The sequence below is a fragment of the Rhinoderma darwinii genome, chromosome 1 (genome assembly GCF_050947455.1).
Source record: "Rhinoderma darwinii isolate aRhiDar2 chromosome 1, aRhiDar2.hap1, whole genome shotgun sequence".
NCBI classification, from domain to species: domain Eukaryota; kingdom Metazoa; phylum Chordata; class Amphibia; order Anura; family Rhinodermatidae; genus Rhinoderma; species Rhinoderma darwinii.
This window is the reverse complement of record NC_134687.1, coordinates 1,154,538-1,226,626: the sequence shown is the minus strand read 5'-3', so window position 1 is coordinate 1,226,626 and position 72,089 is coordinate 1,154,538. Positions and strand designations below refer to the sequence as shown.

The window sequence follows — 72,089 nt, the reverse complement described above, 5'->3', positions numbered from 1 at the left end:
CTACAGGGGGTTTTATGACATCACATTATAATCCACAGACATTATTATATTCCCCCCTCCCCTGCAGCAAAACATCCTCCGCTCTTCTGGGGTTTCCTACAAGAATTTAGGGTGTGGGATTTTTTGCCCCTTCATCCAAAAGATTAGTTGTTAGATCAGACACTGATGTTGGGGGAGGGGGGAGGGCTCGTAATCGCCTTTCTGGTGCATCCCGAAGGTGTTGGATGGGGCTGAGGTAAGGACTCTGTGCGGCCGGTAAAGATCTTCACCCCAAACTCCCTCAACCAGCCACCCGACCAACCAAGCAACCAGCCACCCGACCAAGCAACCAGCCAACCAACCAACCAGCCACCCGACCAACCAACCAACCAACCAACCAGCCACCCAACCAACAAGCCACCCGACCAACCAACCAACCAGCCACCCGACCAAACAAACAGCCACCCGACCAACCAAACAGCCACCCGACCTACCAGCCACCCGACCAACCAGCCACCCGACCAACCAGCCACCCGACCAACCAGCCAGCCGACCAACCAGCCAGCCGACCAACCAGCCAGCCGACCAACCAGCCAGCCGACCAACCAGCCAGCCGACCAACCAACCGACCAACCAACCGACCAACCAACCAACCAACCAACCAGCCATCCAACCAACAAACCAACCAGCCACCCGACCAACCAACCAACCAGCCACCCAACCAACCAACCAGCCACCCAACCAACCAGCCACCCAACCAACCAGCCAGCCGACCAACCAGCCACCCAACCAACCAACCAACCAACCAACCAGCCGTGTCTATATGGAGCTGTGTGCACTAGGCGCAGTCACGAGGAACAGAAAAGGCCAAACCACAAACTGAATTAACCCTTCACTTATCTAAGGGGCCGACCTCTGAAAAACACCCGCATTACCCCTACCCCACCAAACTTTACAGCGGCACAATGCAATCAGGCAGATAACGTTCTCCTGGCATCACCAAACCCAGATAGAGAAGCGTCACTCCACAGAACACGTCGCATAGAGAAGCGTCACTCCACAGAACACGTCACATAGAGAAGCGTCACTCCACAGAACACGTCACATAGAGAAGCGTCACTCCACAGAACACGTCACATAGACAAGCGTCACTCCACAGAACACGTCACATAGAGAAGCGTCACTCCACAGAACACGTCACATAGAGAAGCGTCACTCCACAGAACACGTCACATAGAGAAGCGTCACTCCACAGAACACGTCACATAGAGAAGCGTCACTCCACAGAACACGTCACATAGAGAAGCGTCACTCCACAGAACACGTCACATAGAGAAGCGTCACTCCACAGAACACGTCACATAGAGAAGCGTCACTCCACAGAACACGTCACATAGAGAAGCGTCACTCCACAGAACACGTCACATAGAGAAGCGTCACTCCACAGAACACGTCACATAGAGAAGCGTCACTCCACAGAACACGTCACATAGAGAAGCGTCACTCCACAGAACACGTCATATAGAGAAGCGTCATTCCACAGAACACGTCACATAGAGAAGCGTCACTCCACAGAACACGTCACATAGAGAAGCGTCACTCCACAGAACACGTCATATAGAGAAGCGTCACTCCACAGACACGTCACATAGAGAAGCGTCACTCCACAGAACACGTCACATAGAGAAGCGTCACTCCACAGAACACGTCATATAGAGAAGCGTCACTCTACAGAACACATCATATAGAGAAGCGTCACTCCACAGAACACGTCATATAGAGAAGCGTCACTCCACAGAACACGTCACATAGAGAAGCGTCACTCCACAGAACACGTCACATAGAGAAGCGTCACTCCACAGAACACGTCACATAGAGAAGCGTCACTCCACAGAACACGTCACATAGAGAAGCGTCACTCCACAGAACACGTCACATAGAGAAGCGTCACTCCACAGAACACGTCATAGACAAGCGTCACTCCACAGAACACGTCACATAGACAAGCGTCACTCCACAGAACACGTCACATAGAGAAGCGTCACTCCACAGAACACGTCACATAGAGAAGCGTCACTCCACAGAACACGTCACATAGAGAAGCGTCACTCCACAGAACACGTCATAGAGAAGCGTCACTCCACAGAACACGTCACATAGAGAAGCGTCACTCCACAGAACACGTCACATAGAGAAGCGTCACTCCACAGAACACGTCACATAGAGAAGCGTCACTCCACAGAACACGTCACATAGAGAAGCGTCACTCCACAGAACACGTCACAGAGAAGCGTCACTCCACAGAACACGTCATATAGAGAAGCGTCACTCCACAGAACACGTCACATAGAGAAGCGTCACTCCACGGAACACGTCACATAGAGAAGCGTCACTCCACGGAACACGTCATATAGAGAAGCGTCACTCCACAGAACACGTCATATAGAGAAGCGTCACTCCACAGAGCACGTCATATAGAGAAGCGTCACTCCACAGAACACGTCACATAGAGAAGCGTCACTCCACAGAACACGTCACATAGAGAAGCGTCACTCCACAGAACACGTCACATAGAGAAGCGTCACTCTACAGAACACGTCACATAGAGAAGCGTCACTCCACGGAACACGTCACATAGAGAAGCGTCACTCCACGGAACACGTCACATAGAGAAGCGTCACTCCACAGAACACGTCATATAGAGAAGCGTCACTCCACAGAACACGTCACATAGAGAAGCGTCACTCTACAGAACACGTCACATAGAGAAGCGTCACTCCACGGAACACGTCACATAGAGAAGCGTCACTCCACAGAACACGTCACATAGAGAAGCGTCACTCCACAGAACACGTCATATAGAGAAGCGTCACTCCACAGAACACTCCATATAGAGAAGCGTCACTCCACAGAACACGTCATATAGAGAAGCGTCACTCCACAGAACACGTCACATAGAGAAGCGTCACTCCACAGAACACGTCACATAGAGAAGCGTCACTCCACAGAACACGTCACATAGAGAAGCGTCACTCCGCAGAACACGTCACATAGAGAAGCGTCACTCCACAGAACACGTCACATAGAGAAGCGTCACTCCACAGAACACGTCATAGAGAAGCGTCACTCCACAGAACACGTCATATAGAGAAGCGTCACTCCACAGAACACGCCATATAGAGAAGCGTCACTCCACAGAACACGTCACATAGAGAAGCGTCACTCCACAGAACACGTCACATAGAGAAGCGTCACTCTACAGAACACGTCACATAGAGAAGCGTCACTCCACAGAACACGTCATATAGAGAAGCGTCACTCCACAGAACACGTCACATAGAGAAGCGTCACTCCACAGAACACGTCACATAGAGAAGCGTCACTCCACAGAACACGTCACATAGAGAAGCGTCACTCCACAGAACACGTCACATAGAGAAGCGTCACTCTACAGAACACGTCATATAGAGAAGCGTCACCCCACAGAACACGTCACATAGAGAAGCGTCACTCCACAGAACACGTCACATAGAGAAGCGTCACTGCACAGAACACGTCACATAGAGAAGCGTCACTCCACAGAACACGTCACATAGAGAAGCGTCACTCCACAGAACACGTCATATAGAGAAGCGTCACTCCACAGAACACGTCATATAGAGAAGCGTCACTCCACAGAACACGTCACATAGAGAAGCGTCACTCCACGGAACACGTCACATAGAGAAGCGTCACCCCACAGAACACGTCACATAGAGAAGCGTCACTCCACAGAACACGTCACATAGAGAAGCGTCACTCCACAGAACACGTCATATAGAGAAGCGTCACTCCCCAGAACACGTCATAGAGAAGCGTCACTCCACAGAACACGTCACATAGAGAAGCGTCACTCCACAGAACACGTCATATAGAGAAGCGTCACTCCACAGAACACGTCAGATAGAGAAGCGTCACTCCACAGAACACGTCATATAGAGAAGCGTCACTCCACAGAACACATCATATAGAGAAGCGTCACTCCACAGAACACGTCACATAGAGAAGCGTCACTCCACAGAACACGCCATATAGAGAAGCGTCACTCCACAGAACACGTCATATAGAGAAGCGTCACTCCACAGAACACGTCATATAGAGAAGCGTCACTCCACAGAACATGTCACATAGAGAAGCGTCACTCCACAGAACACGTCATATAGAGAAGCGTCACTCCACAGAACACGTCACATAGAGAAGCGTCACTCCACAGAACACGTCATATAGAGAAGCGTCACTGCACAGAACACGTCACATAGAGAAGCGTCACTCCACAGAACATGTCACATAGAGAAGCGTCACTCCACAGAACACGTCATATAGAGAAGCGTCACTCCACAGAACACGTCATATAGAGAAGCGTCACTCCACAGAACACGTCATATAGAGAAGCGTCACTCCACAGAACACGTCACATAGAGAAGCGTCACTCCACAGAACACGTCACATAGAGAAGCGTCACTCCACAGAACACGTCATATAGAGAAGCGTCACTCCCCAGAACACGTCATAGAGAAGCGTCACTCCACAGAACACGTCACATAGAGAAGCGTCACTGCACAGAACACGTCATATAGAGAAGCGTCACTCCACAGAACACGTCACATAGAGAAGCGTCACTCCACAGAACACATCATATAGAGAAGCGTCACTCCACAGAACACGTCATATAGAGAAGCGTCACTCCACAGAACACGTCATATAGAGAAGCGTCACTCCACAGAACACGTCACATAGAGAAGCTTCACTCCACAGAACACGTCACATAGAGAAGCGTCACTCCACAGAACACGTCATATAGAGAAGCGTCACTCCACAGAACACGTCACATAGAGAAGCGTCACTCCACAGAACACGTCATATAGAGAAGCGTCACTGCACAGAACACGTCACATAGAGAAGCGTCACTCCACAGAACATGTCACATAGAGAAGCGTCACTCCACAGAACACGTCATATAGAGAAGCGTCACTCCACAGAACACGTCATATAGAGAAGCGTCACTCCACAGAACACGTCACATAGAGAAGCGTCACTCCACAGAACACGTCACATAGAGAAGCGTCACTCCACAGAACACGTCATATAGAGAAGCGTCACTCCCCAGAACACGTCATAGAGAAGCGTCACTCCACAGAACACGTCACATAGAGAAGCGTCACTGCACAGAACACGTCATATAGAGAAGCGTCACTCCACAGAACACGTCACATAGAGAAGCGTCACTCCACAGAACACGTCATATAGAGAAGCGTCACTCCACAGAACACGTCAGATAGAGAAGCGTCACTCCACAGAACACGTCATATAGAGAAGCGTCACTCCACAGAACACATCATATAGAGAAGCGTCACTCCACAGAACACGTCACATAGAGAAGCGTCACTCCACAGAACACGGGGTATGTGGACCCACTGGGCCGTACCGCCGTAGCGGGATAGCAGTTGGCCAAACGGTACAAAGTCAATGTCTATAGTTCGGATAAAGGTACCTGTGGCAATTCAGACAGTAGCGATGGTTTAGGTTTGGATGGAACTCTGGCAGCAGGCAGACAACAGGTGCGGAGAAACACAGCGGGTGTAGCAGGCGACACAACACGACTCCAACGCTGTACAGCACAGGAACACGGTAGAAGGGGATACAGGATACAGGTAGCAGGAACGGGAACACTGGAACTGGAGAACACTCAAGGGACCATTTGCAAAGACAGACACGGGAAGGTACAAGCAAAGCTCAGGCAATCAGGGAGGGGCAGGGCCCTTCTTATAGTCCAGGGTGATCTGGAGCAATCAGCTCAATCTCACACATGTGTGCGCTCCGGCTCCTTAAGGCTGGACTGAGCTCACGAGCGCACCCTAGTGGTCACTGCGGAACAGGACGGCCGCATGTGCAGAGAGCTCTGGAGAGAAGGGCGTCAACAGGATGGGAGGAGTTTGTGGTCAGCGACCACGGACGTTACACATATATCACACACCATATAACACACACCATACACCACACACACACACCATACACACCATATAACACACACCATACAACACACACACCATACACCACACACACCACACTCCATACACCACACACCACACACACACACACACACACACACACACACACACACCACACACCACACACACACACACACACACACACACACACACACACACACACACACACACACCATATACCACACACCATACACCATACACTACACAAACCATATACCACATAAAATACACCACACACCATACACCACAAACAACACACCATACACAATATACCACACATCACACACACACACCATACACCATACATCACACACACCATTCACCACACTCCATACACCACACTCCATACACCACACTCCATACACCACACCATACATCACACACACCATACGCCATAAACCACACACCATGCACCACACACTATACACTATACACCACACACCACACACCATACACCACACGCCACACTCCACACTCCATACACCACACACCACACTCCACACTCCACACACCACACACCACACTGCATACACCACACTCCATACACCACACTCCACACACCACACACCACATATGATACACCACACTCCATACACCACACCATACATCACACACACCATACGCCATAAACCACACACCATGCACCACACACTATACACTATACACCACACACCACACACCATACACCACACTCCACACACCACACGCCACACTCCATACACCACACACCACACTCCACACTCCACACACCACACACCACATATGATACACCACACTCCATACACCACACTCCATACAACACATACCATACATCACACACACCATACGCCATAAACCACACACCAAACACCACACACCATGCACCACACACTATACACCATACACTATACTCCATACACCACACTCCATACACCACACTCCATACACCACACACCACACTCCATACACCACACTCCATACACCACTCCATACACCACACACCACACTCCATACACCAAACTCCATACAACACATACCATACATCACACACACCATACGCCATAAACCACACACCAAACACCACACACCATGCACCACACACCATGCACCACACACCATGCACCACACACTATACTCCATACACCACACTCCATACACCACACTCCACACACCACACTCCATACACCACACACCATACACCACACTCCATACACCACACTCCATACACCACACTCCATACAACACACTCCATACAACACACACACCACACTCCATACACCACACCACACTCCATACACCACACACGACACTCCATACACCACACTCCATACACCACACACCACACTCCATACACCACACTCCATACACCACACTCCATACACCACACTCCATACACCACACTCCACACTTCATACACCACACTCCATACACCACACTCTGTACACCACACTGCGTACACCACACTCCATACACCACACTCCATACACCACACTCCACACACCACACTCCATACACACCTCCCCTGGGTATCACACATCCCCCCTTGTAGATAGTGCCTCCCTATAGATTCCATCACACAGCATCCCCTAAAGATAGCACCAGACAGCCCCCCTGTAGATAACGCCATACAGCCCCCTGTAGATAGCTCCATACAGAACCCCCCCTGTAGATAACTCCATACACAGCCCCCCTGTAGATAACTCCATACACAGCCCCCCTGTAGATAACTCCATACACAGCCCCATGTAGATAACGCCATACACAGCCCCATGTAGATAACGCCATACAGACCCCCCTGTAGATAACGCCATACAGCCCCCTGTAGATAACGCCACACAGCCCCCTGTAGATAACTCCATACACAGCCCCCTGTAGATAACGCCATACAGCCCCCTGTAGATAACGCCATACAGACCCCCCTGTAGATAACGCCATACAGACCCCCTGTAGATAACGCCATACAGACACCCCCTGTAGATAACACCATACAGACCCCCCTGTAGATAACGCCATACAGACCCCCCTGTAGATAACGCCATACAGACCCCCCTGTAGATAACGTCATACAGACCCCCCTGTAGATAACGCCATACAGCCCCCTCTGTAGATAACTCCATACACAGCCCCCCTGTAGATAACGCCATACAGAACCCCTGTAGATAACGCCATATGGAACCCCCCTGCTGTAGATAACGGCATACAGACCCCCTGTAGATAACGCCATACAGACCCCCATGTAGATAACGCCATACAGACCCCCCTGAAGATAACGCCATACACAGCCCCCTGTAGATAATGCCATACAGACCCCCTGTAGATAACTCCATACACAGCCCCCCTGTAGATAACGCCATACAGACCCCACTGTAGATAACGCTATTCAGGCCCCTCTGTAGATAACGCCATACAGACCCCCCTGTAGATCTGCTACACTTATATATGGTCAATATATTACTCCTATACCATCCTATGTTCTGTACTTGTCTTCTCCTGTAGATCTGCTACACTTATATATGGTCACTATGTTACTCCTATACCATCCTATGTTCTGTACTTGTCTTCTCCTGTAGATCTGCTACACTTATATATGGTCACTATATTACTCCTATACCATCCTATGGTCTGTGCTTGTCTTCTCCTGTAGATCTGCTACACTTATATATGGTCACTATATTACTCCTATACCATCCTATGGTCTGTACTTGTCTTCTCCTGTAGATCTGCTACACTTATATATGGTCACTATATTACTCCTATACCATCCTATGTTCTGTACTTGTCTTCTCCTGTAGATCTGCTACACTTATATATGGTCACTATATTACTCCTATACCATCCTATGGTCTGTGCTTGTCTTCTCCTGTAGATCTGCTACACTTATATATGGTCACTATATTACTCCTATACCATCCTATGGTCTGTACTTGTCTTCTCCTGAAGATCTGCTACACTTATATATGGTCACTATATTACTCCTATACCATCCTATGGTCTGTACTTGTCTTCTCCTGTAGATCTGCTACACTTATATATGGTCACTATATTACTCCTATACCATCCTATGGTCTGTACTTGTCTTCTCCTGTAGATTTGCTACACTTATATATGGTCATTATATTACTCCTATACCATCCTATGGTCTGTACTTGTCTTCTCCTGTAGATCTGCTACACTTATATATGGTCACTATATTACTCCTATACCATCCTATGGTCTGTACTTGTCTTCTCCTGAAGATCTGCTACACTTATATATGGTCACTATATTACTCCTATACCATCCTATGTTCTGTACTTGTCTTCTCCTGTAGATCTGCTACACTTATATATGGTCACTATATTACTCCTATACCATCCTATGGTCTGTACTTGTCTTCTCCTGTAGATCTGCTACACTTATATATGGTCACTATATTACTCCTATACCATCCTATGGTCTGTACTTGTCTTCTCCTGTAGATCTGCTACACTTATATATGGTCACTATGTTACTCCTATACCATCCTATGGTCTGTACTTGTCTTCTCCTGTAGATCTGCTACACTTATATATGGTCACTATATTACTCCTATACCATCCTATGGTCTGTGCTTGTCTTCTCCTGTAGATCTGCTGCACTTATATATGGTCACTATATTACTCCTATACCATCCTATGGTCTGTGCTTGTCTTCTCCTGTAGATCTGCTGCACTTATATATGGTCACTATATTACTCCTATACTATCCTATGGTCTGTACTTGTCTTCTCCTGTAGATCTGCTGCACTTATATATGGTCACTATATTACTCCTATACTATCCTATGGTCTGTACTTGTCTTCTCCTGTAGATCTGCTGCACTTATATATGGTCACTATATTACTCCTATACCATCCTATGGTCTGTACTTGTCTTCTCCTGTAGATCTGCTACACTTATATATGGTCACTATATTACTCCTATACCATCCTATGTTCTGTACTTGTCTTCTCCTGTAGATCTGCTGCACTTATATATGGTCACTATATTACTCCTATACCATCCTATGGTCTGTACTTGTCTTCTCCTGTAGATCTGCTACACTTATATATGGTCACTATATTACTCCTATACCATCCTATGGTCTGTACTTGTCTTCTCCTGTAGATCTGCTACACTTATATATGGTCACTATATTACTCCTATACCATCCTATGGTCTGTACTTGTCTTCTCCTGTAGATCTGCTGCACTTATATATGGTCACTATATTACTCCTATACCATCCTATGGTCTGTACTTGTCTTCTCCTGAAGATCTGCTACACTTATATATGGTCACTATATTACTCCTATACCATCCTATGGTCTGTACTTGTCTTCTCCTGTAGATCTGATACACTTATATATGGTCACTATATTACTCCTATACCATCCTATGGTCTGTACTTGTCTTCTCCTGTAGATCTGCTACACTTATATATGGTCACTATATTACTCCTATACCATCCTATGGTCTGTACTTGTCTTCTCCTGTAGATCTGCTACACTTATATATGGTCACTATATTACTCCTATACCATCCTATGTTCTGTACTTGTCTTCTCCTGTAGATCTGCTACACTTATATATGGTCACTATATTACTCCTATACCATCCTATGGTCTGTACTTGTCTTCTCCTGTAGATCTGCTACACTTATATATGGTCACTATATTACTCCTATACCATCCTATGGTCTGTACTTGTATTCTCCTGAAGATCTGCTACACTTATATATGGTCACTATATTACTCCTATACCATCCTATGTTCTGTACTTGTCTTCTCCTGAAGATCTGCTACACTTATATATGGTCACTATATTACTCCTATACCATCCTATGGTCTGTACTTGTCTTCTCCTGTAGATCTGATACACTTATATATGGTCACTATATTACTCCTATACTATCCTATGGTCTGTACTTGTCTTCTCCTGTAGATCTGCTACACTTATATATGGTCACTATATTACTCCTATACCATCCTATGGTCTGTACTTGTCTTCTCCTGTAGATCTGCTACACTTATATATGGTCACTATATTACTCCTATACTATCCTATGGTCTGTACTTGTCTTCTCCTGTAGATCTGCTACACTTATATATGGTCACTATATTACTCCTATACCATCCTATGGTCTGTACTTGTCTTCTCCTGTAGATCTGCTACACTTATATATGGTCACTATATTACTCCTATACCATCCTATGGTCTGTACTTGTCTTCTCCTGTAGATCTGCTACACTTATATATGGTCACTATATTACTCCTATACCATCCTATGGTCTGTACTTGTCTTCTCCTGTAGATCTGCTACACTTATATATGGTCACTATATTACTCCTATACCATCCTATGGTCTGTACTTGTCTTCTCCTGTAGATCTGCTGCACTTATATATGGTCACTATATTACTCCTATACCATCCTATGGTCTGTACTTGTCTTCTCCTGTAGATCTGCTACACTTATATATGGTCACTATATTACTCCTATACCATCCTATGGAATGTACTTGTATTCTCCTGAAGATGTGCTACACTTATATATGGTCACTATATTACTCCTATACCATCCTATGGTCTGTACTTGTCTTCTGTAGATCTGCTACACTTATATATGGTCACTATATTACTCCTATACCATCCTATGGTCTGTACTTGTGTTCTCCTGAAGATCTGCTACACTTACATATGGTCACTATATTACTCCTATACCATCCTATGGTCTGTACTTGTTTTCTCCTGAAGATCTGCTACACTTATATATGGTCACTATATTACTCCTATACCATCCTATGGTCTGTACTTGTCTTCTCCTGTAGATCTGCTACACTTATATATGGTCACTATATTACTCCTATACCATCCTATGTTCTGTACTTGTCTTCTCCTGAAGATCTGCTACACTTATATATGGTCACTATATTACTCCTATACCATCCTATGGTCTGTACTTGTCTTCTCCTGTAGATCTGCTACACTTATATATGGTCACTATATTACTCCTATACCATCCTATGTTCTGTACTTGTCTTCTCCTGAAGATCTGCTACACTTATATATGGTCACTATATTACTCCTATACCATCCTATGGTCTGTACTTGTCTTCTCCTGAAGATCTGCTACACTTATATATGGTCACTATATTACTCCTATACCATCTTATGGTCTGTACTTGTCTTCTCCTGTAGATCTGCTACACTTATATATGGTCACTATGTTACTCCTATACCATCCTATGTTCTGTACTTGTCTTCTCCTGAAGATCTGCTACACTTATATATGGTCACTATATTACTCCTATACCATCCTATGTTCTGTACTTGTCTTCTCCTGTAGATCTGCTACACTTACATATGGTCACTATATTACTCCTATACCATCCTATGGCCTGTACTTGTCTTCTCCTGAAGATCTGCTACACTTATATATGGTCACTATATTACTCCTATACCATCCTATGGTCTGTACTTGTCTTCTCCTGTAGATCTGCTACACTTATATATGGTCACTATATTACTCCTATACCATCCTATGGTCTGTACTTGTCTTCTCCTGTAGATCTGCTACACTTATATATGGTCATTATATTACTCCTATACTGTCCTATGGTCTGTACTTGTCTTCTCCTGTAGATCTGCTACACTTACATATGGTCACTATATTACTCCTATACCATCCTATGGTCTGTACTTGTCTTCTCCTGAAGATCTGCTACACTTATATATGGTCACTATATTACTCCTATACCATCCTATGGTCTGTACTTGTCTTCTCCTGTAGATCTGCTACACTTATATATGGTCACTATATTACTCCTATACCATCCTATGGTCTGTACTTGTCTTCTCCTGTAGATCTGCTACACTTATATATGGTCACTATATTACTCCTATACCATCCTATGGTCTGTGCTTGTCATCTCCTGTAGATCTGCTACACTTATATATGGTCACTATATTACTCCTATACTATCCTATGGTCTGTACTTGTCTTCTCCTGTAGATCTGCTACACTTATATATGGTCACTATATTACTCCTATACCATCCTATGGTCTGTACTTGTCTTCTCCTGTAGATCTGCTACACTTATATATGGTCACTATGTTACTCCTATACCATCCTATGGTCTGTACTTGTCTTCTCCTGTAGATCTGCTACTTATATATGGTCACTATATTACTCCTATACCATCCTATGGTCTGTAGTTGTATTCTCCTGAAGATCTGCTACACTTATATATGGTCACTATATTACTCCTATACCATCCTATTGTTTGTACTTGTCTTCTCCTGTAGATCTGCTACACTTATATATGGTCACTATATTACTCCTATACCATCCTATGGTCTGTGCTTGTCTTCTCCTGTAGATCTGCTACACTTATATATGGTCACTATATTACTCCTATACCATCCTATTCTCTGTACTTGTATTCTCCTGAAGATCTGCTACACTTATATATGGTCACTATATTACTCCTATACCATCCTATGGTCTGTACTTGTCTTCTCCTGAAGATCTGCTGCACATATATATGGTCACTATATTACTCCTATACCATCCTATGGTCTGTACTTGTCTTCTCCTGTAGATCTGCTACACTTATATATGGTCACTATATTACTCCTATACCATCCTATGGTCTGTACTTGTCTTCTCCTGTAGATCTGCTACTTATATATGGTCACTATATTACTCCTATACCATCCTATGGTCTGTACTTGTCTTCTCCTGTAGATTTGCTACACTTATATATGGTCATTATATTACTCCTATACCATCCTATGGTCTGTACTTGTCTTCTCCTGTAGATCTGCTACACTTATATATGGTCACTATATTACTCCTATACCATCCTATGGTCTGTACTTGTCTTCTCCTGAAGATCTGCTACACTTATATATGGTCACTATATTACTCCTATACCATCCTATGGTCTGTGCTTGTCTTCTCCTGTAGATCTGCTGCACTTATATATGGTCACTATATTACTCCTATACCATCCTATGTTCTGTACTTGTCTTCTCCTGTAGATCTGCTACACTTATATATGGTCACTATATTACTCCTATACCATCCTATGGTCTGTACTTGTCTTCTCCTGTAGATTTGCTACACTTATATATGGTCACTATATTACTCCTATATTATCCTATGGTCTGTACTTGTCTTCTCCTGTAGATCTGCTACACTTATATATGGTCACTATGTTACTCCTATACCATCCTATGGTCTGTACTTGTCTTCTCCTGTAGATCTGCTACACTTATATATGGTCACTATATTACTCCTATACCATCCTATGGTCTGTGCTTGTCTTCTCCTGTAGATCTGCTGCACTTATATATGGTCACTATATTACTCCTATACTATCCTATGGTCTGTACTTGTCTTCTCCTGTAGATCTGCTGCACTTATATATGGTCACTATATTACTCCTATACCATCCTATGGTCTGTACTTGTCTTCTCCTGTAGATCTGCTACACTTATATATGGTCACTATATTACTCCTATACCATCCTATGGTCTGTGCTTGTCTTCTCCTGAAGATCTGCTACACTTATATATGGTCACTATATTACTCCTATACTATCCTATGGTCTGTACTTGTCTTCTCCTGTAGATCTGCTGCACTTATATATGGTCACTATATTACTCCTATACTATCCTATGGTCTGTACTTGTCTTCTCCTGTAGATCTGCTGCACTTATATATGGTCACTATATTACTCCTATACCATCCTATGGTCTGTACTTGTCTTCTCCTGTAGATCTGCTACACTTATATATGGTCACTATATTACTCCTATACCATCCTATGTTCTGTACTTGTCTTCTCCTGTAGATCTGCTGCACTTATATATGGTCACTATATTACTCCTATACTATCCTATGGTCTGTACTTGTCTTCTCCTGTAGATCTGCTACACTTATATATGGTCACTATATTACTCCTATACCATCCTATGGTCTGTACTTGTCTTCTCCTGTAGATCTGCTACACTTATATATGGTCACTATATTACTCCTATACCATCCTATGGTCTGTACTTGTCTTCTCCTGTAGATCTGCTACACTTATATATGGTCACTATATTACTCCTATACCATCCTATGGTCTGTACTTGTCTTCTCCTGTAGATCTGCTGCACTTATATATGGTCACTATATTACTCCTATACCATCCTATGGTCTGTACTTGTCTTCTCCTGAAGATCTGCTACACTTATATATGGTCACTATATTACTCCTATACCATCCTATGGTCTGTACTTGTCTTCTCCTGTAGATCTGATACACTTATATATGGTCACTATATTACTCCTATACCATCCTATGGTCTGTACTTGTCTTCTCCTGTAGATCTGCTACACTTATATATGGTCACTATATTACTCCTATACCATCCTATGGTCTGTACTTGTCTTCTCCTGTAGATCTGCTACACTTATATATGGTCACTATATTACTCCTATAACATCCTATGGTCTGTACTTGTCTTCTCCTGTAGATCTGCTGCACTTATATATGGTCACTATATTACTCCTATACTATCCTATGGTCTGTACTTGTCTTCTCCTGTAGATGTGCTGCACTTATATATGGACACTATATTACTCCTATACCATCCTATGGTCTGTACTTGTCTTCTCCTGTAGATCTGCTACACTTATATATGGTCACTATATTACTCCTATACCATCCTATGGTCTGTACTTGTCTTCTCCTGTAGATCTGCTACACTTATATATGGTCACTATATTACTCCTATACCATCCTATGGTCTGTACTTGTCTTCTCCTGTAGATCTGCTGCACTTATATATGGTCACTATATTACTCCTATACCATCCTATGGTCTGTACTTGTCTTCTCCTGAAGATCTGCTACACTTATATATGGTCACTATATTACTCCTATACCATCCTATGGTCTGTACTTGTCTTCTCCTGAAGATCTGCTACACTTATATATGGTCACTATATTACTCCTATACTATCCTATGGTCTGTACTTGTCTTCTCCTGAAGATCTGCTACACTTATATATGGTCACCATATTACTCCTATACCATCCTATGGTCTGTACTTGTCTTCTCCTGTAGATCTGCTACACTTATATATGGTCACTATATTACTCCTATACCATCCTATGGTCTGTACTTGTCTTCTCCTGTAGATCTGCTACACTTATATATGGTCACTATATTACTCCTATACCATCCTATGGTCTGTACTTGTCTTCTCCTGTAGATCTGCTACACTTATATATGGTCACTATATTACTCCTATACCATCCTATGTTCTGTACTTGTCTTCTCCTGAAGATCTGCTACACTTATATATGGTCACTATATTACTCCTATACCATCCTATGGTCTGTACTTGTCTTCTCCTGTAGATCTGATACACTTATATATGGTCACTATATTACTCCTATACTATCCTATGGTCTGTACTTGTCTTCTCCTGTAGATCTGCTACACTTATATATGGTCACTATATTACTCCTATACCATCCTATGGTCTGTACTTGTCTTCTCCTGTAGATCTGCTACACTTATATATGGTCACTATATTACTCCTATACTATCCTATGGTCTGTACTTGTCTTCTCCTGTAGATCTGCTACACTTATATATGGTCACTATATTACTCCTATACCATCCTATGGTCTGTACTTGTCTTCTCCTGTAGATCTGCTACACTTATATATGGTCACTATATTACTCCTATACCATCCTATGGTCTGTACTTGTCTTCTCCTGTAGATCTGCTACACTTATATATGGTCACTATATTACTCCTATACCATCCTATGGTCTGTACTTGTCTTCTCCTGTAGATCTGCTACACTTATATATGGTCACTATATTACTCCTATACCATCCTATGGTCTGTACTTGTCTTCTCCTGTAGATCTGCTGCACTTATATATGGTCACTATATTACTCCTATACCATCCTATGGTCTGTACTTGTCTTCTCCTGTAGATCTGCTACACTTATATATGGTCACTATATTACTCCTATACCATCCTATGGAATGTACTTGTATTCTCCTGAAGATGTGCTACACTTATATATGGTCACTATATTACTCCTATACCATCCTATGGTCTGTACTTGTCTTCTGTAGATCTGCTACACTTATATATGGTCACTATATTACTCCTATACCATCCTATGGTCTGTACTTGTGTTCTCCTGAAGATCTGCTACACTTACATATGGTCACTATATTACTCCTATACCATCCTATGGTCTGTACTTGTCTTCTCCTGAAGATCTGCTACACTTATATATGGTCACTATATTACTCCTATACCATCCTATGGTCTGTACTTGTCTTCTCCTGTAGATCTGCTACACTTATATATGGTCACTATATTACTCCTATACCATCCTATGTTCTGTACTTGTCTTCTCCTGAAGATCTGCTACACTTATATATGGTCACTATATTACTCCTATACCATCCTATGGTCTGTACTTGTCTTCTCCTGTAGATCTGCTACACTTATATATGGTCACTATATTACTCCTATACCATCCTATGTTCTGTACTTGTCTTCTCCTGAAGATCTGCTACACTTATATATGGTCACTATATTACTCCTATACCATCCTATGGTCTGTACTTGTCTTCTCCTGAAGATCTGCTACACTTATATATGGTCACTATATTACTCCTATACCATCTTATGGTCTGTACTTGTCTTCTCCTGTAGATCTGCTACACTTATATATGGTCACTATGTTACTCCTATACCATCCTATGTTCTGTACTTGTCTTCTCCTGAAGATCTGCTACACTTATATATGGTCACTATATTACTCCTATACCATCCTATGTTCTGTACTTGTCTTCTCCTGTAGATCTGCTACACTTATATATGGTCACTATATTACTCCTATACCATCCTATGGCCTGTACTTGTCTTCTCCTGAAGATCTGCTACACTTATATATGGTCACTATATTACTCCTATACCATCCTATGGTCTGTACTTGTCTTCTCCTGTAGATCTGCTACACTTATATATGGTCACTATATTACTCCTATACCATCCTATGGTCTGTACTTGTCTTCTCCTGTAGATCTGCTACACTTATATATGGTCACTATATTACTCCTATACCATCCTATGGTCTGTACTTGTCTTCTCCTGTAGATCTGCTACACTTATATATGGTCACTATATTACTCCTATACCATCCTATGGTCTGTACTTGTCTTCTCCTGAAGATCTGCTACACTTATATATGGTCACTATATTACTCCTATACCATCCTATGGTCTGTGCTTGTCTTCTCCTGTAGATCTGCTACACTTATATATGGTCACTATATTACTCCTATACCATCCTATGGTCTGTACTTGTCTTCTCCTGTAGATCTGCTACACTTATATATGGTCACTATATTACTCCTATACCATCCTATGGTCTGTACTTGTCTTCTCCTGAAGATCTGCTACACTTATATATGGTCACTATATTACTCCTATACCATCCTATCGTCTGTACTTGTCTTCTCCTGTAGATCTGCTACACTTATATATGGTCACTATATTACTCGTATACCATCCTATGGTCTGTGCTTGTCTTCTCCTGTAGATCTGCTACACTTATATATGGTCACTATATTACTCCTATACTATCCTATGGTCTGTACTTGTCTTCTCCTGTAGATCTGCTACACTTATATATGGTCACTATATTACTCCTATACCATCCTATGGTCTGTGCTTGTCTTCTCCTGTAGATCTGCTACACTTATATATGGTCACTATATTACTCCTATACTATCCTATGGCCTGTACTTGTCTTCTCCTGAAGATCTGCTACACTTATATATGGTCACTATATTACTCCTATACTATCCTATGGTCTGTACTTGTCTTCTCCTGAAGATCTGCTACACTTATATATGGTCACTATATTACTCCTATACTATCCTATGGTCTGTACTTGTCTTCTCCTGAAGATCTGCTACACTTATATATGGTCACTATATTACTCCTATACCATCCTATGGTCTGTACTTGTCTTCTCCTGAAGATCTGCTACACTTATATATGGTCACTATATTACTCCTATACCATCCTATGGTCTGTACTTGTCTTCTCCTGTAGATCTGCTACACTTATATATGGTCACTATATTACTCCTATACCATCCTATGGTCTGTACTTGTCTTCTCCTGAAGATCTGCTACACTTATATATGGTCACTATATTACTCCTATACCATCCTATGGTCTGTACTTGTCTTCTCCTGTAGATCTGCTACACTTATATATGGTCACTATATTACTCCTATACCATCCTATCGTCTGTACTTGTCTTCTCCTGTAGATCTGCTACACTTATATATGGTCACTATATTACTCGTATACCATCCTATGGTCTGTGCTTGTCTTCTCCTGTAGATCTGCTACACTTATATATGGTCACTATATTACTCCTATACTATCCTATGGTCTGTACTTGTCTTCTCCTGTAGATCTGCTACACTTATATATGGTCACTATATTACTCCTATACCATCCTATGGTCTGTGCTTGTCTTCTCCTGTAGATCTGCTACACTTATATATGGTCACTATATTACTCCTATACTATCCTATGGCCTGTACTTGTCTTCTCCTGAAGATCTGCTACACTTATATATGGTCACTATATTACTCCTATACTATCCTATGGTCTGTACTTGTCTTCTCCTGAAGATCTGCTACACTTATATATGGTCACTATATTACTCCTATACCATCCTATGGTCTGTGCTTGTCTTCTCCTGTAGATCTGCTACACTTATATATGGTCACTATATTACTCCTATACTATCCTATGGTCTGTACTTGTCTTCTCCTGTAGATCTGCTACACTTATATATGGTCACTATATTACTCCTATACCATCCTATGGTCTGTACTTGTCTTCTCCTGTAGATCTGCTACACTTATATATGGTCACTATATTACTCCTATACCATCCTATGGTCTGTACTTGTATTCTCCTGTAGATCTGCTGCACTTATATATGGTCACTATATTACTCCTATACCATCCTATGTTCTGTACTTGTCTTCTCCTGTAGATCTGCTACACTTATATATGGTCACTATATTACTCCTATACCATCCTATGGTCTGTGCTTGTCTTCTCCTGTAGATCTGCTACACTTATATATGGTCACTATATTACTCCTATACCATCCTATGGAATGTACTTGTATTCTCCTGAAGATGTGCTACACTTATATATGGTCACTATATTACTCCTATACCATCCTATGGTCTGTACTTGTCTTCTGTAGATCTGCTACACTTATATATGGTCACTATATTACTCCTATACCATCCTATGGTCTGTACTTGTGTTCTCCTGAAGATCTGCTACACTTACATATGGTCACTATATTACTCCTATACCATCCTATGGTCTGTACTTGTCTTCTCCTGAAGATCTGCTACACTTATATATGGTCACTATATTACTCCTATACCATCCTATGGTCTGTACTTGTCTTCTCCTGTAGATCTGCTACACTTATATATGGTCACTATATTACTCCTATACCATCCTATGTTCTGTACTTGTCTTCTCCTGAAGATCTGCTACACTTATATATGGTCACTATATTACTCCTATACCATCCTATGGTCTGTACTTGTCTTCTCCTGTAGATCTGCTACACTTATATATGGTCACTATATTACTCCTATACCATCCTATGTTCTGTACTTGTCTTCTCCTGAAGATCTGCTACACTTATATATGGTCACTATATTACTCCTATACCATCCTATGGTCTGTACTTGTCTTCTCCTGAAGATCTGCTACACTTATATATGGTCACTATATTACTCCTATACCATCTTATGGTCTGTACTTGTCTTCTCCTGTAGATCTGCTACACTTATATATGGTCACTATGTTACTCCTATACCATCCTATGTTCTGTACTTGTCTTCTCCTGAAGATCTGCTACACTTATATATGGTCACTATATTACTCCTATACCATCCTATGTTCTGTACTTGTCTTCTCCTGTAGATCTGCTACACTTATATATGGTCACTATATTACTCCTATACCATCCTATGGCCTGTACTTGTCTTCTCCTGAAGATCTGCTACACTTATATATGGTCACTATATTACTCCTATACCATCCTATGGTCTGTACTTGTCTTCTCCTGTAGATCTGCTACACTTATATATGGTCACTATATTACTCCTATACCATCCTATGGTCTGTACTTGTCTTCTCCTGTAGATCTGCTACACTTATATATGGTCACTATATTACTCCTATACCATCCTATGGTCTGTACTTGTCTTCTCCTGTAGATCTGCTACACTTATATATGGTCACTATATTACTCCTATACCATCCTATGGTCTGTACTTGTCTTCTCCTGAAGATCTGCTACACTTATATATGGTCATTATATTACTCCTATACCATCCTATGGTCTGTGCTTGTCTTCTCCTGTAGATCTGCTACACTTATATATGGTCACTATATTACTCCTATACCATCCTATGGTCTGTACTTGTCTTCTCCTGTAGATCTGCTACACTTATATATGGTCACTATATTACTCCTATACCATCCTATGGTCTGTACTTGTCTTCTCCTGAAGATCTGCTACACTTATATATGGTCACTATATTACTCCTATACCATCCTATCGTCTGTACTTGTCTTCTCCTGTAGATCTGCTACACTTATATATGGTCACTATATTACTCGTATACCATCCTATGGTCTGTGCTTGTCTTCTCCTGTAGATCTGCTACACTTATATATGGTCACTATATTACTCCTATACTATCCTATGGTCTGTACTTGTCTTCTCCTGTAGATCTGCTACACTTATATATGGTCACTATATTACTCCTATACCATCCTATGGTCTGTGCTTGTCTTCTCCTGTAGATCTGCTACACTTATATATGGTCACTATATTACTCCTATACTATCCTATGGCCTGTACTTGTCTTCTCCTGAAGATCTGCTACACTTATATATGGTCACTATATTACTCCTATACTATCCTATGGTCTGTACTTGTCTTCTCCTGAAGATCTGCTACACTTATATATGGTCACTATATTACTCCTATACTATCCTATGGTCTGTACTTGTCTTCTCCTGAAGATCTGCTACACTTATATATGGTCACTATATTACTCCTATACCATCCTATGGTCTGTACTTGTCTTCTCCTGAAGATCTGCTACACTTATATATGGTCACTATATTACTCCTATACCATCCTATGGTCTGTACTTGTCTTCTCCTGTAGATCTGCTACACTTATATATGGTCACTATATTACTCCTATACCATCCTATGGTCTGTACTTGTCTTCTCCTGAAGATCTGCTACACTTATATATGGTCACTATATTACTCCTATACCATCCTATGGTCTGTACTTGTCTTCTCCTGTAGATCTGCTACACTTATATATGGTCACTATATTACTCCTATACCATCCTATGGTCTGTACTTGTCTTCTCCTGTAGATCTGCTACACTTATATATGGTCACTATATTACTCCTATACCATCCTATGGTCTGTACTTGTCTTCTCCTGTAGATCTGCTACACTTATATATGGTCACTATATTACTCCTATACCATCCTATCGTCTGTACTTGTCTTCTCCTGTAGATCTGCTACACTTATATATGGTCACTATATTACTCGTATACCATCCTATGGTCTGTGCTTGTCTTCTCCTGTAGATCTGCTACACTTATATATGGTCACTATATTACTCCTATACTATCCTATGGTCTGTACTTGTCTTCTCCTGTAGATCTGCTACACTTATATATGGTCACTATATTACTCCTATACCATCCTATGGTCTGTGCTTGTCTTCTCCTGTAGATCTGCTACACTTATATATGGTCACTATATTACTCCTATACTATCCTATGGCCTGTACTTGTCTTCTCCTGAAGATCTGCTACACTTATATATGGTCACTATATTACTCCTATACTATCCTATGGTCTGTACTTGTCTTCTCCTGAAGATCTGCTACACTTATATATGGTCACTATATTACTCCTATACCATCCTATGGTCTGTGCTTGTCTTCTCCTGTAGATCTGCTACACTTATATATGGTCACTATATTACTCCTATACTATCCTATGGTCTGTACTTGTCTTCTCCTGTAGATCTGCTACACTTATATATGGTCACTATATTACTCCTATACCATCCTATGGTCTGTACTTGTCTTCTCCTGTAGATCTGCTACACTTATATATGGTCACTATATTACTCCTATACCATCCTATGTTCTGTACTTGTCTTCTCCTGTAGATCTGCTACACTTATATATGGTCACTATATTACTCCTATACCATCCTATGGTCTGTACTTGTCTTCTCCTGTAGATCTGCTACACTTATATATGGTCACTATATTACTCCTATACCATCCTATGTTCTGTACTTGTCTTCTCCTGTAGATCTGCTACACTTATATATGGTCACTATATTACTCCTATACCATCCTATGGTCTGTACTTGTATTCTCCTGTAGATCTGCTGCACTTATATATGGTCACTATATTACTCCTATACCATCCTATGTTCTGTACTTGTCTTCTCCTGTAGATCTGCTACACTTATATATGGTCACTATATTACTCCTATACCATCCTATGGTCTGTGCTTGTCTTCTCCTGTAGATCTGCTACACTTATATATGGTCACTATATTACTCCTATACCATCCTATGGTCTGTACTTGTCTTCTCCTGTAGATGTGCTGCACTTATATATGGTCACTATATTACTCCTATACCATCCTATGGTCTGTACTTGTCTTCTCCTGTAGATCTGCTACACTTATATATGGTCACTATATTACTCCTATACCATCCTATGGTCTGTGCTTGTCTTCTCCTGTAGATCTGCTACACTTATATATGGTCACTATATTACTCCTATACCATCCTATGGTCTGTACTTGTCTTCTCCTGTAGATGTGCTGCACTTATATATGGTCACTATATTACTCCTATACCATCCTATGGTCTGTACTTGTCTTCTCCTGTAGATCTGCTACACTTATATATGGTCACTATATTACTTCTATACCATCCTATGGTCTGTACTTGTCTTCTCCTGTAGATCTGCTACACTTATATATGGTCACTATATTACTCCTATACCATCCTATGGTCTGTACTTGTATTCTCCTGTAGATCTGCTGCACTTATATATGGTCACTATATTACTCCTATACCATCCTATGGTCTGTACTTGTCTTCTCCTGTAGATGTGCTACACTTATATATGGTCACTATGTTACTCCTATACCATCCTATGGTCTGTGCTTGTCTTCTCCTGTAGATCTGCTACACTTATATATGGTCACTATATTACTCCTATACTATCCTATGGTCTGTACTTGTCTTCTCCTGTAGATCTGCTACACTTATATATGGTCACTATATTACTCCTATACCATCCTATGTTCTGTACTTGTCTTCTCCTGTAGATGTGCTACACTTATATATGGTCACTATGTTACTCCTATACCATCCTATGGTCTGTACTTGTCTTCTCCTGTAGATGTGCTACACTTATATATGGTCACTATATTACTCCTATACCATCCTATGGTCTGTGCTTGTCTTCTCCTGTAGATCTGATACACTTATATATGGTCACTATATTACTCCTATACCATCCTATGGTCTGTACTTGTCTTCTCCTGTAGATCTGCTGCACTTATATATGGTCACTATATTACTCCTATACCATCCTATGGTCTGTACTTGTCTTCTCCTGTAGATCTGCTACACTTATATATGGTCACTATATTACTCCTATACCATCCTATGTTCTGTACTTGTCTTCTCCTGTAGATCTGCTACACTTATATATGGTCACTATATTACTCCTATACCATCCTATGTTCTGTACTTGTCTTCTCCTGAAGATCTGCTACACTTATATATGGTCACTATATTACTCCTATACCATCCTATGGTCTGTGCTTGTCTTCTCCTGTAGATCTGCTACACTTATATATGGTCACTATATTACTCCTATACCATCCTATGGTCTGTACTTGTCTTCTCCTGTAGATCTGCTACACTTATATATGGTCACTATATTACTCCTATACCATCCTATGGTCTGTGCTTGTCTTCTCCTGTAGATCTGCTACACTTATATATGGTCACTATATTACTCCTATACCATCCTATGGTCTGTACTTGTCTTCTCCTGTAGATCTGCTACACTTATATATGGTCACTATATTACTCCTATACCATCCTATGTTCTGTACTTGTCTTCTCCTGAAGATCTGCTACACTTATATATGGTCACTATATTACTCCTATACCATCCTATGGTCTGTGCTTGTCTTCTCCTGTAGATCTGCTGCACTTATATATGGTCACTATATTACTCCTATACCATCCTATGGTCTGTACTTGTCTTCTCCTGTAGATCTGCTACACTTATATATGGTCACTATATTACTCCTATACCATCCTATGGTCTGTACTTGTCTTCTCCTGTAGATCTGCTACACTTATATATGGTCACTATATTACTCCTATACCATCCTATGGTCTGTACTTGTCTTCTCCTGTAGATCTGCTGCACTTATATATGGTCACTATATTACTCCTATACCATCCTATGTTCTGTACTTGTCTTCTCCTGTAGATCTGCTGCACTTATATATGGTCACTATATTACTCCTATACCATCCTATGGTCTGTACTTGTATTCTCCTGTAGATCTGCTACACTTATATATGGTCACTATATTACTCCTATACCATCCTATGGTCTGTACTTGTCTTCTCCTGAAGATCTCCTATGTATATACATCTGTGCTCTGTACATTCGGTGGATACCCGGCTCTTTGTCCCTTTTAGCGGTCGGTTTATGGATTCCTCATTGTCTTTTATGATGTATTTTCTATCTTCATATTTTCTCTTGTTTTTTTAGCTTCTTTTCTTTCTCAGTTATTTATATATATTCAGTTTTGATGATTTTTGGGTATAAACCCGAGGATCAGCCCATCAGCTGCATTTTCAGTAAGGTTTTCTTCTGCCCTCGACACTAGGCACCGCTTATCTTCTCTGTGCAGTGACTATACATTATATCTCTGTACACTAGGCACCGCTTATCTTCTATCCTCTATATTAGGCACCGCTTATCTTCGGTGTGCAGCGACTATACATTATATATCTGTACATTAGGCACCGCTTATCTTCTGTGTGCAGCGACTATACAGTATATCTCTGTACATTAGGCACCGCTTATCTTCTGTGTGCAGTGACTATACATTATATCTCAATACACTAGGCACCGCTTATCTTCTGTGTGCAGTGACTATACATTATATCTCAGTACATTAGGCACCGCTTATCTTCTGTGTGCAGTGACTATACATTATATCTCTGTACACTAGGCACCGCTTATCTTCTCTGTGCAGTGACTATACATTATATCTCTGCACACTAGGCACCGCTTATCTTCTGTCCTCTACATTAGGCACCGCTTATCTTCTGTGTGCAGTGACTACATTATATATCTGTACACTAGGCACCGCTTATCTTCTGTCCTCTACATTACGCACCGCTTATCTTCTGTGTGCAGTCACTGTATCTCTGTACACTTGGCACCGCTTATCTTCTGTGTGCAGTGACTATACATTATATCTCTGTACACTAGGCACTGCTTATCTTTTGTCCTCTACATTAGGCGCCGCTTATCTTGTGTGCAGTCACTATTTCTTTGTACACTAGGCACCGCTTATCTTCTGTCCTCTACATTAGGCACCTCTTATCTTCTGTGAGCAGTCAGTATATCTCTGTTCACTAGGCACCGCTTATCTTCTGTGTGCAGTGACTATACATTATATCTCAGTACACTAGGCACCGCTTATCTTCTGTGTGCAGTCACTATATCTCTGTACACTAGACACCGCTTATCTACTGTGTGCCGTGACTATACATTATATCTCAGTACACTAGGCACCGCTTATCTTCTGTGTGCAGTCACTATATCTCTGTACACTAGGCACCTCTTATCTTCTGTGTGCAGTCACTATATCTCTGTACACTGGGCACCGCTTATCTTCTGTGACTATACATTATATCTCAGTACACTAGGCACCGCTTATCTTCTGTGTGCAGTAACTATATCTCTGTACACTAGGCACCGCTTATCTTCTGTGTGCAGTGACTATACATTATATCTCTGTACACTAGGCACCGCTTATCTTCTGTCCTCTACATTAGGCACCGCTTATCTTCTGTGTGCTGTGACTATACATTATATCTCAGTACACTAGGCACCGCTTATCTTCTGTGTGCAGTCACTATATCTCTGTACACTAGACACCGCTTATCTTCTGTCCTCTACATTAGGCACCGCTTATCTTCTGTCCTCTACATTAGGCACCGCTTATCTTGTGTGCAGTGACTATATCTCTGTACACTAGGCACCGCTTATCTTCTGTGTGCAGCCACTATCTCTGTACACTAGGCACCGCTTATCTTCTGTCCTCTACATTAGGCCCGCTTATCTTCTGTCCTCTACACTAGGCACCGCTTATCTTCTGTGTGCAGTCACTATATCTCTGTACACTAGGCACCGCTTATATTCCGTCCTCTACATTAGGCCCGCTTATCTTCTGTCCTCTACATTAGGCACCGCTTATCTTCTGTCCTCTACATTAGGCCCGCTTATCTTGTCCTCTACACTAGGCACCGCTTATCTTCTGTGTGCAGCCACTATATCTCTGTACACTAGGCACCGCTTATCTTCTGTCCTCTACATTAGGCACCGCTTATCTTCTGTCCTCTACATTAGGCCCGCTTATCTTCTGTGCTCTACACTAGGCACCGCTTATCTTCTGTCCTCTACATTAGGCACCGCTTATCTTCTGTCCTCTACATTAGGCCCGCTTATCTTGTCCTCTACACTAGGCACCGCTTATCTTCTGTGTGCAGCCACTATATCTCTGTACACTAGGCACCGCTTATCTTCTGTCCTCTACATTAGGCCCGCTTATCTTCTGTCCTCTACACTAGGCACCGCTTATCTTCTGTGTGCAGTCACTATATCTCTGTACACTAGGCACCGCTTATCTTCCGTCCTCTACATTTGGCACCGCTTATCTTCTGTGTGCTGTCACTATATCTCTGTACACAGCTCTGGTCACAGACGTCTCCTCCATTGCGCAGCTTTACTTCTCGCTTTACGTCACACTCCTCACAGCAGCCGCTCCGCCTCTGGCTCATCACGTGACTTTACAGTCACTGACGTCACTCAGGTGGGAGGAGTTATATAGTGCTCTCCGTATATGGCGGTGATTGTAGATATTAGTCACTACTCTGGACAAGCACCAATCAAAAGTGTTGAGGGGCGGGACTTCCGGAAAGGGAGAGCGCAAGAAAGCATGGGGAGCGCAGCGTGAGCCGGTGACATGGAGGAGGGTGAGTGCTGCTAATACACCCCAAACTAGGGGGGAGAGGGGTGTGAGACACCCGGCACGGGAACATTCATATTCATGTACAAAAAACCGTATATCAGTGATCACGTGACGAAAAATAACTCCGCCCACCAATCGCCTACATATCACATATTGGACTCTACCGCCCCTCCCCCATCCACATATAATATCATAACATGTTCCCCCCATGTATCACACATGTTATATATTACACTGCAGAACATCTCACCTCCATGTATCACACATGTTATATATTACACTGCAGAACATCTCACCTCCATGTTATATATTACACTGCAGAACGTCTCACCTCCATGTTATATATTACACTGCAGAACGTCTCACCTCCATGTTATATATTACACTGCAGAACGTCTCACCTCCATGTTATATATTACACTGCAGAACGTCTCACCTCCATGTATCACACATGTTATATATTACACTGCAGAACATCTCACCTCCATGTTATATATTACACTGCAGAACGTCTCACCTCCATGTTATATATTACACTGCAGAGCGTCTCACCTCCATGTTATATATTACACTGCAGAACATCTCACCTCCATGTTATATATTACACTGCAGAACATCTCACCTCCATGTATCACACGTTATATATTACACTGCAGAACATCTCACCTCCATGTTATATATTACACTGCAGAACATCTCACCTCCATGTTATATATTACACTGCAGAACGTCTCACCTCCATGTTATATATTACACTGCAGAACGTCTCACCTCCATGTATCACACATGTTATATATTACACTGCAGAACATCTCACCTCCATGTATCACACATGTTATATATTACACTGCAGAACGTCTCACCTCCATGTATCACACATGTTATATATTACACTGCAGAACATCTCACCTCCATGTTATATATTACACTGCAGAACATCTCACCTCCATGTATCACACATGTTATATATTACACTGCAGAACATCTCACCTCCATGTATCACACATGTTATATATTACACTGCAGAACATCTCACCTCCATGTTATATATTACACTGCAGAACGTCTCACCTCCATGTATCACACACGTTATATATTACACTGCAGAACATCTCACCTCCATGTATCACACATGTTATATATTACACTGCAGAACATCTCACCTCCATGTTATATATTACACTGCAGAACATCTCACCTCCATGTTATATATTACACTGCAGAACATCTCACCTCCATGTTATATATTACACTGCAGAACATCTCACCTCCATGTATCACACACGTTATATATTACACTGCAGAACATCTCACCTCCATGTTATATATTACACTGCAGAACATCTCACCTCCATGTTATATATTACACTGCAGAACATCTCACCTCCATGTATCACACATGTTATATATTACACTGCAGAACATCTCACCTCCATGTATCACACATGTTATATATTACACTGCAGAACATCTCACCTCCATGTTATATATTACACTGCAGAACATCTCACCTCCATGTATCACACATGTTATATATTACACTGCAGAACATCTCACCTCCATGTATCACACATGTTATATATTACACTGCAGAACGTCTCACCTCCATGTTATATATTACACTGCAGAACATCTCACCTCCATGTTATATATTACACTGCAGAACATCTCACCTCCATGTATCACACGTTATATATTACACTGCAGAACATCTCACCTCCATGTATCACACATGTTATATATTACACTGCAGAACATCTCACCTCCATGTATCACACATGTTATATATTACACTGCAGAACATCTCACCTCCATGTTATATATTACACTGCAGAACATCTCACCTCCATGTATCACACATGTTATATATTACACTGCAGAACATCTCACCTCCATGTATCACACATGTTATATATTACACTGCAGAACGTCTCACCTCCATGTTATATATTACACTGCAGAACATCTCACCTCCATGTATCACACATGTTATATATTACACTGCAGAACATCTCACCTCCATGTTATATATTACACTGCAGAACGTCTCACCTCCATGTATCACACATGTTATATATTACACTGCAGAACATCTCACCTCCATGTTATATATTACACTGCAGAACATCTCACCTCCATGTATCACACATGTTATATATTACACTGCAGAACATCTCACCTCCATGTTATATATTACACTGCAGAACGTCTCACCTCCATGTATCACACATGCTATATATTACACTGCAGAACATCTCACCTCCATGTATCACACATGTTATATATTACACTGCAGAACATCTCACCTCCATGTTATATATTACACTGCAGAACGTCTCACCTCCATGTATCACACATGTTATATATTACACTGCAGAACATCTCACCTCCATGTTATATATTACACTGCAGAACGTCTCACCTCCATGTATCACACATGTTATATATTACACTGCAGAACGTCTCACCTCCATGTATCACACATGTTATATATTACACTGCAGAACATCTCACCTCCATGTATCACACATGTTATATATTACACTGCAGAACGTCTCACCTCCATGTTATATATTACACTGCAGAACATCTCACCTCCATGTATCACACATGTTATATATTACACTGCAGAACGTCTCACCTCCATGTTATATATTACACTGCAGAACGTCTCACCTCCATGTTATATATTACACTGTAGAACGTCTCACCTCCATGTATCACACATGTTATATATTACACTGCAGAACGTCTCACCTCCATGTATCACACATGTTATATATTACACTGCAGAACATCTCACCTCCATGTATCACACATGTTATATATTACACTGCAGAACATCTCACCTCCATGTATCACACATGTTATATATTACACTGCAGAACATCTCACCTCCATGTATCACACATGTTATATATTACACTGCAGAACGTCTCACCTCCATGTATCACACACGTTATATATTACACTGCAGAACATCTCACCTCCATGTATCACACATGTTATATATTACACTGCAGAACGTCTCACCTCCATGTATCACACATGTTATATATTACACTGCAGAACATCTCACCTCCATGTATCACACGTGTTATATATTACACTGCAGAACATCTCACCTCCATGTTATATATTACACTGCAGAACGTCTCACCTCCATGTATCACACATGTTATATATTACACTGCAGAACGTCTCACCTCCATGTATCACACATGTTATATATTACACTGCAGAACATCTCACCTCCATGTATCACACATGTTATATATTACACTGCAGAACATCTCACCTCCATGTATCACACATGTTATATATTACACTGCAGAACATCTCACCTCCATGTATCACACATGTTATATATTACACTGCAGAACATCTCACCTCCATGTTATATATTACACTGCAGAACATCTCACCTCCATGTATCACACATGTTATATATTACACTGCAGAACGTCTCACCTCCATGTATCACACATGTTATATATTACACTGCAGAACATCTCACCTCCATGTATCACACACGTTATATATTACACTGCAGAACGTCTCACCTCCATGTTATATATTACACTGCAGAACATCTCACCTCCATGTTATATATTACACTGCAGAACATCTCACCTCCATGTTATATATTACACTGCAGAACATCTCACCTCCATGTATCACACATGTTATATATTACACTGCAGAACGTCTCACCTCCATGTTATATATTACACTGCAGAACATCTCACCTCCATGTTATATATTACACTGCAGAACATCTCACCTCCATGTTATATATTACACTGCAGAACATCTCACCTCCATGTATCACACACGTTATATATTACACTGCAGAACATCTCACCTCCATGTTATATATTACACTGCAGAACATCTCACCTCCATGTATCACACATGTTATATATTACACTGCAGAACGTCTCACCTCCATGTATCACACATGTTATATATTACACTGCAGAACATCTCACCTCCATGTATCACACATGTTATATATTACACTGCAGAACATCTCAGCTCCATGTTATATATTACACTGCAGAACATCTCACCTCCATGTATCACACATGTTATATATTACACTGCAGAACATCTCACCTCCATGTATCACACGTGTTATATATTACACTGCAGAACATCTCACCTCCATGTTATATATTACACTGCAGAACATCTCCCCTCCATGTATCACACATGTTATATATTACACTGCAGAACGTCTCACCTCCATGTTATATATTACACTGCAGAACATCTCACCTCCATGTATCACACATGTTATATATTACACTGCAGAACATCTCACCTCCATGTTATATATTACACTGCAGAACATCTCACCTCCATGTATCACACATGTTATGTATTACACTGCAGAACATCTCACCTCCATGTATCACACACGTTATATATTACACTGCAGAACGTCTCACCTCCATGTATCACACATGTTATATATTACACTGCAGAACGTCTCACCTCCATGTTATATATTACACTGCAGAACGTCTCACCTCCATGTTATATATTACACTGTAGAACGTCTCACCTCCATGTTATATATTACACTGCAGAACATCTCACCTCCATGTATCACACGTTATATATTACACTGCAGAACATCTCACCTCCATGTTATATATTACACTGCAGAACATCTCACCTCCATGTATCACACATGTTATATATTACACTGCAGAACATCTCACCTCCATGTTATATATTACACTGCAGAACATCTCACCTCCATGTATCACACATGTTATATATTACACTGCAGAACATCTCACCTCCATGTTATATATTACACTGCAGAACATCTCACCTCCATGTATCACACATGTTATGTATTACACTGCAGAACGTCTCACCTCCATGTTATATATTACACTGCAGAACGTCTCACCTCCATGTATCACACATGTTATATATTACACTGCAGAACATCTCACCTCCATGTATCACACACGTTATATATTACACTGCAGAACGTCTCACCTCCATGTATCACACATGTTATATATTACACTGCAGAACGTCTCACCTCCATGTATCACACAAGTTATATATTACACTGCAGAACATCTCACCTCCATGTATCACACATGTTATATATTACACTGCAGAACGTCTCACCTCCATGTTGTATTTTACACTGCAGAACATCTCACCTCCATGTTATATATTACACTGCAGAACATCTCACCTCCATGTATCACACATGTTATATATTACACTGCAGAACATCTCACCTCCATGTATCACACATGTTATATATTACACTGCAGAACATCTCACCTCACATGTTATATATTACACTGCAGAACATCTCACCTCCATGTATCACACATGCTATATATTACACTGCAGAACGTCTCACCTCCATGTATCACACATGTTATATATTACACTGCAGAACATCTCACCTCCATGTATCACACATGTTATATATTACACTGCAGAACGTCTCACCTCCATGTTATATATTACACTGCAGAACATCTCACCTCCATGTATCACACACGTTATATATTACACTGCAGAACATCTCACCTCCATGTTATATATTACACTGCAGGACATCTCACCTCCATATTGTATTTTACACTGCAGAACATCTCACCTCCATGTTATATATTACACTGCAGAACATCTCACCTCCATGTTATATATTACACTGCAGAACATCTCACCTCCATGTCACACGTGTTATATATTACACTGCAGAACATCTCACCTCCATGTATCACACATGTTATATATTACACTGCAGAGCATCTCACCTCCATGTATCACACGTGTTATATATTACACTGCAGAACATCTCACCTCCATGTATCACACATGTTATATATTACACTGCAGAACGTCTCACCTCCATGTATCACACATGTTATATATTACACTGCAGAACATCTCACCTCCATGTTATATATTACACTGCAGAACGTCTCACCTCCATGTATCACACATGTTATATATTACACTGCAGAACGTCTCACCTCCATGTATCACACATGTTATATATTACACTGCAGAACATCTCACCTCCATGTATCACACATGTTATATATTACACTGCAGAACATCTCACCTCCATGTTATATATTACACTGCAGAACATCTCACCTCCATGTATCACACACGTTATATATTACACTGCAGAACGTCTCACCTCCATGTATCACACATGTTATATATTACACTGCAGAACGTCTCACCTCCATGTTATATATTACACTGCAGAACGTCTCACCTCCATGTATCACACATGTTATATATTACACTGCAGAACATCTCACCTCCATGTATCACACATGTTATATATTACACTGCAGAGCATCTCACCTCCATGTTATATATTACACTGCAGAACATCTCACCTCCATGTATCACACATGTTATATATTACACTGCAGAACATCTCACCTCCATGTATCACACATGTTATATATTACACTGCAGAACGTCTCACCTCCATGTTATATATTACACTGCAGAACATCTCACCTCCATGTTATATATTACACTGCAGAACGTCTCACCTCCATGTATCACACATGTTATATATTACACTGCAGAGCATCTCACCTCCATGTATCACACATGTTATATATTACACTGCAGAACGTCTCACCTCCATGTTATATATTACACTGCAGAACATCTCACCTCCATGTATCACACATGTTATATATTACACTGCAGAACATCTCACCTCCATGTATCACACATGTTATATATTACACTGCAGAACATCTCACCTCCATGTATCACACATGTTATATATTACACTGCAGAACATCTCACCTCCATGTTATATATTACACTGCAGAACATCTCACCTCCATGTTATATATTACACTGCAGAACATCTCACCTCCATGTTATATATTACACTGCAGAACATCTCACCTCCATGTTATATATTACACTGCAGAACATCTCACCTCCATGTATCACACATGTTATATATTACACTGCAGAACATCTCACCTCCATGTATCACACGTGTTATATATTACACTGCAGAACATCTCACCTCCATGTATCACACATGTTATATATTACACTGCAGAACATCTCACCTCCATGTTATATATTACACTGCAGAACGTCTCACCTCCATGTATCACACATGTTATATATTACACTGCAGAACATCTCACCTCCATGTTATATATTACACTGCAGAACATCTCACCTCCATGTATCACACATGTTATATATTACACTGCAGAACATCTCACCTCCATGTATCACACATGTTATATATTACACTGCAGAACATCTCACCTCCATGTATCACACATGTTATATATTACACTGCAGAACATCTCACCTCCATGTATCACACATGTTATATATTACACTGCAGAACATCTCACCTCCATGTTATATATTACACTGCAGAACATCTCACCTCCATGTTATATATTACACTGCAGAACATCTCACCTCCATGTTATATATTACACTGCAGAACATCTCACCTCCATGTTATATATTACACTGCAGAACGTCTCACCTCCATGTATCACACATGTTATATATTACACTGCAGAACATCTCACCTCCATGTATCACACATGTTATATATTACACTGCAGAACATCTCACCTCCATGTTATATATCACACTGCAGAACGTCTCACCTCCATGTTATATATTACACTGCAGAACATCTCACCTCCATGTATCACACGTGTTATATATTAAACTGCAGAACGTCTCACCTCCATGTATCACACATGTTATATATTACACTGCAGAACATCTCACCTCCATGTTATATATTACACTGCAGAACGTCTCACCTCCATGTATCACACACGTTATATATTACACTGCAGAACGTCTCACCTCCATGTATCACACAAGTTATATATTACACTGCAGAACATCTCACCTCCATATATCACACATGTTATATATTACACTGCAGAACGTCTCACCTCCATGTTATATATTACACTGCAGAACATCTCACCTCCATGTATCACACATGTTATATATTACACTGCAGAACGTCTCACCTCCATGTATCACACATGTTATATATTACACTGCAGAACATCTCACCTCCATGTTATATATTACACTGCAGAACATCTCACCTCCATGTATCACACATGTTATATATTACACTGCAGAACATCTCACCTCCATGTATCACACACGTTATATATTACACTGCAGAACGTCTCACCTCCATGTTATATATTACACTGCAGAACGTCTCACCTCCATGTATCACACGTGTTATATATTACACTGCAGAACGTCTCACCTCCATGTATCACACATGTTATATATTACACTGCAGAACATCTCACCTCCATGTATCACACACGTTATATATTACACTGCAGAACGTCTCACCTCCATGTTATATATTACACTGCAGAACATCTCACCTCCATGTATCACACATGTTATATATTACACTGCAGAACGTCTCACCTCCATGTTATATATTACACTGCAGAACATCTCACCTCCATGTTATATATTACACTGCAGAACGTCTCACCTCCATGTATCACACATGTTATATATTACACTGCAGAACATCTCACCTCCATGTATCACACATGTTATATATTACACTGCAGAACGTCTCACCTCCATGTATCACACATGTTATATATTACACTGCAGAACATCTCACCTCCATGTATCACACACGTTATATATTACACTGCAGAACGTCTCACCTCCATGTTATATATTACACTGCAGAACGTCTCACCTCCATGTATCACACATGTTATATATTACACTGCAGAACATCTCACCTCCATGTATCACACACGTTATATATTACACTGCAGAACGTCTCACCTCCATGTATCACACATGTTATATATTACACTGCAGAACGTCTCACCTCCATGTTATATATTACACTGCAGAACATCTCACCTCCATGTATCACACATGTTATATATTACACTGCAGAACGTCTCACCTCCATGTTATATATTACACTGCAGAACGTCTCACCTCCATGTATCACACATGTTATATATTACACTGCAGAACGTCTCACCTCCATGTTATATATTACACTGCAGAACATCTCACCTCCATGTTATATATTACACTGCAGAACGTCTCTCCTCCATGTTATATATTACACTGCAGAACATCTCACCTCCATGTATCACACATGTTATATATTACACTGCAGAACGTCTCACCTCCATGTTATATATTACACTGCAGAACATCTCACCTCCATGTATCACACATGTTATATATTACACTGCAGAACGTCTCACCTCCATGTATCACACATGTTATATATTACACTGCAGAACGTCTCACCTCCATGTTATATATTACACTGCAGAACATCTCACCTCCATGTATCACACATGTTATATATTACACTGCAGAACGTCTCACCTCCATGTATCACACATGTTATATATTACACTGCAGAACGTCTCACCTCCATGTATCACACATGTTATATATTACACTGCAGAACGTCTCACCTCCATGTTATATATTACACTGCAGAACATCTCACCTCCATGTTATATATTACACTGCAGAACGTCTCACCTCCATGTTATATATTACACTGCAGAACATCTCACCTCCATGTATCACACGTGTTATATATTACACTGCAGAACGTCTCACCTCCATGTTATATATTACACTGCAGAACATCTCACCTCCATGTATCACACATGTTATATATTACACTGCAGAACATCTCACCTCCATGTATCACACATGTTATATATTACACTGCAGAACGTCTCACCTCCATGTTATATATTACACTGCAGAACGTCTCACCTCCATGTTATATATTACACTGCAGAACATGTCACCTCCATGTTATATATTACACTGCAGAGCGTCTCACCTCCATGTATCACACATGTTATATATTACACTGCAGAACATGTCACCTCCATGTTATATATTACACTGCAGAACGTCTCACCTCCATGTTATATATTACACTGCAGAACGTCTCACCTCCATGTATCACACATGTTATATATTACACTGCAGAACATCTCACCTCCATGTATCACACATGTTATATATTACACTGCAGAACATCTCACCTCCATGTATCACACATGTTATATATTACACTGCAGAACGTCTCACCTCCATGTATCACACATGTTATATATTACACTGCAGAACGTCTCACCTCCATGTTATATATTACACTGCAGAACATCTCACCTCCATGTTATATATTACACTGCAGAACGTCTCACCTCCATGTTATATATTACACTGCAGAACATCTCACCTCCATGTTATATATTACACTGCAGAACGTCTCACCTCCATGTATCACACATGTTATATATTACACTGCAGAACATCTCACCTCCATGTATCACACATGTTATATATTACACTGCAGAACGTCTCACCTCCATGTTATATATTACACTGCAGAACATCTCACCTCCATGTTATATATTACACTGCAGAACGTCTCACCTCCATGTTATATATTACACTGCAGAACATCTCACCTCCATGTATCACACATGTTATATATTACACTGCAGAACATCTCACCTCCATGTATCACACATGTTATATATTACACTGCAGAACATCTCACCTCCATGTATCACACATGTTATATATTACACTGCAGAACGTCTCACCTCCATGTATCACACATGTTATATATTACACTGCAGAACATCTCACCTCCATGTATCACACGTGTTATATATTACACTGCAGAACATCTCACCTCCATGTATCACACATGTTATATATTACACTGCAGAACATCTCACCTCCATGTATCACACATGTTATATATTACACTGCAGAACGTCTCACCTCCATGTTATATATTACACTGCAGAACATCTCACCTCCATGTTATATATTACACTGCAGAACGTCTCACCTCCATGTTATATATTACACTGCAGAACATCTCACCTCCATGTTATATATTACACTGCAGAACGTCTCACCTCCATGTTATATATTACACTGCAGAGCGTCTCACCTCCATGTTATATATTACACTGCAGAACATCTCACCTCCATTTATCACACATGTTATATATTACACTGCAGAACGTCTCACCTCCATGTATCACACATGTTATATATTACACTGCAGAACATCTCACCTCCATGTTGCATATTACACTGCAGAACATCTCACCTCCATGTTATATATTACACTGCAGAACATCTCACCTCCATGTTATATATTACACTGCAGAACATCTCACCTCCATGTATCACACATGTTATATATTACACTGCAGAACGTCTCACCTCCATGTATCACACATGTTATATATTACACTGCAGAACATCTCTCCTCCATGTATCACACATGTTATATATTACACTGCAGAACGTCTCACCTCCATGTATCACACATGTTATATATTACACTGCAGAACATCTCACCTCCATGTTATATATTACACTGCAGAACATCTCACCTCCATGTATCACACATGTTATATATTACACTGCAGAACGTCTCACCTCCATGTTATATATTACACTGCAGAACATCTCACCTCCATGTATCACCTCCATGTTATATATTACACTGCAGAACGTCTCACCTCCATGTTATATATTACACTGCAGAACGTCTCACCTCCATGTTATATATTACACTGCAGAACGTCTCACCTCCATGTATCACACATGTTATATTTTACACTGGACTTTTTTTCTCCTCCTCCTCCGGTCACCTGACCCCTCGTTGTGTCTCTAGATTCGGATGACTGTTACTCTGATGACTATTACTATTATAATGATAATGATGAAGATGAGAACTGTGGATTCTGGGACGGGGTCACCACACCAGGGACTTATTGCGGCTTCCGCCCGTCCTTTCTTTGCTCCCAGGATTATAATCCGTTCACCCCGAGGTCTATAACGAGAGAGGTGAGCGGGGACTGCTGTACACAACGGGGAGCAGGGACCAGAAAGCTGCGGGTGGTGGTTCGTGTTTGTATTACAGTAGAGGCACGGACTGTGCCAAGTTGAGGAGGTGACGATGGTGGTGGTGGTGACAATGGTGGTGGTGGAGATGACAACGATGATGGTGATGGTGGAAGTGAAGATGTTGGTGGAGGTGACGGTGATGATGATGATTATGATGATGATGATGATGGTGGAGGAGGTGGTTTGTAGTTGGGATGATGGTGACGATGATGATGGAGGTCTGTAGTTGGGATGATGGTGGTGGATGTGATCTGTAGTTGGGATGATGATGATAATGGTGGAGGTGATGATGGTGGTGGTGGAGGAGGTCTGTAGTTGGGATGATGATGGTGGAGGTGATGATGATAGTGGTATATGTGGTCTGTAGTTGAGATGATGGTGATGATGGAGGTTTGTAGTTGAGATGATGGTGATGATGATGATGATGATGATGGAGGTTTGTAGTTGAGATGATTGTGGAGGTGATGATGGAGGTTTGTAGTTGAGATGATGGTGGAGGTGATGATGGAGGTTTGTAGTTGAGATGATGGTGGAGATGATGATGGAGGTCTGTAGTTGGGATGATGATGATGGTGGTGGAGATGGTCTGTAGTTGAGATGATGGTGATGATGATGGAGGTCTGTAGTTGGGATGATGGTGATAGGTGATGATGGTGGTGGAGATGGTCTGTAGTTGAGATGATGATGATGGAGGTCTGTAGTTGAGATGATGGTGGAGGTGATGATGGAGGTCTGTAGTTGAGATGATGGTGGAGGTGATGATGGTGGTCTGTAGTTGGGATGACGGTGATGGTGGAGGTGATGATGGTGGTGGAGGTGGTCTGTAGTTGAGGTGATGGTGATGATGGAGGTCTGAAGTTTAGGTGATGGTGGTGGAGGTGGTCTGTAGTTGGGATGATGATGGTGGTCTGTAGTTGGGATGATGGTGGAGGTGGTCAGTATTTGGGGTGATGATGATGATGATGATGGTGGTCTGTAGTTGGGATAATGGTGGAGGTGGTCTGTAGTTGGGATAATGGTGGAGGTGGTCTGTAGTTGGGATGATGGTGATTGTGGAGGTGATGATGGTGGTGGAGGTGGTCTGTATTTGGGATGATGGTGGTCTGTAGTTGGGGTGATGGTGGTGGAGGTGGTCTGTAGTTGGAATGATGGTGGAGGTGATGATGATGGTGATGGTGGAGGTGGTCTGTAGTTGGAATGATGGTGGAGGTGATGATGGTGGTGGAGGTGATCTGTATTTGGGATGATGGTGGTGGAGGTGATCTGTAGTTGGGATGATGGTGGTGATGGTGGTGGAGGTGGTCTGTATTTGGGATGATTGTGGTGGAGGTGGTCTGTAGTTTGGATGATGATGGTGGAGGTGGTGGTGGAGGTGGTCTGTAGTTGGAATGATGATGGTGGAGGTGGTGGTGGAGGTGGTCTGTAGTTGGGATGATGGTGATGGTGGAGGTGGTCTGTAGTTGGAATGATGGTGGAGGTGATGATGGTGGTGGAGGTGGTCTGTATTTGGGATGATGATGGTGGTGGAGGTGGTCTGTAGTTGGGATGATGGTGGAGGTGGTCTGTAGTTGGGATGATGGTGGAGGTGGTCTGTAGTTGGGATGATGATGGAGGTGGTCTCTAGTTGGGATGATGATGATGGTGGTGGAGGTGGTCTGTAGTTGGAGTGATGGTGGTGGTGGTGGTCTGTAGTTGGGATGATGGTGGAGGTGGTGGTGGAGGTGGTCTGTAGTTGGAATGATGGTGGAGGTGGTGATGGTGGTGGAGGTGGTCTCTAGTTGGGATGATGGTGATGGTGGTGGAGGTTTTCTGTAGTTGGAGTGATGGTGGTGGAGGTGGTCTGTAGTTGGGATGATGGTGGAGGTGGTGGTGGAGGTGGTCTGTAGTTGGGATGATGGTGGTGGAGGTGGTCTGTAGTTGGAATGATGGTGGAGGTGGTGGAGGTGGTCTCTAGTTGGGATGATGGTGATGGTGGTGGAGGTTTTCTGTAGTTGGAGTGATGGTGGTGGAGGTGGTCTGTAGTTGGGATGATGGTGGAGGTGGTGGTGGAGGTGGTCTGTAGTAGGGATGATGGTGGAGGTGGTCTGTAGTTGGGATGTTGGTGGAGGTGGTCTGTAGTTGGGATGATGATGGAGGTGGTCTCTAGTTGGGATGATGATGATGGTGGTGGAGGTGGTCTGTAGTTGGAGTGATGGTGGTGGTGGTGGTCTGTAGTTGGGATGATGGTGGAGGTGGTGGTGGAGGTGGTCTGTAGTTGGAATTATGGTGGAGGTGGTGATGGTGGTGGAGGTGGTCTCTAGTTGGGATGATGGTGATGGTGGTGGAGGTTTTCTGTAGTTGGAGTGATGGTGGTGGAGGTGGTCTGTAGTTGGGATGATGGTGGAGGTGGTGGTGGAGGTGGTCTGTAGTTGGGATGATGGTGGTGGAGGTGGTCTGTAGTTGGAATGATGGTGGAGGTGGTGGAGGTGGTCTCTAGTTGGGATGATGGTGATGGTGGTGGAGGTTTTCTGTAGTTGGAGTGATGGTGGTGGAGGTGGTCTGTAGTTGGGATGATGGTGGAGGTGGTCTGTAGTAGGGATGATGGTGGTGGAGGTGGTCTGTAGTTGGAATGATGGTGGAGGTGGTGATGGTGGTGGAGGTGGTCTGTAGTTGGGATGATGGTGGAGGTGGTGATGGTGGTGGAGGTGGTCTCTAGTTGGGATGATGGTGATGATGATGGTAGTCTGTAGTTGAGATAATGGTGAGAATAAGGTGATGGATGGCTGAGCTGGGATGATGTTGGGGATAGGGTGATGGATGGGGTGAGTTGTCCGAAAAACCTAAAGATGTGACTAATTTCTCCTTGCAGCAGGCAGATAAAAATGCTGAAGAACTTTTAAAGGAGGAGAAAAGAGAGAAGGAGAAAGCGGATAAGAAGAGACTGAAGAAGAAGGTTATTGTAGAAATCACAAATATGTTATTATTCCCATCCTGTTTCCTCCTCTTCTCTCCTCTGTTATTACCTTCCTGTATCTTCCTCTCTCTCTTTCTTCTGCTATTACCCTCCTGTATCCGTCCCTTTCTCTCTCTCTGACCTCTCTTATTATCCTCCCCTCTATACTCTGTTATTACCCCCCAGTATATTCCTCTCGCACTCTCTCTCTCTTCTGTTATTACCCTCCTGTATCCTCCTCTCTCTCTCCTCTGTTATTACCCTCCTGTATCCTCCTCTCTCTCTCCTCTGTTATTACCCTCCTGTATCCTCCTCTCTCTCTCTTCTGTTATTACCCTCCTGTATCCTCCTCTCTCTCTCCTCTGTTATTACCCTCCTGTATCCTCCTCTCTCTCCTCCGTGATTACCACCCTGCATCCTCCTGTTTTCTCCTCTGTTATTACACCCCTGTATCCTCCTCTCCCCTCTCTTATTACCCTCCTGTATCCTCATCTCTCGCGCTCTCTCTCTCTCCTCTGTTATTACCCTCCTGTATCCTCCGCTCTCTCTCCTCTGTTATTAGCCTCCTGTATCCTCCGCTCTCTCTTTCTCCTCTGTTATTACCCTCCTGTATCCTCCTCTCGCGCTCTCTCTCCTCTGTTATTACCCTCCTGTATCCTCCGCTCTCTCTCTCTCGCTCCTCTGTTATTACCCTCCTGTATCCTCCTCTCGCGCTCTCTCTCCTCTGTTATTACCCTCCTGTATCCTCCTCTCCCTCTCCTCTGTTATTACCCTCTTGTATCCTCCTCTCTCTCCTCTGTTATTACCCTCCTATATCCTCCGCTATCTCTCTCCTCTGTTATTACCCTCCTGTATCCTCCTCTCTCTCTCCTCCGTTATTACCCCCTGTATCCTCCTCTTCTCTCCTCTGTTATTACACCCCTGTATCCACCACTCTCTCTCTCTCTCTCTCCTCTGTTATTACCCTCCTGTATCCTCCTCTCTCTCTCCTCTGTTATTACCCTCCAGTATATCCCTCTCGCGCTCTCTCTCTTCTGTTATTACCCTCCTGTATCCTCCGCTCTCTCTTTTGTTATTACCCTCCTGTATCCTCCTCTCTCTCTCTCCTCTGTTATTAGCCTCCTGTATCCTCCGCTCTCTCTTTCCTCTGTTATTACCCTCCTGTATCCTTCTCTCTCTCCTCCTGTTATTACCCTCCTGTATCCTCCTCTCTCTCTCCTCTGTTATTACCCTCCTATATCCTCCTGTTCTCTCTTTTGTTATTACCCTCCTGTATCCTCCTCTCTCTCTCTTCTGTTATTAGCCTCCTGTATCCTCCGCTCTCTTTCTCCTTTGTTATTACCGTCCTGTATCCTCCGCTATCTCTCTCCTCTGTTATTATCCTCCTGTATCCTACTCTCTCTCTCTCCTCTGTTATTATCCTCCTGTATCCTACTCTCTCTCTCTCCTCTGTTATTACCCTCCTGTATCCTCCTCTCTCTCCTCCGTTATTACCCTCCTGTATCCTCCACTCTCTCTCTCCTCTGTTATTACCCTTTTGTATCCTCCTCTCTCTCCTCTGTTATTACACCCCTGTATCCACTCTCTCTCATCTGTTATTACCCTCCTGTATCCTCATCTCTCGCGCTCTCTCTCCTCTGTTATTACCCCCCTGTATCCTCCTCTTCTCTCCTCTGTTATTACACCCCTGTATCCTATCTCTCTCTCCTCTGTTATTACACCTCTGTATCCTCTCCCTCTCTCCTCTGTTATTACCCTCCTGTATCCTCCTCCCGCTCTCTTCTGTTATTACCCTCCTGTATCCTCATCTCTCGCGCTCTCTCTCTCCTCTGTTATTACCCTCCTGTATCCTCCGCTCTCTCTCCTCTGTTATTAGCCTCCTGTATCCTCCTCTCGCGCTCTCTCTCCTCTGTTATTACCCTCCTGTATCCTCCGCTCTCTCTCCCTCTCTCGCTCCTCTGTTATTACCTTCCTGTATCCTCCTCTCTCTCATCTGTTATTACCCTCCTATAACCTCCGCTATCTCTCTCCTCTGTTATTACCCTCCTGTATCCTCCACCCTCTCTCTCCTCCGTTATTATCCTCCTCTCTCTCTCTCCTCGGTTATTACCCCCTGTATCCACCACTCTCTCTCTCCTCTGTTATTACCCTCCTGTATCCTCCTCTCTCTCTCCTCTGTTATTACCCTCCAGTATATTCCTCTTGCGCTCTCTCTCTCTCTTCTGTTATTACCCTCCTGTATCCTCTGCTCTCTCTTTTGCTATTACCCTCCTGTATCCTCCGCTCTCTCTTTTGTTATTACCCTCCTGTATCCTCCTCTCTCTCTCTCCTCTGTTATTACCCTCCTGTATCCTCCACTCTCTCTCTCTCTCCTCAGTTATTACCCTTCTGTATCCTCCTCTCTCTCCTCCGTTATTACCCTCCTATATCCTTCTCTCTCTCTCCTCCGTTATTACCACCCTGTATCCTCCTGTTCTCTCTTTTGTTATTAGCTTCCTGTATCCTCCGCTCTCTTTCTCCTCTGTTATTACCCTCCTGTATCCTCCGCTCTCTTTCTCCTCTGTTATTACCCTCCTGTATCCTCCTCTCTCTCCTCCGTTATTACCCTCCTGTATCCTCCTCTCTCTTCTCTGTTATTACCCTCCTGTATCCTCCTCTCTCTCTCTCCTCTGTTATTACCCTCCTGTATCCTCCTCTTCTCTCCTCTGTTATTACACCCCTGTATCCTCCTCTCCCTCTCTCCTCTGTTATTACCCTCCTGTATCCTCCACTCTCTCTCTCCTCTGTTATTACCCTCCTGTATCCTCCACTCTCTCTCTCCTCTGTTATTACCCTCCTGTATCCTCCACTCTCTCTCTCCTCTGTTATTACCCTACTCTATCTTCCCCACTCCCACTCTCTCCTCTGTTATTACCCCCCTGTATCCTCCTCTTCTCTCCTCTGTTATTACACCCCTGTATCCTCCTCTCTCTCGCTTCTGCTATTACCCTTCTGTATCCTCCTCTCTCTCCTCCGTTATTACCCTCCTATATCCTCCTCTCTCTCCTCCGTTATTACCAACCTGTATCCTCCTGTTCTCTCTTTTGTTATTACCCTCCTGTAGCCTCCTCTCTCTCTCCTCTGTTATTACCCTCCTGTATCCTCCTTTCTCTGGCCTCCATTGCTTTCGGATCTTTTTGTTATTTCTAATTTACATTTTCAGAGACAGAAAGATCGTAAACGTCAGCAGCGGGATAAGGAGGTGGAGGATGAGAAACCAGTGGGTGAGGGACTGGTGAGTGTTTAGTCTGAACATACAGCCGTTGTGGTAGGGGCAGTATTGGGCAGGCTCTGGCAGGGACAGTATTGGGCAGGCTCTGGCAGGGACAGTATTGGGCAGGCTCTGGCAGGGACAGTATTGGGCAGGCTCTGGCAGGGACAGTATTGGGCAGGCTCTGGCAGGGACAGTATTGGGCAGGCTCTGGCAGGGACAGTATTGGGCAGGCTCTGGCAGGGACAGTATTGGGCAGGCTCTGGCAGGGGCAGTATTGGGCAGGCTCTGGCAGGGGCAGTATTGGGCAGGCTCTGGCAGGGGCAGTTTTGGGCAGTATTTGGCAGATGCAGTATTGGGCAGGCTCTGGCAGGGGCAGTATTGGGCAGGCTCTGGCAGGGGCAGTATTGGGCAGGCTCTGGCAGGGGCAGTATTGGGCAGGCTCTGGCAGGGGCAGTATTGGGCAGGCTCTGGCAGGGGCAGTATTGGGCAGGCTCTGGCAGGGGCAGTATTGGGCAGGCTCTGGCAGGGGCAGTATTGGGCAGGCTCTGGCAGGGGCAGTATTGGGCAGGCTCTGGCAGGGGCAGTATTGGGCAGGCTCTGGCAGGGGCAGTATTGGGCAGGCTCTGGCAGGGGCAGTATTGGGCAGGCTCTGGCAGGGGCAGTATTGGGCAGGCTCTGGCAGGGGCAGTATTGGGCAGGCTCTGGCAGGGGCAGTATTGGGCAGGCTCTGGCAGGGGCAGTATTGGGCAGGCTCGGGCAGGCTCTGGCAGGGGCAGTATTGGACAGGCTCTGGCAGTGGCAGTATTGGGCAGGTTCTGGCAGGGGCAGTATTGGGCAGGCTCCGGCAGGAGCAGTATCGGGCAGGCAGGGGCAGTATTGGGCAGGCTGTTTAGGGGCAGTATTGGGCAGGCTGTGGCAGGGGCAGTATTGGGCAGGCTGTGGCTGTATTGGTCAGGCTTTGGCAGGGGCAGTTTTGGATGACTCTGTTGTAATGGTGTCTCTGATTGTACTTATAGGTGGGGTGATGATGGTTAGTCAGGGATGTTAGTTATGGGGATGGTGGCAGGAAATAGCAGTACAGGGGGTGGGGTGGTGGTGGGGGTGGGGTAGTGGGGCGGAATGGTGGGGGATGGTGCGGTGGTGGCGGGGGATGGTGGGGTAGTGGTGGGGGATGGTGGGGTTGGGTTGATGGTGGCGGGGATGATGGATTAGTGGCGGGGGATGGTGGGGTGGGGTAGTGGTGGCGGGGGGGGGGTGGTTGATGGTGGGTTAGTGGCGAAGGATGGTGTAGTGGTGGCGGGGGATGGTGGGGTGGTGTTTTCGGGGTCCTGGTGCTGTCTGACCTGTAATGGCGTTCTTTGTGTCAGGCTCCGGTAGTAGATAATGCTGCGGCTCCGGTCGGTCAGGACCTCACACAGGATGATGCCGGTGACTCAGTAAATGAGGTGAGTGGATGTGACGTCTGCCCCCCGCAGTCTGTGGTAACGCTGCTGTGTCCGACCTGCCTGTGCGTTTGTCATTCAGGATGACCTCGATCTCGGAAGTTCGTTTGTGCGTCAGGCACAAAAAAAGATGGAAAACAAACCAAAGCCAGAACGTAAGGAGCGAAGTAAAGAGACTTTACGTGAAAGAGGGCGGGACAAGTCTCAGGACAGCGGGGGTGAGAAAACGGAACCGCAGGGACAGAAGATTGTGGCGTGTCCGCCCGCAGCACAGATAAATGTAAGTTATTCCTGATTACCGGGTATCTGATACCGCCCCCTGCTGTTCAGCTGATTACTGGGTATATGATACCGCCCCCTGCTGCTCAGCTGATTACCGGGTATATGATACCGCCCCCTGCTGTTCAGCTGACTACTGGGTATATGATACCGCCCCCTGCTGTTCAGCTGATTACTGGGTATATGATACCGCCTCCTGCTGCTCAGCTGATTACCGGGTATATGATACCGCCCCCTGCTGTTCAGCTGACTACTGGGTATATGATACCGCCCCCTGCTGTTCAGCTGATTACTGGGTATATGATACCGCCTCCTGCTGCTCAGCTGATTACCGGGTATATGATACCGCCCCCTGCTGTTCAGCTGACTACTGGGTATATGATACCGCCCCCTGCTGTTCAGCTGATTACCGGGTATATGATACCGCCTCCTGCTGCTCAGCTGATTACCGGGTATATGATACCGCCCCCTGCTGTTCAGCTGACTACTGGGTATATGATACCGCCCCCTGCTGTTCAGCTGATTACTGGGTATATGATACCGCCTCCTGCTGCTCAGCTGATTACCGGGTATATGATACCGCCCCCTGCTGTTCAGCTGACTACTGGGTATATGATACCGCCCCCTGCTGTTCAGCTGAATACCGGGTATATGATACCGCCCCCTGCTGTTCAGCTGACTACTGGGTATATGATACCGCCTCCTGCTGCTCAGCTGAATACCGGGTATATGATACCGCCCCCTGCTGTTCAGCTGATTACTGGGTATATGATACCGCCCCCTGCTGTTCAGCTGATTACTGGGTATATGATACCGCCCCCTGCTGTTCAGCTGATTACTGGGTATATGATACCGCCCCCTGCTGTTCAGCTGATTACTGGGTATATGATACCGCCCTCTGCTGTTCAGCTGATTACTGGGTATATGATACCGCCCCCTGCTGTTCAGCTGATTACTGGGTATATGATACCGCCCTCTGCTGTTCAGCTGATTACTGGGTATATGATACCGCCCCCTGCTGTTCAGCTGATTACTGGGTATATGATACCGCCCCCTGCTGTTCAGCTGATTACCGGGTATATGATACCGCCCCCTGCTGTTCAGCTGAATACCGGGTATATGATACCGCCCCCTGCTGCTCAGCTGATTACTGGGTATATGATACCGCCCCCTGCTGTTCAGCTGATTACTGGGTATATGATACCGCCCCCTGCTGTTCAGCTGATTACTGGGTATATGATACCGCCCCCTGCTGTTCAGCTGATTACTGGGTATATGATACCGCCCCCTGCTGCTCAGCTGATTACCGGGTATCTGATACCGCCCCCTGCTGTTCAGCTGATTACTGGGTATATGATACCGCCCTCTGCTGTTCAGCTGATTACTGGGTATATGATACCGCCCCCTGCTGTTCAGCTGATTACCGGGTATATGATACCGCCCCCTGCTGTTCAGCTGATTACTGGGTATATGATACCGCCCCCTGCTGTTCAGCTGATTACCGGGTATATGATACCGCCCCCTGCTGCTCAGCTGATTACTGGGTATATGATACCGCCCCCTGCTGTTCAGCTGATTACTGGGTATATGATACCGCCCCCTGCTGCTCAGCTGATTACTGGGTATATGATACCGCCCCCTGCTGTTCAGCTGATTACTGGGTATATGATACCGCCCCCTGCTGTTCAGCTGATTACCGGGTATATGATACCGCCCTCTGCTGTTCAGCTGATTACTGGGTATATGATACCGCCCTCTGCTGTTCAGCTGATTACTGGGTATATGATACCGCCCTCTGCTGTTCAGCTGATTACTGGGTATATGATACCGCCCCCTGCTGTTCAGCTGATTACTGGGTATATGATACCGCCCTCTGCTGTTCAGCTGATTACTGGGTATATGATACCGCCCCCTGCTGCTCAGCTGATTACTGGGTATATGATACCGCCCCCTGCTGTTCAGCTGATTACTGGGTATATGATACCGCCCTCTGCTGTTCAGCTGATTACTGGGTATATGATACCGCCCTCTGCTGTTCAGCTGATTACTGGGTATATGATACCGCCCTCTGCTGTTCAGCTGATTACTGGGTATATGATACCGCCCTCTGCTGTTCAGCTGATTACTGGGTATATGATACCGCCCCCTGCTGCTCAGCTGATTACTGGGTATATGATACCGCCCCCTGCTGTTCAGCTGATTACTGGGTATATGATACCGCCCCCTGCTGTTCAGCTGATTACCGGGTATATGATACCGCCCCCTGCTGCTCAGCTGATTACTGGGTATATGATACCGCCCTCTGCTGTTCAGCTGATTACTGGGTATATGATACCGCCCCCTGCTGTTCAGCTGATTACCGGGTATATGATACCGCCCCCTGCTGTTCAGCTGATTACTGGGTATATGATACCGCCCCCTGCTGTTCAGCTGATTACCGGGTATGTGATACCGCCCCCTGCTGTTCAGCTGATTACCGGGTATATGATACCGCCCCCTGCTGCTCAGCTGATTACCGGGTATGTGATACCGCCCCCTGCTGTTCAGCTGATTACCGGGTATATGATACCGCCCCCTGCTGTTCAGCTGAATACCGGGTATATGATACCGCCCCCTGCTGTTCAGCTGATTACCGGGTATATGATACCGCCCCCTGCTGCTCAGCTGATTACCGGGTATGTGATACCGCCCCCTGCTGCTCAGCTGATTACTGGGTATATGATACCGCCCCCTGCTGTTCAGCTGAATACCGGGTATATGATACCGCCCCATGCTGCTCAGCTGATTACTGGGTATATGATACCGCCCTCTGCTGTTCAGCTGATTACTGGGTATATGATACCGCCCCCTGCTGTTCAGCTGATTACTGGGTATATGATACCGCCCCCTGCTGTTCAGCTGATTACCGGGTATATGATACCGCCCCCTGCTGTTCAGCTGATTACCGGGTATATGATACCGCCCCCTGCTGCTCAGCTGATTACTGGGTATATGATACCGCCCTCTGCTGTTCAGCTGATTACTGGGTATATGATACCGCCCTCTGCTGTTCAGCTGATTACTGGGTATATGATACCGCCCCCTGCTGTTCAGCTGATTACTGGGTATATGATACCGCCCCCTGCTGTTCAGCTGATTACTGGGTATATGATACCGCCCCCTGCTGTTCAGCTGATTACCGGGTATCTGATACCGCCCCCTGCTGTTCAGCTGATTACTGGGTATATGATACCGCCCCCTGCTGTTCAGCTGATTACCGGGTATATGATACCGCCCCCTGCTGTTCAGCTGATTACCGGGTATATGATACCGCCCCCTGCTGCTCAGCTGATTACCGGGTATGTGATACCGCCCCCTGCTGCTCAGCTGATTACCGGGTATGTGATACCGCCCCCTTCTGTTCAGCTGGTTTATGATACCGCCCCCTGCTGTTCAGCTGAATACCCTTGTATTTGTGACTGGACCCATGGTGGTCAACTGATTTAGGCCTTATCTGTTGTGTTTACTGACGTATCAGAAGCTGAATGTTGGGGTGACCTGTGGTGATGCCCGGGACGTGGTGATTGGCGGGGGTCGTGGTGATTGGCGGGGGCCGTGGTGATTGGCGGGGGCCGTGGTGATTGGCGGCTTCATGTTGTCTGACACTTTGCTTTTCCCAGGGCCGTGTTGTGGACCAGTATAAAATACAGCAGAGTATGGATCTAGCAAGTAAGTGTCCTGCACTGTCCAGACTCAGGACTTCTATCTTCACCCCCATGTCCTCCAGCTCTGTACTCTCCTCCTCCTGCCTCCTCTGGCTCTGTACTCTCCTCCTCCTGCCTCCTCTGGTTCTGTACTCTCCTCCTCCTGCGTCCTCTGGCTCTGTACTCTCCTCCTCCTGCGTCCTCTGGCTCTGTACTCTCCTCCTCCCGCCTCCTCTGGCTCTGTACTCTCCTCCTCCTGCCTCCTCTGGCTCTGTACTCTCCTCCTCCTGCGTCCTCTGGCTCTGTACTCTCCTCCTCCTGCCTCCTCCGGCTCTGTACTCTCCTCCTCCCGCCTCCTCTGGCTCTGTACTCTCCTCCTCCTGCGTCCTCTGGCTCTGTACTCTCCTCCTCCTGCCTCCTCCGGCTCTGTACTCTCCTCCTCCTGCCTCCTCTGGTTCTGTACTCTCCTCCTCCTGCCTCCTCTGGCTCTGTACTCTCCTCCTCCTGCCTCCTCTGGCTCTGTACTCTCCTCCTCCTGCCTCCTCTGGCTCTGTACTCTCCTCCTCCTGCCTCCTCTGGCTCTGTACTCCCCTCCTCCCGCATCCTCCGGCTCTGTACTCTCCTCCTCCAGCCTCCTCCGGCTCTGTACTCTCCTCCTCCAGCCTCCTCTGGCTCTGTACTCTCCTCCTCCTGCCTCCTCTGGCTCTGTATTCTCCTCCTCCTGCTTCCTCTGGCTCTGTATTCTCCTCCTCTTGCCTCCTCTGGCTCTGTATTCTCCTCCTCCTGCCTCCTCTGGCTCTGTATTCTCCTCCTCCTGCCTCCTCTGGCTCTGTACTCTCCTCCTCCTGCCTCCTCTGGCTCTGTACTCTCCTCCTCCTGCCTCCTCTGGCTCTGTACTCTCCTCCTCCCGCCTCCTCTGGCTCTGTACTCTCCTCCTCCCGCCTCCTCTGGCTCTGTACTCTCCTCCTCCCGCCTCCTCTTTCTCTGTACTCTCCTCCTCCTGCCGCCTCCTTTCTCTGTACTCTCCTCCTCCTGCCGCCTCCTTTCTCTGTACTCTCCTCCTCCTGCCTCCTCTGGCTCTGTACTCTCCTCCTCCTGCCTCCTCTGGCTCTGTACTCTCCTCCTCCTCCTGCCTCCTCTGGCTCTGTACTCTCCTCCTCCTGCCTCCTCTGGCTCTGTACTCTCCTCCTCTTGCCTCCTCTGGCTCTGTACTCTCCTCCTCCTGCCTCCTCTGGCTCTGTACTCTCCTCCTCCTGCCTCCTCTGGCTCTGTACTCTCCTCCTCCTGCCTCCTCTGGCTCTGTACTCTCCTCCTCTTGCCTCCTCTGGTTCTGTACTCTCCTCCTCCTGCCTCCTCTGGTTCTGTACTCTCCTCCCGCCTCCTCTGGCTCTGTACTCTCCTCCTCCCGCCTCCTCTGTACTCTCCTCCTCCCGCGTCATCTGTACTCTCCTCCTCCCGCGTCCTCTGTACTCTCCTCCTCCCGCGTCCTCTGTACTCTCCTCCTCCCGCGTCCTCTGTACTCTCCTCCTCCCGCGTCCTCTGTACTCTCCTCCTCCTGCCTCCTCTGGCTCTGTACTCTCCTCCTCCCGCCTCCTCTGGCTCTGTACTCTCCTCCTCCCGCCTCCTCTGGCTCTGTACTCTCCTCCTCCCGCCTCTTCTGGTTCTGTACTCTCCTCCTCCCTGTCCTGCAGCACTGTATCCCCCTCCTCCTGCGTCGTCCTCCCTGTCCTGTCTTTAATGCCGGTTTTCTCCGCAGGTATTGGGAATAATTTGGCCAGTAAGGGGAGTTACACACAAGCGTTACATTATTATACTGAAGCTATTACGTTAAACCCCAGCGAGTACAGGTGAGTACAGAGGTCCCAGCAGGGGGCGCTCTTCTGTCTGTGTGTTTACAGGTACTGGATGATATATTCCCAGCATGCACTGATGTGAGGAATCCATATACTGGAGATAACCTCTGTGGGGGCTTCCATTGCCCGGCTATAGGGGGCGCAATATACTGACATCGTCTATACTTCTATCTTATACATATTTATCTGCTGCGCCCTCCCCCTGCCGTGCCTCGCCCTCCCCCTGCCGTGCCTCGCCCTCCCCCTGCCGTGCCTCGCCCTCCCCCTGCCGTGCCTCGCCCTCCCCCTGCCGTGCCTCGCCCTCCCCCTGCCCTCCCCCTGCCGTGCCTCCCCCTCCCCCTGCCGTGCCTCCCCCTCCCCCTGCCGTGCCTCGCCCTCCCCCTGCCGTGCCTCGCCCTCCCCCTGCCGTGCCTCGCCCTCCCCCTGCCGTGCCTCGCCCTCCCCCTGCCGTGCCTCGCCCTCCCCCTGCCGTGCCTCCCCCTGCCGTGCCTCCCCCTCCCCCTGCTCCCCTGGGGGGGTCCTCATTCACTCTCTCCTCTGACCCTCCCCCGCACAGGTTTCTGGGGAATCGCTCGTACAATTATGAGCGGGTGGGCCGCTATGATGAAGCACTGCAGGACGCGGAGACGGCGCTGGAGCTGCAGCCGCACTTTATAAAGGGAAACTTCCGGAGAGGAAAAGCCCTGAAGGGACTGAAGGTAAATGATAATGTATGACGAGACCCCTGCCCCCCCCCCCCCCGGCAGTGACCGCATCTCCTGTATGACGAGACCCCCCTCCACACCCTGGCAGTGACCGCATCTCCTGTATGACGAGACCCCCGCCCCCCCCCCCCCCCGGCAGTGACCGCATCTCCTGTATGACGAGACCCCCCTCCACCCCCCCCAGCAGTGATCGCATCTCCTGTATGACGAGACTCCCCCCAGCAGTGATCACATCTCCTGTATGACGAGACCCCCCCCCCCGGCAGTGACCAGTGACCGCATCTCCTGTATGACGAGACCCCCCCCCCCCCCGACAGTGACCGCATCTCCTGTATGACGTCACTCTTCACCCACAGAGATATTCTGAGGCCATCACCGCGTTCCAGGAAGTGTTATCATGTGACGTGAATTGTGTGGAGGCGGCGCAGGAGCTCGGGGACTGCCAGCTGAGGCTACAGGTGACCCCTCCCCCATCACACCGCACGCGCTTCACCTCCCCCATCACACCGCACGCGCTTCACCTCCCCATCACACCGCACGCGCTTCACCTCCCCCATCACACCGCACGCGCTTCACCTCCGCTCTGATATTCATCTCGTATCTTCTGTGTCTCTTGTAGGAGCTGATAATGTGCACGAGGGGGAACGTCCCCAATTATCTGCCCCAGAACCCTCGGCCAACTCCACCAAGTAAGCACAAGGGGGCGCCAGAGCAGCGGGGGTCAGATGGGGAGGGGTCTGCGGGGAAGGGGGGACACTGCGGGGGCGGGGAGGGACATTGCGGGGAGGGGGAAGGGGGGGACACTGCGGGGAGGGGGATGGGGGGGAACACTGCAGGCGGGAAGGGGGTGGGGGGCACTGCGGGGGCCTGTGATGATGGTTCTAGTGACTTTCTCTATTTCAGGTTCGTTAGGACATAATAATAATAATTATAAAGTGTTTGTTCCCCGTGATTTGGTTTATACAAGATCTAATGGAGGACGATCCGCCCCGAAGAGCCCACCCATTAACCCCGCGCCTCCCAGCAGGTAGCACCTCTGATCCAGGGCGGGGGAGGGGACATTGCTGGGTCTGTATGATGGATAATTGTCTTCCCTCCGCAGCGCATTATACCCGGTCTGGGTCGGGAACATCACGGACAAGATCACGGAGAAAGTTTTGAGATCGCTGTTTGACGTGTGAGTGATGGACGTCGCCTCTATGTCCGCTCTGCTGCCTAGCGCCGCTCGTCCTGGCGCCGCTCATCTGGTAACGCTTTTCTCTTTTCAGGTTTGGTCCCATTCATTCCCTACGTATCCTGTACAGCAGAACCTGCGCCTTCATCAACTTCACCAACAAAGGGGCCGCCGAGTCAGCCTTCCGAAACCTACAGGTAACTGAGGGGACGACGAGCTGTATCCTGCCCCCTCCTTCTCCCCTGAACCGGCCCTACCCTCCACCCTCTAACCCACCCCCCACCCCGAACCGGCCCTACTGTCCACCCTCTATCCCCCCAACCCCCCCCCCCCCCCGCGAACCGGCCCTGCCCGCCACACTCTATCCCTCCACCCTCTATCCTGCCCCCTCCTACATCTCCTGCACCGGCCCTGCCCTCCACCCTCTATCCTGCCCCCTCCTACATCTCCTGTACCGGCCCTACCCTCCACCCTCTATCCTGCCCCTCCTACATCTTCTGCACCGGCTCTACCCTCCACCCTCTATCCTGCCCCTCCTACATCTCCTGTACCGGCCCTACCCTCTATCCTGCCCCTCCTACATCTCCTGTACTGGCCCTACCCTCTATCCTGCCTCTCCTGCACCGGCCATACCCTCCACCCTCTATCCTGCCCCTCCTACATCTCCTACACCGGTCCTACCCTCTATCCTGCCCCTCCTACATCTCCTGTACCGGCTCTACCCTCCACCATCTATCCTGCCCCTCCTACATCTCCTGTACCGGCTCTACCCTCCACCCTCTATCCTGCCCCTCCTACATCTCCTGTACCGGCTCTACCCTCCACCCTCTGTCCTGCCCCCTCCTACATCTCCTGTACCGGCTCTACCCTCCACCCTCTATCCTGCCCCTCCTACATCTCCTGTACCGGCTCTACCCTCCACCCTCTATCCTGCCCCTCCTACATCTCCTGTACCGGCTCTACCCTCCACTCTCTATCCTGCCCCTCCTACATCTCCTGTACCGGCTCTACCCTCCACCCTCTATCCTGCCCCCTCCTTGTCTGCTGCTGTTGACGGATCTTAACATCTCTATCCTAGGGAATAAATATTGAGGGTTCCACATTTGTTCTCCAATTGCGGAATCCTGAACACTCAAACCTTAACCCTGGTGTTCCTGGAGCAAGAATGCTGGTGAAATGAGCGGGCAGACGAGGACCATCTATTATTGGCGGCTGTCACTTTACATGACGTTTCCTAATAAATACGTCTTTCATACATTTATTTTTTAAACTGTTTTTATTAAAGATTTTTGGAACTTGTCAATTCTTCAATACAACAAAAAGGGGGGGTGGTGGCTACAGACCGGAAAATCAGGTCATACCATTACACGGCGCGGACAGGAATCGATGGTTTAGTGAAATACGACGGTTGAGATCTAAGATGTTGTCGCTGCAGAATTTCCATCGTCCGTTAACATAAGACATTTTCTGCATTTGTCTATGAGGTCCAAATTAATGAATGTCTCTCCTGGAGGATCTGAGAGAGGCGGCCGAAGAGACCATGACACGCAGCTTCAGTGTTCAAACAGTCTCTGCCCCTAGGGGGCGATCCATCTTTATTTATAGGAAAATGAGAGCAGGCGGTGACCTCGTAATGAGAGCAGGAGGTGACCTTGTGATGAGAGCAGACGGTGACCTCGTAATGAGAGCAGGCGGTGACCTCGTGATGAGAGCAGGCGGTGACCTCGTGATGAGAGCAGGCGGTGACCTCGTAATGAGAGCAGGCGGTGACCTCGTGATGAGAGCAGGCGGTGACCTCGTGATGAGAGCAGGCGGTGACCTCGTGATCAGAGCAGGCGGTGACCTCGTGATGAGAGCAGGCGATGACCTCATGATGAGAGCAGGCGGTGACCTAATGAGCAGGCGGTGACCTCATGATGAGAGCAGGCGGTGACCTCATGATGAGAGCAGGCGGTGACCTCATGATGAGAGCAGGCGGTGACCTCATGATGAGAGCAGGCGGGGACCTCATGAGAGCAGGCGGGGACCTCATGATCATAGCAGGCGGGGACCTCATGATCAGAGCAGGCGGTGACCTCATGATCATAGCAGGCGGTGACCTCATGATCAGAGCAGGCGGTGACCTCATGATCAGAGCAGGCGGTGACCTCATGATCAGAGCAGGCGGTGACCTCATGATGAGAGCAGGCGGGGACCTCGTGATCAGAACAGGCGGTGACCTCGTGATCAGAGGAGGCGGTGACCTTATGAGAGTAGGTGGTGACCTCGTGATCAGAGCAGGCGGTGACCTGATGAGAGCAGGCGGTGACCTCATGATCAGAGGAGGCGGTGACCTCATGATCAGAGCAGGCGGTGACCTCATAATAAGAGTAGGCGGTGACCTCATGATCAGAGCAGGCGGTGACCTCATGATCAGAGCAGGCGGTGACCTCATGATCAGAGCAGGCGGTGACCTCATAATGAGAGTAGGTGGTGACCTCATAATCAGAGCAGGCGGTGACCTGATCAGAGCAGGCGGTGACCTCATAATGAGAGTAGGTGGTGACCTCATAATCAGCAGGCGGTGACCTCATGATCAGAGCAGGCGGTGAGCTCATGATGAGAGCAGGCGGTGACCTCATAATCAGAGGAGGCGGTGACCTCATAATCAGAGCAGGCGGTGACCTCATAATGAGAGCAGGCGGTGACCTCATGATCAGAGCAGGCGGTGACCTCATAATCAGAGCAGGCGGTGACCTCATAATCAGAGCAGGCGGTGACCTCATAATGAGAGTAGGTGGTGACCTCATAATCAGCAGGCGGTGACCTCATGATCAGAGCAGGCGGTGACCTCATAATGAGAGTAGGTGGTGACCTCATAATCAGAGCAGGCGGTGACCTCATAATGAGAGTAGGTGGTGACCTCATAATCAGCAGGCGGTGACCTCATGATGAGAGCAGGCGGTGACCTCATGATCAGAGCAGGCGGTGACCTCATAATCAGAGCAGGCGGTGACCTCATAATGAGAGCAGGCGTTACCCTGATACTTGCACATAAACATTCTACATATGATAATGTCCCGTCTTCCCAGCTCCTCTTTAATACATATTTTTAGCCATAAGAAATACAATGTCCTCACGTTTTCTCACGTTGCCTTTGTAACAGCTGAATACAGTCATACACCAGGAGGCATAGAATAGCGCCCCCTGTAGGCTGTTGTCAGCAGATCTTTGAGCTCCAGTGACAGCTGTCCGTCCACATGAAGCACTTTATGTTCACACATATAAAGATATTAAAATATCTCTGACAATTCCCTTCTTTGGAACATAAATTTGCTTCGCCATGTAAGAGAATATCCATCCGAGATTCCGTTCTGATTAGCTCCCCTGATCCAGCAATAGGTGAGTGCACAGCGTTACACACTGTACACACCTGAAGATTTAGGGAGTTACAGGTTTCACAATTTGGGCAAACCCATCTATCTTGGTGGTTTTCTACGGCTTGACAGATGACTTTATCAGGTATGGAAGCATTTAGTGTCACGTAAACAGGTGGCTCTGAATGTTTCCCCCCTCCTCGGTTCTTGGGGGGTCTGGACCTCATGCACTTTAACCCCTTAAGGATGCAGCCTAGTTTGGGCCTTTTCAAATCTGACATATTTCACTTTACGTGGTGATGACGTCGGAATGCTTAAACCTATCCAAGCGATTCTGAGATTGTTTTCTTGTGACACATTGGGCTTTATGTTAGTGGTGAAATTTGTGTTTATTGGTGAAAAATTGCAATATTTAGAGAAAATGTATAAAAATTAGAATTTTTCAGAATTTAAATGCATCTGCTTGTAAAACAGACGGTTATACCACCCACAATAGTTACTAGTTCACATTTCCCATATGTCTACTTTAGATTGGCATCATTTTTTGAACATTCTTTTCTTTTTCTTGGACGTTACGAGGCTTAGAACATAAACAGCAATTTCTCATTTTTAAGAAAATTTCAAAAGCCTTTTATTTAAGGTACCAGTTCAATTCCGAAGTGGCTTTGAGGGGCCTATTTATTAGAAACCCCCATAAAACACCCCATTTCGAAAACGAAACCCCTCAAAATATTCAAAACAGCATTTAGAAAGTTTTTTTAACCCTTCAGGCATTTCGCAAGAATTAAAACAACGTGGAGGTGAAATTTGCAAATGTTATTTTTCTTGCTGAATTTCAATTGTATTCAATTTTTTTTCTGTAACATGGAAGGTTTTACCAGAGAAACACAACTAAATATGTATTGTCCAGATTCTGCAGTTTTTATAAATGTCCCACATGTGGCTCTAGTGCGCTCGTGGACTAAAACACAAGCCCTAGAAGCAAAGAAGCACCTGGTGGATTGTGAGTCCTCTTTTTTATTAGAATATATTTTAGGCAGCATGCCGGGTTTGGAGAGTGCGGCAATACCCCATTTGTGGCGATAAACTGATGTTTGGGCCCATGGGAGGGCTCAGAAGGAAAGGACCACCATTTGGCCTACTGGGAATTTTCTGGTGCGAAGTCATGTATGCAGAAGCCCCTGAGGTACCAGTACAGTTGAGACCCCCGAGAAGTGACCCCGTTTTAATAACTACACCCTTAAGGCATTCATCTAGAGTTGTAGTGAGCATTTTGACCGGAGACATACACCCCATAAACTGTAATGTGGGTTCTCCCGGGTATGGCAATACCCTACATGTGGCTGTTATCAGCTGCCTGGACACACAGCAGGGCCCAGAGGGGAAAGACGAGGGGGGGATAAGCTGTGCGGAGTGCATCAGGGTAAGTACAATTGGGGTAAATTATAAACCAAGGGATGTATGATAAATTTGAAAACACTCTTTCATACAGACCTCTGGTTATTCGGCACACGTGTCACATTGATATATTGTGTCATCCATTATCGCCCTCTTATAGCAGACTCTGCACCTCTTTTGACTTTTTCCCTTCTTGCCAGTTTGGGGAACTTCTCCTGGAAAGTGTTGCCCTGGTACGATGCGTGTGGCCCCGCTTCCAGAAGTACTGGGTGCCCCCCCTTCCTGGTCCCTAAAGATTAGGTTCTTGATAACCACCTCTTGAAATTCCAGGAAAGTTCCCCTCTGGCCTGCACATCGACGTAGCACGTACGCATTGTACAATGCCATCTGTATGATGTGCCCGGCCAGCTTCTTATACCACACCGCATGGCGCTGTAGGGCTTCAGGGCTTGATCTTACACGTCCATCCCTCCCATGTACCTATTGTAGTCCAGGATGCAGTCTGGTTTGGGGGTCTCTGTACTGGCACGTCGTACAGGTACATGGGTACTGGTGTGGCATCTCTCTTGTCTTGTACTTGACACACAATATGTTGCTGCTGGATTGTGCCCGGCTCTCACCCCTTCTGAGTCTTAGGGTATGTTCACACGGCCTATTTACGGACGTAATTCGGGCGTTTTTGCCCCGAATTACGCCCAAAAATAGCGCCTCAATAGCGCTGACAAACATCTGCCCATTGAAAGCAATGGGCAGACGTTTGTCTGTTCACACGAGGCGTATATTTACGCGCCGCTGTCAAATGACGGCGCGTAAATAGACGCCCGCGTCAAAGAAGTGACCTGTCACTTCTTTGCCCGTAATTGGAGCCGTTCTTCATTCACTCCAATGAATAGCAGCGCTAATTACGGCCGTAATTGACGCGGCGTTCAAGCGCCTGCACATGCCGTTACGGCTGAAATTACGGGGATGTTTTCAGGCTGAAACATCCCCGTAATTTCAGCCGTTACGGACGCCCTCGTGTGAACATACCCTAAGGGAGGCCTCTCAGGTTTCTTCTAGCAGTGCCGCATGCTGCAGGACTTCTGGAAGCGAGGGACCTGAAGAGTGGGACGCTGGTATATAAATTATCCAGGTAGAGGTGGTGACCCTGGTCCAGCAGTGGCTGCACCAAATACCACACAATTTTTGCATTAACTCCCAGTAAGGGGGGGGCATTCTGGGGGCTGAGCACTGGTGTCCTTCCCTTCATATATCCTAAACCTGTAGGTATACCCTGATGCCCTCTCGCAGCTTATACATCTTCACGCCATACCTTGCCCTCTTACCCGGCAGGTACTCGCAGAATTGAACCCTCCCTTTAAAATGTACCAGGGACTCATCAATAGAAACACACTTCTCGGGGGTGAATGCTGGGCAAACCGGGCACTGAAACGGTCTAATAGGGGTCTCCGTTTATACAAACGGTCAAAAACTGGGGTCATCTCGGGGTGGGCACGGCTCATTATCAGTATAATGTAAGAAGCGAAGTATTGCCTCATTTATTTATTTTTTTAGGTTCCAGTTCAGTTCTGAATTTGCTTTGAGGGGCCCATATATTAGAAACCCCTATCAAATACCCCATTTTAGAAACTGGACCCCTCAAAGTATTCACAACAGCATTTAAAAAGTTTATGAACCCTTTAGATGTTTCACAGGAATTTAGAGCAAAGTAGAGGTGAAATTTACATATTTATTTTTGGCAGAAAATCCTTTTTATACCATTTTTTTCTATAACACAAAAGGATTTATCAGAGAAACGCAACTTAATACGTATTACCCAGATTCTGCAGTTTAGAGAAATATCCCACATGTGGCCCTCGGGCGGTAATGACTGAAGCGCCGGCCTCCGAAGCAAAGGAGCACCTGGAGGATTATGAGACCTCCTTTTTATTAGGCACCATGTCCGGTTTGAAGAGGTCTTGTGCTGCCAAAACAGTGGAAACCCCCCAAAAGTGACCTTATTTTGGAAACTAGACCCCTTGAGGAATTCATTGCAGTTTTCTTGGGGTGCATGTGGGTTTTTGATCTCTTTTTATTCCATTTTTTGGGAGGTGAAGTGACCAAAGAATTGTGATTGTGGTTCGGTTTATTATTATTTTCTTTTACGGCGTTCACCGCGCGGGATAAATAACGAAATAATTTTGTAGTTCAGGCCGTTACGGACGCGGCGATACCAATTATGTAGAGTTTATTTGTTTGTTTATATATTTTTATTAATAATAAATGACTGATCAGGGAAAAAGGGGGATTTTTTCTTTTAATACTTTTATTTTCTTATTTTTACACATCTTTTTTTAACTTTTTTTTTACTTTATTACTTTGTCCCACTAGGGGACGTGAGGGCAGGAGGCCCTGATCGCTATTCTAATACACTGCACTACATGCGTAGTGCAGTGTATTAGAGCTGTCAGCTACTCACTGACAGCAAGCATAGTGGCTCCTGACTTCCTCAGGACCCACTAGGCTTCCGTCGTTGGCATAGCCGGACGCCATTGTTTGGTGTCCAGTTGCCATAGCCACCATCGCCGGCCGCTATCATGTAGCAGGCTGGCAATTGTGGCTTAACCCCTAAAAAGCCGTGATCTCTATTGAAAGTGGCTTTTAAGGGGTTAATCAGCGGGGACACAGCGATCGGTCCCCGCTGTAGGAGCTGCGGCAGCTGCTGTACGAGACAGAGGCGGTCACAGCTCCTGTATGTGTCGGGAGGACGGCCGTTACACCCGCGACGTACTATTAGGTCATGGAGCGCGAACGATACGGTTACCATGACCTAATAGTACGTCCAGGAGCGGGAAGGGGTTAATATCCTGCGCTGTTTTCTTGACTTTTGTTATTCTTGTAATCAAACATATTACAAGTTTGAACAAAATCTATCCCAGTAAAACAAAACCTAAGACCTGAACAGTCACACGAGTTACCCCAGAACCGGCCAACAAATCCTTTACACCAATTGGCCGGGTTTAACCAGCTCCGCCAGTCGGGCCAATCAATATTCCAGTCCTCTCTAGAATTAACTTTCCTGAATTCTTCCTTCACCCTCTGGGCTCGTTCTATGTCGTGCTTCACCTGCACCAGTCCTGAGGGATCTACATAATGGTTTCAACTGTATTTTTATTGAAAATTTTCAAAATATACACATGACATTAGGACGCATGGGCAAGCCATACAATCCACTTGACATAGCAGTAAATTCAAACAGACAAAACAAGACACCAGGGAAAAAACAAAAAAGGGGGGGGGGGAGGGGAGGGGATAATCAGAAATCGAGCTACGGCCTAGTCCTGAGATATCGGAAGCCAATACTTATCCCACGGATCCCACACCACTTTAAGGGTATGTTCACACGATGAGAGGCATTTACGTGTGAAAAGACAGACTGTTAACAGCTGCCTCGTTTCACACGTAAATGCTCCTCCTCGTAATTTACGAGCCGTCTGAGATGCTCGTAAATCTTGAGCTGCTCTTCATTGAGTTCAATGAAGAACAGCTCAAATTACGTGGCAAAGAAGTGTCCTGCACTTCTTTGCCGAGGCAGTCCATTTACGCGTCGTCGTTTGACAGCTGTCAAACGACGACGCGTAAATGACAGGTCGTCTGCACAGTACGTCGGCAAACCCATTCAAATGAATGGGCAGATGTTTGCCGACGTATTGTAGCCCTATTTTCAGACGTAAAACGAGGCATAATACGCCTCGTATACGTCTGAAAATAGGTTGTGTGAACCCAGCCTAAACCTGTCTAGTGTGTTATCAATAGAGGCCGTCATATACTCCATAGAGTGAATTTCCCTAATTCTAGTCATTAATTCGATGTGGGAGGGAGGGGCGGTCTGTCTCCATTTCCAAGCTATCAACGTCTTAGCGGCGGTGAGAAAGTGTCGAAAAAGTCGGGCTAGTGGCTTCTCCAAGGACCTAGGGGGGACATTCAGGAGATAATGAAGAGGGTCTAGAGGAATATCCTGCTGTAATACCGCCCTCGCCAAATTCTTCACCTCCAACCAATACTGTTGGACCAGTGAGCAACCCCAAAAAATATGGAACAGGTCACCTCTCTGATCTCCACATCGCCAACACTCCGAAGGAATACCCGGATTGAAGCTATGCAGAAAGGCAGGGGTGTGGTACCAAAACATAAGAATTTTGTATTGATTTTCTTTATATGCAGATGGAAGATTTAGCTGCTTGTGACCAGATAATCTGCCACAATGAGAGAGGGATAGTTTTATTCAGCAAGGACTCCCACTTCAACATGTATCTATGCCCAGGCGGAGGGGAGTCATCCGGGGACAGCAGTATTGTGTAGATAGCGGATATAAGCCCCCTAGTGGTGGTAGCATACCGACACAACCTTTCGAAGCTTGTAGGTGTAGTGACTCGCGTGGTTTTAAAAGTTTGTTGCATGTAATGTCTGATCTGAAGGTAATGGAAAAATGCAGAAGAGGGGACGTTATGATGTCGTTGAAAATATGAGAACGGGTGAAGTTCTAGTGTGTGGGGGTCAACCATGTCGGCCAGATGGAATACTTCAATTCCCGTCCACAGTCGTACCATTCGGGAGACAGTACCGCCCGGAATAGTGGGAGTGTAGAGAACCGAGGTCAAGGGTGGACAACCCGACGCCAAGTGAAAGCGTTTTTTACAGGTTTCCCACACCTCCCTCTGAAATCTCATGGGACCCAGCAGAAGTGAAAACGGCATTGCCAGAGGGTCGCCCCATAAAAAGGAGTTTGGGTGAACTGGAGCCATCCATAGCTTCTCTATTTCGGTCCACTTGTTGTATCCTCTTAAGGACACCCAACAAGGTATGCGGCGGAGATGGGTCGCCCAGTAGTATTTCACCACATCAGGAACTGATAGCCCTCCCGCAGATCGTCCAGACAATAAAACTGATTTCGGGATTCGATGTCTGCCGGAGTGCCATATGAACCTGAGGATGGAAGACTGCAAAGCCCGCAATTCCCTCATAGGTACTGCCACTGGCAGGGTCTCAAAGAAATATAATAATTTAGGTAGCAAGGTCATTTTGACCGCCGCTATGCGCCCAAAAAATGACATGGGAAGAGGATCCCACTTGGCCATCAGTCGACGTAGATCCATAAACAGAGAGGGGAAATTAGCCTTGTAGGCCGCTGCATAAGAGGGAGTGAGTTGAACACCCAGGTAAGGCAAGGAGGTTTCCTTCCAGTTGTAGGTGTAGTTTTGTTTAAGGAGCATGAGTTCCCTTTGTGGGACGTTAAAAGGGAGCGCTTCTGTTTTAGATGTATTCGTTTTATACCGAGAGCCGCCCATATTTACGGAGAGCCGTAGTAAGGGTAGGGAGGGAGATATGGGGTTTAGTAATAGTCAGAAGGACGTTATCCGCAAACTGGGAGACCTTAAACTCTTTATCTTGTATCTTGACCCCCGCTATATCGACGGATTTCCGTATTTGAGCTGCTAGGGGTTCGATGCAGAGCACAAACAGGAGAGGGGACAGGGGGCACCACTGACGCGTACCATTCCAGATTTGAAACGGGGGAGAGGTGGAGTGTGGGAGTTTAATTGCCGCCGTTGGGGTGGAGTAGAGACCACACAGAGCCGTCAAGAAAGGACCCGATATCCCAAATGATGTTAGAGTTTCAAACATAAATGGCCATCCCAAGCGATCAAACGCCTTCTCTGCGCCCAGGCTAAAAAGGATCGCTGACTCCTTTTGCTTGTGGAGGGCATCAATGAGATCAAGGGTACTTCGTGTATTATCTCCCCCTTGTCTAAGAGGCACAAAGCCCACCTGATCTTTATGGATCAAAGATGGGAGCCAAACATTGAGTCTATTTGCGAGTAGACGAGTGAAAATTTTGAGATCAGAGTTCAAGAGAGCTATGGGTCTGTAATTGGAGCACTCTGCGTGGTCCTTACCCGGTTTAGGGATCAGCGTAATATGGGAATGCAGAAACGTTTGAGGGATGGGAGAACTCTGCAAGAAGTCGTTAAACAACGAAGCCATCTTTGGAGCCAGGATCTCCGCAAATGTTTTATAATACTCATACGTGAAGCCGTCTGGCCCAGGGGCTTTACCACCAGGGAGGTCCTTCAATATATCAGACAATTCATCTGCAGAGATCGGGGCATTCAAAGAGGAAAGCTCCTCGACTTTCAATCTAGGGAGGGCACAGGAGGAAAGATAGGCTTGAAGGGTTTCCCGCCGGCGGGCTGGGTCGGGAGGTAAGGTGGTCGGTAAATGATATAGGGATTTATAATAATCGTGGAAGAGTGTGGCTATCGTGTCTGGATGATGCTGGAGGATGCCCGCGTTATCTCTAATCGCCTGCGGGGTACGAGCAGTCGCCTGGTTCCGCAATAGCCTGGCCAGGAGCGAGTGTGCCTTATTGCCTTTGTCATAATATTTCCTTTTCGTATATAGGAGTGATTTTTCCACCCCCTTCATGGCAAAATCCTTAAGTTGTGCCCTAGCCTCTATTAATTTCCGTAATGTCGACACCGCCGGTTTAGTCCCCATTTCCCTTTCCCGCTTAGCAATTATCTGAAGGAGAGCCACCCGCTTGGCCCTAGCGTCTCTTTTCAGTCTAGAACCCATAACGATGCATTGCCCCCTCATCACCGCCTTATGCGCCTCCCAGAGAGTGGATATAGAAGGAACCGAACCCTCGTTAAGTGCATAGAATTCACGCATGTGCCCGGCCAGGCCATCCCTAAGAGCAGGGGACTTAATCAAAGTTTGATCTACATAAGGGTATGTGCACACACACTAATTACGTCCGTAATTGACGGACGTATTTCGGCCGCAAGTCCCGGACCGAACACAGTGCAAGGAGCCGGGCTCCTAGCATCATACTTATGTCCGATGCTAGGAGTCCCTGCCTCGCTGCAGGACAACTGTCCCGTACTGAAAACATGATTACAGTACGGGACAGTAGTTCCACGGAGAGGCAGGGAGTCCTAGCACCGTACATAAGTATGATGCTAGGAGCCCGGCTCCCTGCACTGTGTTCGGTCCGGGACTTGCGGCCGAAATACGTCCGTCAATTACGGACGTAATTAGTGTGTGTGCACATACCCTAATGGCAACGGCTGGTCCGACAATGTGACGCATCCCCCCCTGTGATGCAGGTGAATAATCACGTACCACAGTCTGCTGATTGGTTACTAAGACTAATTGATAATGTAACGGATTATAAACATAACATCAGCCATCACAGGACAAACAGCTCGGCCAGTCTTTCTATATTATGAGCGTTCTTTATAGATGAGCCTGAAAGGGTTAATGAAAAGAGAAAAGAGATGGGACTGCGAGGCCAAGGCAATAACCTCATCTATCTTCAGATCTGGCATCTTCTTTGAATAGAGACATAAACAACAGTCCAGCAATGTAGTCAATGCTGATATCACTTGATGTTTGATAAACTTGTCATTAAACTCTTCTTCTGGCTCATCATTTAGACAATAGGTAAAGTAGAGATGACAGAGAAGATGGTCAGCTGGAGCTTGACGAGACCCACAGTTCATCATCGTGATTGAGGACCTGTCAGCAGTGACCGGTGTGTCCAAGTTCTGTCCTTCCAATGTAACGGATGTGGAAGTTGTGAGCTGGACTTGGTGCGGACGTCACAGTGCGGCTGTGGAGGTTGTGAGCTGGACTTGGTGCGGACGTCACAGTGCGGCTGTGGAGGTTGCTGGACTTGGTGCGGACGTCACAGTGTGGCTGTGGAAGTTGTGAGCTGGACTTGGTGCGGACGTCACAGTGCGGCTGTGGAGGTTGCTGGACTTGGTGTGGACGTCACAGTGTGGCTGTGGAGGTTGTGAGCTGGACTTGGTGCGGACGTCACAGTGTGGCTGTGGATGTTGTGAGCTGGACTTGGTGCGGACGTCACAGTGCGGCTGTGGAAGTTGTGAGCTGGACTTGGTGCGGACGTCACAGTGTGGCTGTGGATGTTGTGAGCTGGACTTGGTGCGGACGTCACAGTGCGGCTGTGGAGGTTGTGAGCTGGACTTGGTGCGGACGTCACAGTGCGGCTGTGGAGGTTGTGAGCTGGACTTGGTGCGGACGTCACAGTGCGGCTGTGGAGGTTGTGAGCTGGACTTGGTGCGGACGTCACAGTGCGGCTGTGGAGGTTGTGAGCTGGACTTGGTGCGGACGTCACGGTGCGGCTGTGGAAGTTGCTGGACTTGGTGCGGACGTCACAGTGTGGCTGTGGAAGTTGTGAGCTGGACTTGGTGCGGACGTCACAGTGTGGCTGTGGGAGTTGTGAGCTGGACTTGGTGCGGACGTCACGGTGCGGCTGTGGAGGTTGCTGGACTTGGTGCGGACGTCACAGTGTGGCTGTGGAAGTTGTGAGCTGGACTTGGTGCGGACGTCACAGTGTGGCTGTGGAAGTTGTGAGCTGGACTTGGTGCGGACGTCACGGTGCGGCTGTGGAAGTTGTGAGCTGGACTTGGTGCGGACGTCACAGTGCGGCTGTGGAGGTTGTGAGCTGGACTTGGTGCGGACGTCACAGTGTGGCTGTGGAAGTTGTGAGCTGGACTTGGTGCGGACGTCACGGTGCGGCTGTGGAAGTTGTGAGCTGGACTTGGTACGGACGTCACGGTGCGGCTGTGGAAGTTGTGAGCTGGACTTGGTGCGGACGTCACAGTGCGGCTGTGGAAGTTGTGAGCTGGACTTGGTACGGACGTCACAGTGCGGCTGTGGAGGTTGTGAGCTGGACTTGGTGCGGACGTCACAGTGCGGCTGTGGAAGTTGTGAGCTGGACTTGGTGCGGACGTCACAGTGCGGCTGTGGAAGTTGTGAGCTGGACTTGGTACGGACGTCACAGTGCGGCTGTGGAGGTTGTGAGCTGGACTTGGTGCGGACGTCACAGTGTGGCTGTGGATGTTGTGAGCTGGACTTGGTGTGGACGTCACAGTGTGGCTGTGGAGGTTATGAGCTGGACTTGGTACGGACGTCACAGTGCGGATGTGGAGGTTGTGAGCTGGACTTGGTGCGGACGTCACAGTGTGGCTGTGGAAGTTGTGAGCTGGACTTGGTGTGGACGTCACAGTGCGGCTGTGGAAGTTGTGAGCTGGACTTGGTGCGGACGTCACAGTGCGGCTGTGGAGGTTGTGAGCTGGACTTGGTGCGGACGTCACAGTGCGGCTGTGGAGGTTGTGAGCTGGACTTGGTGCGGACGTCACAGTGCGGCTGTGGAGGTTGTGAGCTGGACTTGGTGCGGACGTCACAGTGCGGCTGTGGAGGTTGTGAGCTGGACTTGGTGCGGACGTCACAGTGCGGCTGTGGAGGTTGTGAGCTGGACTTGGTGCGGACGTCACAGTGCGGCTGTGGAGGTTGTGAGCTGGACTTGGTGCGGACGTCACGGTGCGGCTGTGGAAGTTGTGAGCTGGACTTGGTGCGGACGTCACAGTGCGGCTGTGGAGGTTGCTGGACTTGGTGCGGACGTCACAGTGCGGCTGTGGAAGTTGTGAGCTGGACTTGGTGCGGACGTCACGGTGCGGCTGTGGAGGTTGCTGGACTTGGTGCGGACGTCACAGTGTGGCTGTGGAAGTTGTGAGCTGGACTTGGTGCGGACGTCACAGTGTGGCTGTGGAAGTTGTGAGCTGGACTTGGTGCGGACGTCACGGTGCGGCTGTGGAAGTTGTGAGCTGGACTTGGTGCGGACGTCACAGTGCGGCTGTGGAGGTTGTGAGCTGGACTTGGTGCGGACGTCACAGTGTGGCTGTGGAAGTTGTGAGCTGGACTTGGTGCGGACGTCACGGTGCGGCTGTGGAAGTTGTGAGCTGGACTTGGTGCGGACGTCACAGTGCGGCTATGGAAGTTGTGAGGCGGACTTGGTGCGGACGTCACAGTGCAGCTGTTGGAGTTGTGAGCTGGACTTGGTACGGACGTCACGGTGCGGCTGTGGAAGTTGTGAGCTGGACTTGGTGCGGACGTCACAGTGCGGCTGTGGAGGTTGTGAGCTGGACTTGGTGCGGACGTCACAGTGCGGCTGTGGAAGTTGTGAGCTGGACTTGGTACGGACGTCACAGTGCGGCTGTGGAGGTTGTGAGCTGGACTTGGTGCGGACGTCACAGTGCGGCTGTGGAGGTTGTGAGCTGGACTTGGTGCGGACGTCACAGTGCGGCTGTGGAAGTTGTGAGCTGGACTTGGTGCGGACGTCACAGTGTGGCTGTGGAAGTTGTGAGCTGGACTTGGTGCGGACGTCACAGTGCGGCTGTGGAGGTTGTGAGCTGGACTTGGTGCGGACGTCACAGTGCGGCTGTGGAGGTTGTGAGCTGGACTTGGTGCGGACGTCACGGTGCGGCTGTGGAAGTTGTGAGCTGGACTTGGTGCGGACGTCACAGTGCGGCTGTGGAGGTTGCTGGACTTGGTGCGGACGTCACAGTGTGGCTGTGGAAGTTGTGAGCTGGACTTGGTGCGGACGTCACAGTGTGGCTGTGGAAGTTGTGAGCTGGACTTGGTGCGGACGTCACGGTGCGGCTGTGGAGGTTGCTGGACTTGGTGCGGACGTCACAGTGTGGCTGTGGAAGTTGTGAGCTGGACTTGGTGCGGACGTCACAGTGTGGCTGTGGAAGTTGTGAGCTGGACTTGGTGCGGACGTCACAGTGCGGCTGTGGAAGTTGTGAGCTGGACTTGGTACGGACGTCACAGTGCGGCTGTGGAGGTTGTGAGCTGGACTTGGTGCGGACGTCACAGTGCGGCTGTGGAAGTTGTGAGCTGGACTTGGTACGGACGTCACAGTGCGGCTGTGGAGGTTGTGAGCTGGACTTGGTGCGGACGTCACAGTGTGGCTGTGGATGTTGTGAGCTGGACTTGGTGTGGACGTCACAGTGTGGCTGTGGAGGTTATGAGCTGGACTTGGTACGGACGTCACAGTGCGGATGTGGAGGTTGTGAGCTGGACTTGGTGCGGACGTCACAGTGTGGCTGTGGAAGTTGTGAGCTGGACTTGGTGTGGACGTCACAGTGCGGCTGTGGAAGTTGTGAGCTGGACTTGGTGCGGACGTCACAGTGCGGCTGTGGAGGTTGTGAGCTGGACTTGGTGTGGACGTCACAGTGCGGCTGTGGAGGTTGTGAGCTGGACTTGGTGCGGACGTCACAGTGCGGCTGTGGAGGTTGTGAGCTGGACTTGGTGCGGACGTCACAGTGCGGCTGTGGAGGTTGTGAGCTGGACTTGGTGCGGACGTCACAGTGCGGCTGTGGAGGTTGTGAGCTGGACTTGGTGCGGACGTCACGGTGCGGCTGTGGAAGTTGTGAGCTGGACTTGGTGCGGACGTCACAGTGCGGCTGTGGAGGTTGCTGGACTTGGTGCGGACGTCACAGTGTGGCTGTGGAAGTTGTGAGCTGGACTTGGTGCGGACGTCACGGTGCGGCTGTGGAGGTTGCTGGACTCGGTGCGGACGTCACAGTGTGGCTGTGGAAGTTGTGAGCTGGACTTGGTGCGGACGTCACAGTGTGGCTGTGGAAGTT

The 72,089-nt window shown here is 46.2% G+C and overlaps 1 protein-coding gene across 2 annotated transcripts; it reads left to right on the top strand.

The window, feature by feature from the left end:
- Nucleotides 1-28,404: 28,404 nt before the first annotated feature.
- Nucleotides 28,405-57,139, top strand: TTC31 (tetratricopeptide repeat domain 31). 2 transcript variants are annotated; one of them, XM_075855221.1, is made up of 15 exons: nucleotides 28,406-28,515; nucleotides 40,288-40,460; nucleotides 43,369-43,452; nucleotides 46,655-46,726; nucleotides 48,073-48,150; nucleotides 48,230-48,427; nucleotides 52,086-52,134; nucleotides 53,866-53,956; nucleotides 54,519-54,660; nucleotides 55,023-55,124; nucleotides 55,286-55,355; nucleotides 55,570-55,693; nucleotides 55,769-55,843; nucleotides 55,935-56,037; nucleotides 56,919-57,139. In XM_075855221.1, exons 1-15 carry the CDS (start codon nucleotides 28,506-28,508, stop codon nucleotides 57,018-57,020), a joined length of 1,473 nt encoding a protein of 490 aa, XP_075711336.1. In that variant the 5' UTR covers nucleotides 28,406-28,505; the 3' UTR covers nucleotides 57,021-57,139. The 2 variants fall into 2 exon arrangements, with proteins under 2 accessions (XP_075711341.1, XP_075711336.1); XM_075855226.1 differs by lacking the exon at nucleotides 56,919-57,139 and having other exon boundaries at nucleotides 28,405-28,515; nucleotides 55,634-55,693; nucleotides 55,935-56,025.
- Nucleotides 57,140-72,089: the final 14,950 nt, after the last annotated feature.

Bases quoted from the DNA above. Each gene is read 5' to 3' on its own strand.
- TTC31 (XM_075855221.1), top strand. The intron at 48,151-48,229 runs GTGAGTGGATGT...TTTGTCATTCAG, and splicing joins CCGGTGACTCAGTAAATGAG to GATGACCTCGATCTCGGAAG. The intron at 52,135-53,865 runs GTAAGTGTCCTG...TTTTCTCCGCAG, and splicing joins GCAGAGTATGGATCTAGCAA to GTATTGGGAATAATTTGGCC.